Below are 71,745 nucleotides of genomic sequence, written 5' to 3'. Positions count from 1 at the left end.
GGAGGGGGGGCACTGCCTGTCACTGGAGGAGGGGAGGGGGGGCACTGCCTGTCACTGGAGGAGGGAGGGGGGGGAGCACTGCCTGTCACTGGAGGAGGGGGGGGGCACTGCCTGTCACTGGAGGAGAGGAGGGGGGGGCACTGCCTGTCACTGGAGGAGAGGAGGGGGGGGCACTGCCTGTCACTGGAGGAGAGGAGGGGGGGGCACTGCCTGTCACTGGAGGAGGGAGGGGGGGGCACTGCCTGTCACTGGAGGAGAGGAGGGGGGGGCACTGCCTGTCACTGGAGGAGAGGAGGGGGGGGCACTGCCTGTCACTGGAGGAGAGGAGGGGGGCACTGCCTGTCACTGGAGGAGAGGAGGGGGGGCACTGCCTGTCACTGGAGGAGAGGAGGGGGGGCACTGCCTGTCACTGGAGGGAGAGGAGGGGGGGCACTGCCTGTCACTGGAGGAGAGGAGGGGGGGGCACTGCCTGTCACTGGAGGAGAGGGAGGGGGGGGGCACTGCCTGTCACTGGAGGAGAGGAGGGGGGGGGCACTGCCTGTCACTGGAGGAGAGGAGGGGGGGGGGGCACTGCCTGTCACTGGAGGAGAGGAGGGGGGGGGCACTGCCTGTCACTGGAGGAGAGGAGGGGGGGGCACTGCCTGTCACTGGAGGAGAGGAGGGGGGGGCACTGCCTGTCACTGGAGGAGAGAGGGGGGGGGCTCTGCCTGTCACTGGAGGAGAGGAGGGGGGGCACTGCCTGTCATTGGAGGAGAGGAGGGGGGGCACTGCCTGTCACTGGAGGAGAGGAGGGGGGGGCACTGCCTGTCACTGGAGGAGAGGAGGGGGGGCACTGCCTGTCACTGGAGGAGAGGAGGGGGGGGGGGGACTGCCTGTCACTGGAGGAGAGGAGGGGGGGGGGCACTGCCTGTCACTGGAGGAGGGGGGGGGGCACTGCCTGTCACTGGAGGAGAGGAGGGGGGGGCACTGCCTGTCACTGGAGGAGAGGAGGGGGGGACTGCCTGTCACTGCCGGGGCCCCGGGTTGCGGTACTTACCTGACACCCCTCAGGTCAGTGACATCTCTTGACCCCGCACTCACCTTTCCGCTGGCGGTGCCGCCGCTCACCCCGATGAGGAATGGCCGCTGGAGTCCGCGCTCCGGGGTTTCCATGCTCCCTGCTGAGGCCATGGCGGGAGAACCTGCGGGCAACGGGGACAGTGCGGAAACTACAACTCCCAGGAGACACCGCGGCAAGGACGGCCATCAGCGGACATTCCGCACAGCATGCTGGGAGCCAGGGCGCATGCGCTCCAGTACAGGTCATGTGACAGTACAATATCATGTGACGGGAGGGGCGGGGCTACAGGTGTCTTGTTTGCTTTAGTTTGTGACGTAGCTTGTGTGTGGTTCTCTCCCCCGCAAGACTCTTTCTATAATTACCGCAGTGTGTGAACTGAGGGAAAGATGGCGCTCACAGACTGCGGCTCCGGCGCGGAAAGGGGGTGGGGGGATACATAGTACAGGCACCTGGTTTGGTGTTTTTAGCCAAATTTGTTACTTTTGTAGAAGTCACCTTCACATCTGGAGCCCGGAGATAATTCCAGAAACACTGAAGGAAAACCTGGGGGGGTCTGAGGGGTAAGAGAAGGGTCCACGTGCCCCATGGGGGGTAGAAACTCTGCACCTGCCCTTTAAGAAGCCACCACAGTCTCATCACATCCTGAGACGATCAGCACCAGAACTGGGGGCAAAGCTGGGTGACAACATGGCCGCCTGCAGGTGCTGAGCGGGACCCTGACCCATAAGACACCAGTATAACACCTGGTAGGAGGGCGCCGGGGTGACAGGGGCTAACACTCCGCTTTCCCAGCGTCCTGCAAGATCAGACGTCACCCAGCTTTCCTCGATGCCTCAAGGACTGGCCCTTTAAACCTGCCGGTCAGGTCTGGCGCCGCTTATCTGCCGTGTGACCTCGAGAAGGCAATTAGTGGCTGTGGGAACCTCCATTATCAATGCTGGGAGGATTGTCAGGAGACTGGCGGCTACTCTGCCAGGAAAAGCTGAGTGACTGCAGCACATTCCGAGCTGCTACAATGTATCAGCGCAGGAGAAACATAAGGGCGAGGGCCAATGCTGCGCCAGTGTGTGAATAGAGATCAATCATCGCATATTGAGAAGTTCTGGGAGGTTCTGTTCTGTTTCTCACCATTTCTAGGATTTCTTCTTTCTGTTATTGAATGGGATCATAAATAGACAGGCTGAAAACCTAAGCCGAGTGCTTCTCACAACCACAGCTGAGGGTTTGTTACAATTGCAAACGGTTGTGAAACTCTTCTGTGATACTAGATGGCTACAATTCATCTGAACTGATACACAGTAACGCATCCGCAGCACAGATGTTACACTGCGGCAAACAATCAGGAGAGATAAGCGCTGCTCACAGAGCACAGTCTATTGCTGGTTACATTGTAACAAAGCTGCAGCTGTTACAGGAAGGATCGTTTAGTGACTAGAAATCTTAAGTTTATAGAACTTTCCATCTGTGAGGATTGTGGTTTATGGACCCGGGATGTGCGGGAGCTGATGGCACACAACGTCACATGGTGATGCACCTCTCAGGGGTGCAAGGGTGACCCCATCATTAGGGTGCACCCCCACCTGTCCAAGCCTGGATGATCTAATAAACTCAACCTTTCATACACGGGGTTAACATTGACCTGACCAGTACCAACCCCTTACGCGACCTACCTCCACCCTTTGTACCATGGTGGCATTGAGTGACATGGTACTGCCAGCCTTCCCTGTGAGCTCCGCGCCAGGAGCAGGGCTGCTATTTGCACAGCCTTCCGCAAACACGTCTGTCAATTATTAATGAGGAAGGAGAGAGCCAGGAACCCGAGCCCCGAGGCAGAGAGAAGGAGCAGGCACCGGAGCAGGGCGGCACAGCAGGGTGAGGATGAGCCAGCCCGAGCCCCTGGGCCAACAAGAGCGGCATTCATGAGAAGAAGAGGATAGCGCCCGTCATCAGAGAGTGCCAACACCATGGCGACTACAGGTACCACCCGGGCAGGGGGACACAACACGGGTATACATATGGGCAAGTGGCAAAGAGAAACAATACAAGAACATGTCTAGGAGATTGTGAACAATGTATCTACAAGGCAGCAGTAACCTGAGCAATAGAAGGCGGGTGTAGAACTACAACTCCCAGCAGGCACAAACTGAGAGCTTATAATAACACTCACTGTAAGAACCACGGAGAACCACAGGCATCTACAGCACCTGTCACTCATGGTAATAAGGTAAACTACAGTCACCTCACCCTAAGCTGATAACAGAGAGTAATAGATTGTATCCCCCCTGTACAGTCTCCTCTCCCCGGGGTGTAATGGCTGATAACAGAGAGTAATAGATTGTATCCCCCTGTACAGTCTCCTCTCCCCGGGGTGTAATGGCTGATAACAGAGAGTAATAGATTGTATCCTCCTGTACAGTCTCCTCTCCCCGGGGTGTAATGGCTGATAACAGAGAGTAATAGATTGTACCCCCCCCCCCCCTGTACAGTCTCCTCTCCCCGGGATGTAATGGCTGATAACAGAGAGTAATAGATTGTATCCCCCTGTACAGTCTCCTCTCCCCGGGGTGTAATGGCTGATAACAGAGAGTAATAGATTGTATCCCCCCTGTACAGTCTCCTCTCCCCGGGGTGTAATGGCTGATAACAGAGAGTAATAGATTGTATCCCCCCCTGTACAGTCTCCTCTCCCCGGGATGTAATGGCTGATAACAGAGAGTAATAGATTGTATCCCCCCTGTACAGTCTCCTATCCCCGGGATGTAATGGCTGATAACAGAGAGTAATAGATTGTATCCCCCCTGTACAGTCTCCTCTCCCCGGGATGTAATGGCTGATAACAGAGAGTAATAGATTGTATCCCCCCCTGTACAGTCTCCTCTCCCCGGGGTGTAATGGCTGATAACAGAGAGTAATAGATTGTATCCCCCTGTACAGTCTCCTCTCCCCGGGATGTAATGGCTGATAACAGAGAGTAATAGATTGTATCCCCCCCCCCTGTACAGGCTCCTCTCCCCGGGATGTAATGGCTGATAACAGAGAGTAATAGATTGTATCCCCCCCCCCCCCCGTACAGTCTCCTCTCCCCGGGATGTAATGGCTGATAACAGAGAGTAATAGATTGTATCCCCCCTGTACAGTCTCCTCTCCCCGGGATGTAATGGCTGATAACAGAGAGTAATAGATTGTATCCCCCTCTACAGTCTCCTCTCCCCGGGGTGTAATGGCTGATAACAGAGAGTAATAGATTGTATCCCCCCCCCTGTACAGTCTCCTCTCCCCGGGATGTAATGGCTGATAACAGAGAGTAATAGATTGTATCCCCCCCCCCCCCTGTACAGTCTCCTCTCCCCGGGATGTAATGGCTGATAACAGAGAGTAATAGATTGTATCCCCCCTGTACAGTCTCCTCTCCCCGGGATGTAATGGCTGATAACAGAGAGTAATAGATTGTATCCCCCCTGTACAGTCTCCTATCCCCGGGATGTAATGGCTGATAACAGAGAGTAATAGATTGTATCCCCCCCTGTACAGTCTCCTCTCCCCGGGATGTAATGGCTGATAACAGAGAGTAATAGATTGTATCCCCCCCTGTACAGTCTCCTCTCCCCGGGGTGTAATGGCTGATAACAGAGAGTAATAGATTGTATCCCCCTGTACAGTCTCCTCTCCCCGGGGTGTAATGGCTGATAACAGAGAGTAATAGATTGTATCCCCCTGTACAGTCTCCTCTCCCCGGGATGTAATGGCTGATAACAGAGAGTAATAGATTGTATTCCCCCCCCCTGTACAGTCTCCTCTCCCCGGGATGTAATGGCTGATAACAGAGAGTAATAGATTGTATCCCCCCCCCCCCTGTACAGTCTCCTCTCCCCGGGATGTAATGGCTGATAACAGAGAGTAATAGATTGTATCCCTCTGTACAGTCTCCTCTCCCCAGGATGTAATGGCTGATAACAGAGAGTAATAGATTGTATCCCTCTGTACAGTCTCCTGTCCCCGGGATGTAATGGCTGATAACAGAGAGTAATAGATTGTATCCCCCCCTGTACAGTCTCCTCTCCCCGGGATGTAATGGCTGATAACAGAGAGTAATAGATTGTATCCCCCCCCCCCCCCCCCCTGTACAGTCTCCTCTCCCCGGGGTGTAATGGCTGATAACAGAGAGTAATAGATTGTATCCCCCTCTACAGTCTCCTCTCCCCGGGATGTAATGGCTGATAACAGAGAGTAATAGATTGTATCCCCCCCCCTGTACAGTCTCCTCTCCCCGGGATGTAATGGCTGATAACAGAGAGTAATAGATTGTATCCCCCCCTGTACAGTCTCCTCTCCCCGGGATGTAATGGCTGATAACAGAGAGTAATAGATTGTATCCCTCTGTACAGTCTCCTGTCCCCGGGGTGTAATGGCTGATAACAGAGAGTAATAGATTGTATCCCCCCTGTACAGTCTCCTCTCCCCGGGATGTAATGGCTGATAACAGAGAGTAATAGATTGTATCCCCCCCTGTACAGTCTCCTCTCCCCGGGATGTAATGGCTGATAACAGAGAGTAATAGATTGTATCCCCCCCCCTGTACAGTCTCCTCTCCCCGGGATGTAATGGCTGATAACAGAGAGTAATAGATTGTATCCCCCCCCCTGTACAGTCTCCTCTCCCCGGGATGTAATGGCTGATAGCAGAGAGTAATAGATTGTATCCCCCCTGTACAGTCTCCTCTCCCCGGGATGTAATGGCTGATAACAGAGAGTAATAGATTGTATCCCCCCCTGTACAGTCTCCTCTCCCCGGGATGTAATGGCTGATAACAGAGAGTAATAGATTGTATCCCCCCTGTACAGTCTCCTCTCCCCGGGATGTAATGGCTGATAACAGAGAGTAATAGATTGTATCCCCCCCTGTACAGTCTCCTCCCCCCGGGATGTAATGGCTGATAACAGAGAGTAATAGATTGTATTCCCCAATACTACAGTTGGATCTAACGTGCCCACAGGTAGTCCTATTCCTGTACATAGGGGGCAGTATTATAGTAGTTATATTCCTGTACATAGGGGGCAGTATTATAGTAGTTATATTCCTGTACATAGGGGCAGTATTATAGTAGTTATATTCTTGTACATAGGGGGCAGTATTATAGTAGTTATATTCCTGTACATAGGGGGCAGTATTATAGTAGTTATATTCTTGTACATAGGGGGCAGTATTATAGTAGTTATATTCTTGTACATAGGGGCAGTATTATAGTAGTTATATTCTTGTACATAGGGGGCAGTATTATAGTAGTTATATTCTTGTACATAGCGGGCAGTATTATAGTAGTTATATTCCTGTACATAGGGGGCAGTATTATAGTAGTTATATTCCTATACATAGGGGGCAGTATTATAGTAGTTATATTCCTGTACATAGGGGGCAGTATTATAGTAGTTATATTCCTGTACATAGGGGGCAGTATTATAGTAGTTATATTCTTGTACATAGGGGGCAGTATTATAGTAGTTATATTCTTGTACATAGGGGGCAGTATTATAGTAGTTATATTCTTGTACATAGAGGGCAGTATTATAGTAGTTATATTCTTGTACATAGGGGGCAGTATTATAGTAGTTATATCCCTGTACATAGGGGGCAGTATTATAGTAGTTATATTCCTGTACATAGGGGGCAGTATTATAGTAGTTCTATTCCTGTACATAGGGGGCAGTATTATAGTAGTTCTATTCCTGTACATAGGGGGCAGTATTATAGTAGTTCTATTCCTGTACATAGGGGGCAGTATTATAGTAGTTCTATTCCTGTACATAGGGGGCAGTATTATAGTAGTTCTATTCCTGTACATAGGGGGCAGTATTATAGTAGTTGTATTCTTGTACATAGGGGGCAGTATTATAGTAATTATATTCTTGTACATAGGGGGCAGTATTATAGTAGTTATATTCCTGTACATAGGGGGCAGTATTATAGTAGTTATATTCCTGTACATAGGGGGCAGTATTATAGTAGTTATATTCCTGTACATAGGGGGCAGTATTGTAGTAGTTATATTCTTTTACATAGGGGGCAGTATTATAGTAGTTATATTCCTGTACATAGGGGGCAGTATTATAGTAGTTCTATTCCTGTACATAGGGGGCAGTATTATAGTAGTTATATTCCTGTACATAGGGGGCAGTATTATAGTAGTTATATTCTTGTACATAGGGGGCAGTATTATAGTAGTTCTATTCCTGTACATAGGGGGCAGTATTATAGTAGTTCTATTCCTGTACATAGGGGGCAGTATTATAGTAGTTCTATTCCTGTACATAGGGGGCAGTATTATAGTAGTTATATTCCTGTACATAGGGGGCAGTATTATAGTAGTTATATTCTTGTACATAGGGGGCAGTATTATAGTAGTTATATTCCTGTACATAGGGGCAGTATTATAGTAGTTATATTCTTGTACATAGGGGGCAGTATTATAGTAATTATATTCTTGTACATAGGGGGCAGTATTATAGTAGTTATATTCCTGTACATAGGGGGCAGTATTATAGTAGTTATATTCTTGTACATAGGGGGCAGTATTATAGTAGTTATATTCCTGTACATAGGGGGCAGTATTATAGTAGTTATATTCTTGTACATAGGGGCAGTATTATAGTAGTTATATTCCTGTACATAGGGGGCAGTATTATAGTAGTTATATTCCTGTACATAGGTGGCAGTATTATAGTAGTTATATTCCTGTACATAGGGGGCAGTATTATAGTAGTTATATTCCTGTACATAGGGAGCAGTATTATAGTAGATATATTCTTGTACATAGGGGGCAGTATTATAGTAGTTATATTCCTGTACATAGGGGGCAGTATTATAGTAGTTATATTCCTGTACATAGGGGGCAGTATTATAGTAGTTATATTCCTGTACATAGGAGGCAGTATTATAGTAGTTATATTCTTGTACATAGGGGGCAGTATTATAGTAGTTATATTCCTGTACATAGGGGGCAGTATTATAGTAGTTATATTCCTGTACATAGGGGGCAGTATTATAGTAGTTATATTCCTGTACATAGGGAGCAGTATTAGAGTAGTTATATTCCTGTACATAGGGAGCAGTATTAGAGTAGTTATATTCCTGTACATAGGGAGCAGTATTATAGTAGTTATATTCCTGTACATAGGGGGCAGTATTATAGTAGTTATATTCCTGTACATAGGGGGCAGTATTATAGTAGTTATATTCCTGTACATAGGGGGCAGTATTATAGTAGTTATATTCTTGTACATAGGGGGCAGTATTATAGCAGTTATATTCCTGTACATAGGGGGCAGTATTATAGTAGTTATATTCCTGCACATAGGGGGCAGTATTATAGTAGTTATATTCTTGTACATAGGGGGCAGTATTATAGTAGTTATATTCCTGTACATAGGGGCAGTATTATAGTAGTTATATTCCTGTACATAGGGGGCAGTATTATAGTAGTTATATTCCTGTACATAGGGGGCAGTATTATAGTAGTTATATTCCTGTACATAGGGGGCAGTATTATAGTAGTTATATTCCTGTACATAGGGGGCAGTATTATAGTAGATATATTCTTGTACATAGGGGGCAGTATTATAGTAGTTATATTCCTGTACATAGGGGGCAGTATTATAGTAGTTATATTCCTGTACATAGGGGGCAGTATTGTAGTAGTTATATTCTTTTACATAGGGGGCAGTATTATAGTAGTTATATTCCTGTACATAGGTATCGTCTATTGCGGAGCAGGGGTGTAGTAGTGACGTCAGTAGTAAGATGATGGGTTGGGTGCTCGGTGTAGTAAGGTCATGTTCCTGGAGTATGTACACGGCTCCCGCTCCCATATTCCAGCCCTTTGCCCTGTGGCGCTCGTCCTTGCTGCACTTGAGGTTGTGAGCAGTAGATTACAGCGGGTAAAGTTCTGGTGACACTTGTAGATAGCAGCCTGTATTACAGTAAGTGGGGTGCAGCGGGGGGACAGAGGGGGGTGGAGCGGGGGACAGTGGGGTCTGTGATTGCGGAGATGGGACCAGGTAATCTCAAAGATTTCCTCATAACGACATCGAATACTTCAGGGAAACTAAACCGCAGCAGAGATGCAGGAGGATTACACCGGATTATAGGCAGGACCTGCTCCTAATCCCAGGGCGCTACCTGCAGGAAGAATCCTATATCAGGTCAGGAGATGTGTCAGGTGACGGGAAAGCTGTGTGACAACATATACGGCCTCATCACATCCCTCAGGGGTCGTCACCAGGAATCCTAAATGCTCCAGTTCTACTGTAACCCTAATACCGAACGGTTCAGAAACAAATGATGTATCACAACCATAGTGGTCACCCAGCTTTCCCAGACCCTGATACACACTATATATTAGTAATGGTGCTCTATCCTCGTTTTGCTGATCTGTGAATCCTTCAGACAATAGTGACAAACCCTCAGTTGTGATGAGTAGAGACAATGCTCTGATACACTGTAACGATCAGCAGTCTCCAGACTTGATACAAATGTAACAAACTGTTGCAGTTCAGACTGACTTGCATTGTATTCATCGTCAGTAATTACACACTGATGACATCTCCCTGACTTTTCCAGGTTCTGCAGAAATAGAGGTCCAGGTCCAGGAGGAAGAGCAGGGGAGCAGAGCACAGTCAGAAATGAGCCCAAGAGCTGACACTCCAGGAGACATAATGCCTGTGCAGCCCAAGGCGACATCAGAGGAGCCTAAAGGAATAGAGAACACCGGATTTGTGGGGGACCCCCCTCCGTATTCTCCCCCGGATCCCAAGATCGCTCATCTCCTGTATCCGAATTACCCAGCAAACTTCTCTGGGAACATGCCTGTCTACTACCAGTCCGGAGCCGCCATGCCCAGCGCGTACCCGCCGGGGACCTACCCCTATATAATAGTAAGATGGGGGGGGCTTCTGTGTAATTACATAATCACCAAACTTTACTCCCATAATGCATAGGCAAGACCTGAAGGATACATTTGCTTTCCGGCCTCAGGAAAAGCTGGATTATTGGTTAATCACTGCACCTGGGCAATGGTTCGGGAGGGAGGGGGTGGTGCCCCCTATACAGTAACTTCCCTCACCTGGTCCTGGGGAGGTAATAAGATCAGGGCTCCTTGTTCTGGGAGCTCCATGAATTATTGATGTCCCAGTGATCCGGAGCCGCCCCTCCCCCAGGAAACTGCACAGAACTCATCCACTAAACCTTAAAGAGAACCCGTCATGCAAAATAACCCCCTAAACTAAATATATTTTCATAAACTGCCATTAGAGAGCATTGCCTCTATCCCTTCATTGTCCCTCTCCATGTCCAATGAAGAATTAGCATATTCAAGCTGTCCACCTTATTCATGAGTGGGAGGCACAGCCACATCCCCAGTGCATGACTGACTGCTGCTCCATGTGCTTGCTGGTGGCCACGCCCCCTGCAGCCTGTGTGTGTATGAGATACTCCTATACACATGACGGACAGCGTGTGTGTTTAGGAGAGATACTACAGCTCCAGGCTGCAGCCATGTTACAGCAGAACATGTCAGGTACATGTCAGGTGTAGCTGATGTCTGTGTCTCACACATGTTATAGCAGAATATGTCAAGTACTTGTGTAGCTGATGTCTGTGTCTCACGCATGTTATAGCAGAACATGTCAGGTACTTGTGTAGCTGATGTCTGTGTCTCACACATGTTATAGCAGAACATGTCAGGTACCTGTGTAGCTGATGTCTGTGTCTCTCACCTGTATATTAGGAGGATGCAGCATGTCAGCAGATGCAGCACAGACACTAGCCATCCTTTACTATACATTACACACAGACATGAGCAGGGGGAGGGGTAACAGGGGTGACATCACTGCCTCTGACCATGTGACCAGCCTCATTTACATGATAAAGAATAGATGATTTTATAATGATTAATGTATGAAATGACTAGATAAAGGCTGGGATGGGATCCTTGTGAGCTGCTCCAACACATAGTGGTGACAGGACAAGTGACACAGACCTGATGACAGGTGTCCATTAAAAATCGTTCCTGTTAACCCTCAATAGCCTGGATGATTGTATAAGTGACCTGAGCTGTGGCCATTGCTTTGCCCACAGAATGACAGCTCCGGGGCGCGGCGCCACCACCGCCCGAGGCCAGGACCAAGGACTACATGGTGGAGTCGGTGCTGGTCACCTTCTTCTGCTGCTTCCTGACTGGGATCATCGCTGTGGTGTACTCACACGAGGTAAGAGATCCGGGATCAGGCTCAATAGAGGAGCTGCCCTTTAAATCCCGATTCCGGGAGATTTCAAGGCGGCCGCGGATCCTCTGCCAAGCAAATCACGGATCGGAGGTAAATTATTCAGAGTGGAAAAAGCAAAAGCGTCCGGAGTCCAGAGGAATAATGTAATCCATAGATTATTAATGGGGAGAATAGGATATGGGCCGAACCAATGCAGATTAACCCTATAATGACCCCTGGGCCTTAAAGGGACCTCAGGTGACCCTGGTGATCAGCTGGTATCCATGATCTGCTCCTAGTAACTCTATGGGAACCTTCCAGGACTACACACAGTTTAACTATATATTTTATCCCCTTGAGTCGAGGATGAAATGTCATTTCTAGAATTTCCTCTTTTAGGTGAAATCTCACCAGTTTTCAAACAAAAAGGTTCCCCTAAAATCTTGTGACAATAAGCAGAGAAGAGTCAGATTTAACCGAGATAAGTTTACAGGGTGCAGATTAGATCAGACGCCCATAACTTCTGTTCTATAGCACCTACAAACATGCTGCTGGTGTCATTGTGGAGATACAATTTACATCTAACATATCGCATCAGGCTTGTGGTTCTGTGAGATGGATACTATCAGTCTTTATCTTTGGTTCTGTAGACCATAGGACCACAAGCTAGATATGATCTGAAAGATGACATTCTTATCTTTAATATGGCACCAGCAGCCTGTATATAGGAGCTATGTCACATTAGATCGGAACTTGAATTGACCCTCCCCCTGAAGCCTCAAACCTTGACTCCTCTCAGGTAATTCTGACTCTTCTCTGCTCATTGCCACTCGGCTTTGGAAGAGGTAAAAGGATGATATAAAAGAGGGCATTCTAGAAAGGACCTTTCATCCACTTGCTGAGGGGGCAAGTCCTGCTGACAGGTTCTCATGATGATTGCTTTAGCTTACACAACATCACATTTAAAGGAAACGTACCATGTGATTTGATGCATTATGAAGCAAACATTCCCTGAGACTGCTGCAGCTACACTGATGCAGGATCATATCTTGGTTAATCCCTAAGCTGGTTTTGCTGAAAAAAAACCTATTATAACATTCAGGACCTTGGGAAAGCTGGGTCAGGCTGGCTGCCAACATAAACACAGGAGCTTTTCATTAGACATGGAGGTTAGTCAAGACATGACTAATCAACCTGAGCTGCATCACTCATACACAGCAGCTGGGGGAATGGTGCAGCAATTGATTATTCTGCCTTCAGACACAACCCAGGGATTACTTCATCCTCTCCTACAGTGAATAACTCACCTGCTAAGAGAAGCGCTAAAGCAGTCATGGAAGTGACAGAGCTTCATTATCATAATGTTATAATTGTTTTATCAGCAAAACCCCTCAGCACCGGGATTAACCAAGATCTGATCCTGCATCAGTGTAGCTGCAGCATTCTCAGGGTATGTTTGCTTTATAATGTATCATATCACATGGTAGGTTTCCTTTAAAGAGACTGGATCCTCTGCCCGTCCAGGGAGGTCACGTCTCTAGGACGACTTACAGCTCTGTGTCACCCACCTGTCTGTCTCCTCCACAGACTCGCACGGCTCTGAGCAGAGGCGACGTCCTGCAGGCTCAGGAGTCCTCCCGCAAGGCTCGCTCACTGGTCCTCTTCAGCCTGCTCTTCGGGGTCTTCATCTCGGTCAGCTGGATCATCTACGTGGTGGTCACCATATTCTTATGATGGAGGAGGAATCACTGGGGACTGGAAAGAGAACCTCCTGCAGAGACTAATCATCACAACTCGTCCTAATTGCCCCATCAGGGGGCGGAGCCAGGACCTGGAGGCGGAGCTCTGTGTATATGTACAGGAAATATTTCAATACAATGTAACTTTTTTTTAAGTAATCTCTGTATAACATTCTCCAGTCTCCAAATAACTAGAACCCCAAATCATTAAACACGAGGGCGGCGGAGGGGCCAGTGCACCATCATCAGGAGCAGTAAAGGGGGAAATACATGTGATTGTGTCATGAAAAGTTATACAGTTTTCCTATATACTTTCTGTATTAATTCCTCTGCTTGCTGTCAATCTATAGAAAGCTTCCAGTGGAGCATGGTCACACAGACGTGCAGCTAACGAGCCGTGCGCCTGTGTGACCAGGGTCAGATATCTGTCCACTGGAAACAATGAAGCTTTCTATAGATTGACAGCAAGCAGAGATGTAGAAAACCCTGATCAACTAATACAGAAAGTATATTGAAGAAATTTCTAATTTTTCATCTTGCAAACAATAACATTAATTTGCCGAAATGAGAATGAAGGTTTCCATTCACTAACAGCAAACACAGGACATTATCAGTACAGAATAAGCTTTGGTGAATGGTAGGAAAGGGAGGTTTGTTATCTCCTAAACCAGCGTCGCCCTTGTCCAGTGCTTAGGATTCACTTTTCAGCCATATTCCTTTTTATCCACATAAACCCCTTTACAGCGAGGTTTACAGAATAATAACATACTCATAGCGCCCCCTATTGTAACTGACAGGAACTGCAAGACAATGCTACATCAAACAGACAGACAGTGGCCATTAACCCGAAAGAAAGTCATAAAATCAACAGGGAAGAGGTCAGGGTGCGACTCAAAGAAGTGGGGGGACAATGGGGGGCGGGGTCAGGATGGAAGTGGGAGGGGGAACAATGGGGGGGCGGAAGTGGGAGGGGGAACAGCTGCTGCCAAACACTTGTCCCCCATGTCATCCCCCATATTCTCATATTCTTATCATCATATCCAGATGGTGCCAGCACAAAATCCATTTACTGCCCCCCCCCCCCCCCCCCCCCCCGAGACCAGAGTAACCTCCATAAGAAAGAAATGTATTTCTGTTTATTTAAATTAATGAATTGCAGGAAATTTGATCAGAATCTGGAGGCCCCGGGAGATTCCGCTGTCGAGAAGCAGTGAAGAATAAAGACATTTAAAACATTTATTTGCCCCCATGTGGGGCGGCTCCGGGGCCCCTGGGTAGTTCCCGGTCTCCTCTATGTACATTGCACGCTCAGTCTCTGTATACATGTCATGCAACAGCATAAAAAAAATATAATAATAATAATATTAATACATATCACATTGCAACAACCCCCCCCTGAAAACAGAACACTGATATTTACAGGAGCGGCTCACCGCTGCCCTCTGCTGGGGTGAAGGGGAAATCACCCCCAAAATAAACCGGCAATAGCGAAAAATAAGAACCAGAACTTTGGACCCCACGTGGGGGAGATTCGTCATCCAGGCGGCCGTGTCCTCCAGGTCACAGGTCACACTCCAGTGTCCCCTTGGTGGATGTGTAGGGATGAGGCGGGGTGGGGGGTCACATAGCAGGTTGGGAGGTGATAATCTGTATCCATAACATGACCCCCCTCCCCCTGGTCTCCAGTTGGAGATCCCCTATAGTCCGTGTCCTCGGGCCGCGTGGCCCGCGCTCCTTACTTTAGGTTTTCTCATCTCTTTCTGTCTTCCGCCTGGTGATGTTGCGAGGTTTGATCTTTAGGGAGAGCTCCCACAGCGCCTCCTCCGCCAGGTGATCGCTGAAGTCATTGAAGAAGGAGATGATGTCATCGTTCCGGCGGATCTCGTAATGACTGCGGGGGTGAAAGGTCACACAACACAAGGTCACAACCACAGCTCAGAGGACACGCGTCATCTGTAGTATCCAAGCTTCATGAACATGGAGATACATGGATGTGAGTTACTCCACACTTACACCTGCTGGAAGCGCCGCATGCTGTCCAGGATGTTGAACTGCTGCCATCGCTTGGAGAAGTTGACTTTCCCATCAATGTGATCTGGATTTCCCAAGTGCACGAATGTCAGGTCCTGCAAGATCAGACCCCTGCAAGCAAAAGATACAACATGTCTATAGATCCAGAGCTGGGCCGCTGTGTGTGCACGCTGCCCTAGGACACTTACAGGTAAGGTATACAGGGGGGCTCCACCTCAGACAGAGCAGCTCGGTACGCTCGGAAGGACGAGGAGCTGTCAATCAAAGTGCAGTATTCAGCAAGGCCCTGCAGGACAGGATACAGGATTAGTACAGGCTAAACCATAAGACACTGCAGGGAGCAGAGGAGTAGGGGCCGGGCCTCACCTCTGACGTCTGCTTCTGCCACTCCAGTCGCCGGATGGGTGCTGAGTCCAGCGCCGACAGGATGGCCAGGTATGAGTTGAAGTTATTGAGTTTTCTTAGATGCTATGCAGTAAGAGAGACAAAATATAGATCTACTGCAAAGAGGAAGAAAACCCCAACGACACCCCTCACAGCAGAGAATGGACACAGGAAGGGAGCACTGAGACTGGCCGAGGGTCACGCACCGCTGACCTATCTCCATTTTCCCGTTACTCACTTTCATAATTTTGATGAATTTTAGCAGCAGCCTCTCTCGGTCCTGCGCCTTCTCCTGCAGCATGATGATGGAGCGCACCCTGGGGCACAAGAGACAGTCACCGCTCCGTCCATGCGCCTGCGCTGCGCTCCCCCCTCCACGTTACCGCCCACATCGCTTACCAATAGGACATGTTGTTGAAATGCTCGGTGAACTGGGTCAGGTTTGGACTCTTCTCCTCATTTTGTTCTTTTGCCCACAAAAGGACCTCGGGGATCTGTGATAAGAGGGGAGGTGGGTTACAAGCTGGCAGAGAGCCGAGGGGGGGGGGGGGGGGGGGTGACCAGGCTGCCGGCGCGACCTCTAACCTTACCTCGATTTTGTAGAAGAGTTCAGCGTCCAGAAGAGTCAGCTGCTCGGCAATCTCATGACTGTGGAAGTCGTGCAGCGTCCCCGGCCTGGAGTGAGAAGAGCAGCAGATTATGTTACCTTTATCAGGACCCCAATCATCTCTACCAGATTCTGGTAAGGAGACCCCCCTGTACCTGGCAGCCACCCCCCGGGCAGCGAGCGGCCTCAGGGCAGAGTTACTATGTCTCTGCATCCTCTTATTGTCCACTTTCTCCAGGATGTTCTTGCGCAGCACCCGCGCCAGGCTCAGCTCCCCCTTACACACCAGCCGGAACACCAGCTCCATCAGCAGCTTCAGGATCTCGTCTGTGAGCTCCACCAGGCTGGAGGGAGAAATCCGGGTGACAGGGGGTCAAGTCATCGATCACGAAAAACCATTTCACTTTCTGAAACAAATTGTGAGAGGAGGAGCGGGGGGAGAGCACAGCCACAGAGAAGCCACGTACATCCGGGAACGGGGGCGCATAACGTCCCCATGGCGCGTCTCACTGTGTGCATTATACTCATAGGCAGATACCAGCACAGCACTTACCACAGCTCGTCCACCACTCTCACCAGCACAAAGAAGGTGTTTTTACTGACTCGCTGCTTGAACGTGTCCTGGAAGTGACAGAACCGCTCATATGTAAGACAAGGGTTAAAGAAATAACATGGATGTGACCAAGAGAACTCTGGGATGTTAGGAGTAGTAGTCTCCACGAGCTGCAGTGCTACTGTGCATTATGTCATTGTGACCACCACGACTGATGACTTATAATAATTTATAGTATCCATGAACACAGGTAAAAGGATATCTGTACTGAAGCTTCTGAATCAGCTCCTCAGGTGAGATGAATGTCCGGTACGTGGTCAGAAAGGCCTCGCAGTACAGAACCAAATCTGAGGGGAGAGCGGGAAAATCCACAATCAAATAAGGTGCAATCACTTATCCTGTATTGTACTCCAGAGCTGTACTCACTATTCTGCTGCTGGTGCAGTCACTGTGTACATACATGACATTACTTATCCTGTACTGATCCTGAGTTACATCCTGTATTATACACCAGAGCTGCACTCACTATTCTGCTGCTGGTGCAGTCACTGTGTACATACATGACATTACTTATCCTGTACTGATCCTGAGTTACATCCTGTATTATACTGCAGACCTGCACTCACTATTCTGCTGCTGGTGCAGTCACTGTGTACATACATGACATTACTTATCCTGTACTGATCCTGAGTTACATCCTGTATTATACCCCAGAGCTGCACTCACTATTCTGCTGCTGGTGCAGTCACTGTGTACATACATGACATTACTTATCCTGTACTGATCCTGAGTTACATCCTGTATTATACCCCAGAGCTGCACTCACTATTCTGCTGCTGGTGCAGTCACTGTGTACATACATGACATTACTCATCCTGTACTGATCCTGAGTTACATCCTGTATTATACCCCAGAGCTGCACTCACTATTCTGCTGCTGGTGCAGTCACTGTGTACATACATGACATTACTCATCCTGTACTGATCCTGAGTTACATCCTGTATTATACTCCGGAGCTGCACTCACTATTCTGCTGCTGGTGCAGTCACTGTGTACATACATGACATTACTTATCCTGTACTGATCCTGAGTTACATCCTGTATTATACCCCAGAGCTGCACTCACTATTCTGCTGCTGGTGCAGTCACTGTGTACATACATGACATTACTTATCCTGTACTGATCCTGAGTTACATCCTGTATTATACCCCAGAGCTGCACTCACTATTCTGCTGCTGGTGCAGTCACTGTGTACATACATGACATTACTTATCCTGTACTGATCCTGAGTTACATCCTGTATTATACTCCAGAGCTGCACTCACTATTCTGCTGCTGGTGCAGTCACTGTGTACATACATGACATTACTTATCCTGTACTGATCCTGAGTTACATCCTGTATTATACCCCAGAGCTGCACTCACTATTCTGCTGCTGGTGCAGTCACTGTGTACATACATGACATTACTTATCCTGTACTGATCCTGAGTTACATCCTGTATTATACTCCAGAGCTGCACTCACTATTCTGCTGCTGGTGCAGTCACTATGTACATACATGACATTACTTATCCTGTACTGATCCTGAGTTACATCCTGTATTATACCCCAGAACTGCACTCACTATTCTGCTGCTGGTGCAGTCACTATGTACATACATGACATTACTTATCCTGTACTGATCCTGAGTTACATCCTGTATTATACTCCAGAGCTGCACTCACTATTCTGCTGCTGGTGCAGTCACTGTGTACATACATGACATTACTTATCCTGTACTGATCCTGAGTTACATCCTGTATTATACCCCAGAGCTGCACTCACTATTCTGCTGCTGGTGCAGTCACTGTGTACATACATGACATTACTTATCCTGTACTGATCCTGGGCTACATCCTGTATTATACTCCAGAGCTGCACTCACTATTCTGCTGCTGGTGCAGTCACTGTGTACATACATGACATTACTTATCCTGTACTGATCCTAAGTTACATCCTGTATTATACCCCAGAGCTGCACTCACTATTCTGCTGCTGGTGCAGTCACTGTGTACATACATGACATTACTTATCCTGTACTGATCCTGAGTTACATCCTGTATTATACTCCAGTGCTGCACTCACTATACTGCTGCTGGTGCAGTCACTGTGTACATACATGACATTACTTATCCTGTACTGATCCTGAGTTACATCCTGTATTATACCCCAGAACTGCACTCACTATTCTGCTGCTGGTGCAGTCACTATGTACATACATGACATTACTTATCCTGTACTGATCCTGAGTTACATCCTGTATTATACTGCAGACCTGCACTCACTATTCTGCTGCTGGTGCAGTCACTGTGTACATACATGACATTACTTATCCTGTACTGATCCTGAGTTACATCCTGTATTATACTCCAGTGCTGCACTCACTATACTGCTGCTGGTGCAGTCACTGTGTACATACATGACATTACTTATCCTGTACTGATCCTGAGTTACATCCTGTATAATACCACAGAGCTGCACTCACTATTCTGATGCTGGTGCAGTCACTGTGTACATACATGACATTACTTATCCTGTACTGATCCTGAGTTACATCCTGTATTATACCCCAGAGCTGCACTCACTATTCGGCTGCTGGTGCAGTCACTGTGTACATACATGACATTACTTATCCTGTACTGATCCTGAGTTACATCCTGTATTATACCCCAGAGCTGCACTCACTATTCTGCTGCTGGTGCAGTCACTGTGTACATACATGACATTACTTATCCTGTACTGATCCTGAGTTACATCCTGTATTATACTCCAGAGCTGCACTCACTATTCTGCTGCTGGTGCAGTCACTGTGTACATACATGACATTACTTATCCTGTACTGACCCTGAGTTACATCCTGTATTATACTCCAGAGCTGCACTCAATCTTCTGCTGTATACATAGATTACTATCTGTGAATTTTTTAGGGTTACACATTGTATATTGCAGTCTCGAGTCTCTTTGATAATCTCTATACTGTCTGATCACCTTTGCGGTCTGTCTCGGTGGCGTGGACAAGCAGGATGTCTCCAGAGCCGCCCCTCACATCAGGACCATCGTCCCCCTACAGAAACAAAGGACAATATGCAGCTAAATCAATGTATATAACACTAGCGCCCCCTATGCGGTCATGGCATCATATCTACCTCTTGCTTTAGTGTGAGTCGGGACATAATCTCGTTGTGATCCACCAGAGAAAGCTCATCCGTCTCCTCACTTTCTTCCTCCTCCGGCTCCTCCGCATCGGCTCCTTCTGTGGAATTTAGGCTCCTGTCATAGAATAAAAGGCAGAAAAACCAAAGATATCAACGATTCAACTTTAAGATCTCAGCTTGCGATGGGTAAATGAGGATGAAAAATTAATCCAGACCTAAAACGTATCACTGCTGGGGGATTGTTACAATTCTATCCACTCTCCACAACCCTCTGTGGTCTGCTGGGTGGTTGTTACAATGTATCAGTGCAGGAGATGGGGGGGGCCTTCCTTTATCCGATATTTCGGGAGGTTCTCGCTGTCTCGCGCCCCCTCCACATATCAGCACAGACAATGGTACAATGTGGAGGTGACAGGGGGTTCAGATTGTGGATAATAACTTGTCTGCCCTCACAATGGTTTACATGGCCGCCCCCCTTCATGTAGGGGGCTAATTAAAGGGGCAGTAATAAGGACGTGTCACTGTCAGGGAGTAATAACAGTAATTACATGTGACGCTGCTCAGTGATGAGACACTGGGACTGTCATGGAGGCTCAGGGATGGCTAGAGTATACATTCAATATATTCTGGTACAATGTAACAGACTCCCAGCTATGAGAAGTAGTAGCTCTGCGCTGTCTACAGCAAATGAAAATAAGATTTCCCTTCACTGACAGCAAGCAGAGTCAGAGTGAACCACAATCCAGTTGAATATGCAATGATATAGTGTTGCTGGCATTGGTCCGGGTGCTGCTGGTACCTTTCGGAGGTCTCGTGGCTCTCGCTGCCGGGCACGCTGGGCTGGGATGAGGCTCTTTGGTGTCCGTCTCCAGGTAAAGGCGAATCCTGCAGATGTACAAGTCATTGTGAGCGGAGTCCCATCCTCTATTGTACTACTCCCTGCCCTCTACTACCAGGAGGGGGACATGTCATCAGCCTATGATACCACCGACATCTCCGCCATCCTATGATAACGTAGATCCTAACTTACCTAATGTTACATACATCCGAGACCAATGGACGGCAGGCCCAGAGCTAAGGTCATAGATCAATGGACAACCTGCCCCTCTCCATCTGTGGCTACACTGCAGATCCCAGAACCTTCTAGGGCATGCTGGGTGTTGTAGTTCTGCGACAGCTGGAGATTACTGTACTATGGATGAGCAGTAGTAGTAGGAGCCACTTATCACATCCCCTCCGTCCCCCAATAAACAGATACATGTACATATGAAGAGCACGCACGTCTGCAGGGGAGGGCACAAGCTAATAGGAAACAGCATGTTAATAGCAGCGATGAGGGACACATCTACACACAAACACAGGAGATGAGGGGAGCGAAGCCGCAGGTGACGGTGAATACAGACCAAACCCTCAAATCTGTAATGGACCCTCTCACAGACTGACCCCCTGCAGGAAGGTGTCAGACCACCAAAGCAGAAGGTGAGGTACCCTTCCCCTAGTATGGACTTCCGAGCTGATGTTTTATAACCGTCTCATCCTATCCGGCCGCTCACCGCGAGGACGACAGACGAGGCAATGGCCGCCATCTCCCTGCAGAAGTGTCCATAGCGGAGGGTGGCTGGCACTGGATGGCCTTATGAGGGTCTATGTATGACCCCCGGGATGGCTTTATGAGGGTCTATGTATGACCCCCGGGGTGGCCTTATGAGGGTCTATGTATGACCCCCGGGGTGGCCTTATGAGGGTCTATGTATAACCCCCTGGGGGGTCTAATGAGGGTCTATGTATGACCCCCTGGGGGGCCTTATGAGGGTCTATGTATGACCCCCGGGATGGCCTTATGAGGGTCTATGTATGACCCCCGGGATGGCCTTATGAGGGTCTATGTATGACCCCCTGGGGGGCCTTATAAGGGTCTATGTATGACCCCCGGGATGGCCTTATGAGGGTGTACGCACCCTGCAGAGTTTTATTCTACATCCATCTTTTATTATGGATTTTACCAAAACCACAAAAAGAAAGGCAGCCACAGCACCCCGAAAACAGTAAAATAAAATAAAACATGAAAAGATTAAAAAACAGTCCAAAGCCTCTGCCTTGAGGAAAGCGCATGGATGGAGCCGGCTCTGCAGATTGTTGTGTCCCCATGGATACTTTTGTATCCTCCGGTATCTGTGCTGCGGATACAATCACCTGGTGATCAGGAGACACTTGGACTTCAAGGGACCTGGAGGTCGGGTCCTGCTACTAACACGGGGCATAGAACGTTACAATGAGATCATTTGGTTTGTTTTAGGGAGAGTTTTTGCAGAAAAAAAACATAATGAGCCAATGGTTTTAAGCTGTAAATATGGGAAATACATTACATGTAAATTCATGCACAAAATTGTTAATTTGAGTAAGTGCATGGGCGTCTCATGACCCTGGGGTCACATGTTAGTGTCAGGGTAAGGGGCATGCGATCACTGGCCTGGGGCAGCGTCATGCGGTGTACAGATAAGGAGCACGGTGTAACACCCCCCTCGTACTTACACCATCACAGGGCAGGGGGGCTCCGTTGCTTTGCGCGGAGGAGTACAGGTTGACGTATTCCCCATCTCCCGCCTCCTCACTTGTATTTTCATTCTATGGTGGGAAGAGGGAACGTTTGCCACTTGTGTCTGGGTTAAACGGGGGCCCCCCATAATATCATCATAGACCAGAGGAGGACAAGAGGAGATAAAGGACGGATCCTTGGGGTCCCACTACAGATAATACACACACATGGATCATCTCCTCTGCACTTGGAGAGGGAACGTTCCTTATATAAAAGGTCTATAACACGGATCCTTCTAAGATATGATATTGCTAGAAGTATGTGACCCAACAAGGTAGAAGGTTTACATCACACGGACATAATATAATGGGAAAAAAAGTAAAATAAATAAATGATAACATGACCGGATGACCCCCCCCCCCCCCCCCTACTCTTTATTTCACAGGACGGGCACATGCAGTTTGGCTGAAACGTATAAAGATGTCCTTCCATGGAGCGGGTATATACTGGTATACGGCCACCTCACAGCGCCTCCAGAGGACCACTATCCGCCATAGGATATGAAGGAGATCATCCGATGTGTTCAGGTCTCTTGCAGAGTTGGGGTCTAAGCCCTGTCACTGACATGACCTTGTGTGGTGACCCTTTCATGGCTTTTCTATGAGAGCAATGATCAGGCCGGGCACAGACAGACAGCACAGGAAAGCAATGATGGCAGCCGCGGCACAGCACAGGGGGGATGAGAGGGGAACACTGACAGAAGCAGATTCACAAATGCCCCCCACAAATGGTCTGTCCGAGCCCCCTCCCGTTCTCACCGCTGGCGTCTGCAGAGGAAGGCAGGCAGGAGGGGTCCCGCAGGAGCTGCCACCCTGAGAGGAGGGTAATGAAGGGCACAGAGGAGCTGGGGGAGGGGGCGCCGGATCTGGAAGGACCGGGGAGTAGCGGGAAGAATAAAAGATGGCAGGATTCAGCAGGGGTAGGGCAGGAGCCTGACTGTGAGGGGCAAAATCCTGGGAGTACGAGCGGAAAACTGATTTGTACTGGGAGGAGGGAACAAGGGAGAAAGAAACAGAGAAGGTAAAAAGAAAAGCAGATTAGTGTAAAGCAGGTTTAGTACCGAACCACACAAACCGCCATACAGAAGAGCCCCCCGTGCCTGTGCGCAGCCCCCTGTACATGCACCATCTCCTTCCAACACTCCCCAGAGACCTAGAGAGAGGAGCTGCATCCCCTGAGTACACAGATCTCCGGGCCCCGATCATGTTCTGTATCATTGAGGGATCACTGCACAGGGTTCAGGGCCCTCAGACACCGCGCCGCCGGGGCCCGCCCCGCTCAGACACCGCGCCTTTGGTTGAGGGGGGGTTCATCACCCTCAGACATGGACGTGGCATAGGATGACTGTGGCCAGTGCCACTCCCGAGAGATCATTGTGTGGCTGCTATCCATGTTATGTGGAGCACGTACCCTGGAGGGAGCACATTGGTGACATTGCTGTACACTTGTGCTGTATCCCAGGGCAATGAGCACGCTTCGCTCCATACATCACAACTAGACAGCGCTGCTGCATTAGTTATTAGTCAGGAGGTGCTGCATGATACGATCACATTGTGCTGCCTAGTTATTCCAATCCTCATGCAGGTTTCCTCTTATACCCTGACATGGACGTTTCCTGTGTCCCTCCCCATTCCTTCCCTTCCCAGGTCTCCTCCTTTCCTTCCTCGGATTCTTGCATGCCACAGTCTGCCTCTGGAATCCCAGCTATTTGCTCTCACAGTAGGGATCTGGTATGCAGCCGCACCCCCGGGCCTTTCCTTCTATTAATCTCATTTCCATATGGTCCACATGACGACTCCCCTATCCCCCCACTGGGGGCGCCGTACACCCAGAACAAGGTCCGGTGACTGCGGTGTGAAAGCTGAGCCTTCCGCCCCTCTCATCCCACCCCAGATATTTATTTCCTGACTTCTCCAGGGGGAGGGGGGAGTCTGGTGATAACAGGTGAGTCTGGGTTCAGGCGACTCATCTCCCTCCAGCTACTGAGGGGGCGGCCTGAGAACTTCTCAAAAAGTTTACTATCTCATGTTTTCATGTCCAAGCCGGCATCTCCCTTGTCAAGGTTAGGGGGTCAATGTAATCACACGATCTGCTTGCCATCAGTTAACAGAAACATGAAAGTAAAAAGGTGCAGCACATAGAAAGCGCTGGTACATTGTTACAGCCCTGCATCTCTGAGCAGGAGGTTTCCAGTCACTGACAGCAATCAGGCACTTTGCTGAATGTGCCCACCAGGTCTATAAGGAAGTTGCAGAATTTTCTATAATTCAGTAATTGGGTTTATTTGCATAAAACAAGATAAGAGGAAGTCTCAGAGCAAGAGCAGCTCCCTGGGAGACTGAGGGGGAAACCCCTATGATGCCGGTTATCACTGTATGTATAGTAGAGAAGGATGTGACAGTCACATACACCGGATCTAATGTCACTACAAAGTGAATACTAATCACACTCACACTACAGTCTAGTATCAGGACTCTACACCAGGGATGGGGCAAAGAAGCCGAGACTCACCGAAGGCACAGGGAAAGAGCCATGGCGGCTCAGAAAGCAGTTAGAGACTGACAGACTGATGCCCTGAGGGTGGCCGCTGTCCTCAGGTGTGAAGACCCCTTTGGTTGGCTGTGCACAATACGAGACAGAGGAGAAGGAAGAAGCAGCAAAGGAGGCCTGCTGGAAGAATTACATATACAGAGAGGCAGGTGGAAGGAAATATAAAGAGATCCAAGGAGCACAGACATAGCCAAACGCACCTAGGACTGACTGCTACCCTGCGCTGCGCACCTATGCCGGGGCTGGGGCACATGGGAGGAGAGGGTCTGCATTCCCACCTAAGCCGGAGGCTCTGCACCATCACAGCGGGAGGGGGGACATGGGAGGAGAGGGTCTGCACTATCACAGCGGGAGGGGGGACATGGGAGGAGAGGGTCTGCACTATCACAGCGGGAGGGGGGACATGGGAGGAGAGGGTCTGCACTATCACAGCGGGAGGGGGGACATGGGAGGAGAGGGTCTGCACTATCACAGCGGGAGGGGGGACATGGGAGGAGAGGGTCTGCACTATCACAGCATTCCCACCTAAGCAGGAGGGTCTGCACTCCCACATGGGGGGACATGGGACTAGAGGGTCTGCATTCCCACCTAAGCAGGAGGGTCTGCACTATCACAGCGGGAGGGGGGACATGGGAGGAGAGGGTCTGCACTATCACAGCGGGACAGGGGGACATGGGACTAGAGGGTCTGCATTCCCACCTAAGCAGGAGGGTCTGCACTATCACAGCGGGAGGGGGGGACATGGGAGGAGAGGGTCTGCACTATCACAGCGGGAGGGGGGGACATGGGACTAGAGGGTCTGCATTCCCACCTAAGCAGGAGGGTCTGCACTATCACAGCGGGACGGGGGGACATGGGAGTAGAGGGTCTGCATTCCCACCTAAGCCGGAGGCTCTGCACCATCACAGCGGGAGGGGGGACATGGGAGGAGAGGGTCTGCACTATCACAGCGGGAGGGGGGGACATGGGACTAGAGGTTCTGCACTATCACAGCGGGAGGGGGGACATGGGAGGAGAGGGTCTGCACTATCACAGCGGGAGGGGGGGACATGGGAGGAGAGGGTCTGCACTATCACAGCGGGAGGGGGGGACATGGGAGGAGAGGGTCTGCACTATCACAGCGGGAGGGGGGGACATGGGACTAGAGGGTCTGCATTCCCACCTAAGCAGGAGGGTCTGCACTATCACAGCGGGACGGGGGGACATGGGACTAGAGGGTCTGCATTCCCACCTAAGCTGGAGGGGGGACATGGGACTAGAGGGTCTGCATTCCCACCTAAGCTGGAGGGGGGACATGGGAGTAGAGGGTCTGCATTCCCACCTAAGCCGGAGGCTCTGCACCATCACAGCGGGAGGGGGGACATGGGAGGAGAGGGTCTGCACTATTACAGCGGGACGGGGGGACATGGGACTAGAGGGTCTGCATTCCCACCTAAGCAGGAGGGTCTGCACTATCACAGCGGGAGGGGGGGACATGGGACTAGAGGGTCTGCATTCCCACCTCAGCTGGAGGGGGGACATGGGAGTAGAGGGTCTGCATTCCCACCTAAGCAGGAGGGTCTGCACTATCACAGCGGGACGGGGGGACATGGGACTAGAGGGTCTGCATTCCCACCTAAGCAGGAGGGTCTGCACTATCACAGCGGGAGGGGGGGACATGGGACTAGAGGGTCTGCATTCCCACCTCAGCTGGAGGGGGGACATGGGAGTAGAGGGTCTGCATTCCCACCTAAGCAGGAGGGTCTGCACTATCACAGCGGGAGGGGGGACATGGGAGTAGAGGGTCTGCACTATCACAGCGGGACGGGGGGACATGGGACTAGAGGGTCTGCATTCCCACCTAAGCTGGAGGGGGGACATGGGAGTAGAGGGTCTGCATTCCCACCTAAGCCGGAGGCTCTGCACCATCACAGCGGGAGGGGGGACATGGGAGGAGAGGGTCTGCACTATCACAGCGGGACGGGGGGACATGGGACTAGAGGGTCTGCATTCCCACCTAAGCAGGAGGGTCTGCACTATCACAGCGGGAGGGGGGGACATGGGAGTAGAGGGTCTGCACTATCACAGCGGGAGGGGGGGACATGGGACTAGAGGGTCTGCATTCCCACCTAAGCTGGAGGGGGGACATGGGAGTAGAGGGTCTGCATTCCCACCTAAGCAGGAGGGTCTGCACTATCACAGCGGGAGGGGGGACATGGGAGTAGAGGGTCTGCACTATCACAGCGGGAGGGGGGGACATGGGACTAGAGGGTCTGCATTCCCACCTAAGCTGGAGGGGGGACATAGGAGTAGAGGGTCTGCATTGCCACCTAAGCAGGAGGGTCTGCACTGTCACAGCGGGAGGGGGGACATGGGAGGAGAGGGTCTGCATTCCCACCTAAGGTGCACTTCAGCTGCAGCTTACCCGCTGTGCTAGATACTGGGGGTAACATGATGTGGGAGCAGGTGACACCATTTAATAACCCCTATACTGGTGTGGGTTACGTGGGACCCTTTCCCTGCCTCCAGCACCTCTCCCTTTGGAAGCCCTGACACATCACTGCACAGTGTTGCTTGCGCACATCTCATCTTCATTTTCTAAGCCACTGCCTCCCACCAGCCCTAAAATATCCAAAATGCAGAAGACACACAGAACCCTCCACGTCACAGACAAGGACACAATATATCCCCGGGTGCAGGACGCTGCACGTGCACCAGGTTTGTTCTTACCAGCTGCCTCTGCTTGGGGGGCAGAGCGGGTGGCGGGGCGCGCTCTACACCCGTCTCAGAGCCGCTGAATGAATCGTTAAAGCCATAGACCTCGCGCAGGTGTTTGTTCTTCTGCTGATAGATATGCTCATTCTGCGGCGTCTGGTAGAAAACCGAAGGTTGCGGCTCGGAGTAATCCTCCACGAAGCGCATGTATGTCATCACTGGAAGAGGGGAAACGAAGAACTGAGGACCACAGAGAGTTATAGCAACAAGACCCAAAGATCCATAAAAATGTATAAACTTGTGCATGACATTAGCTTCCTAAGGCTAAATGCATCATACTATGAGCCTTAATTGTGTGACTATACGCAGGGACCACATACAGAAGCCTTCATTCATGTATCTGGCTGTACATTGCATCAGATTGTATGACACCAGTGTAATTGTATGCAGTCCACAATGACTAGAAGGACGAGCCGCTCTTATTGTGACATCTACAATGCTCGGCTCTAAGTGACGGAGAGGAGGAAGTGAAAGGGCGGAGGAGGAGAACAGCTGCAGGTTTATATGCGTCTTCCTCAGGAGGCAGAGGAGACAGCTGGGTGGGGGGTGTAGAAGAGATCCAGACATAATGGATTGAGTTCTCCTACACTGCAGCCATGTAGCAGAGCCGACTCCACTTACTGTGCTTGTTCTTCTTCTCTGGTAGAGGAGGCGGCTTCTCTGGGATGTCATCACACTCCACCGCGCCAAAGTCTGTCAGGAACTCCGTCTGCGAGATGTTCCCCACCTGAAAAGGCGAAACAGCGGCAAAAGGAGTACAAGAAGGAGGCAGCAGCAGGTCGTCCTCGGAGATGTTGTCGTACTGGGAGGGGTGGCGCTCGTAGCAGACGCGGGAGCCATCAGAGTTGTACGAGACGGCGCTCCTACGCTTCTTCTCCGGAAGGGCAGGGGGGGTTTCTAAGGCCGAGGGGTGAGAGGTTTCAGAGCTTTGGGGGGTGTTGGGAGGTAACTGAAAATTTTGTCCATGAAATGGGGAACCAGACTCTCCGAGGGATTCGGGGAGAGGACTGAGGACTCCGGTGACTTGGCCCAGCACCTGGTCTGCGCTGGACAGGTCCTGCTGCAGGAACTCGTAGTCTGGGTCATAGTTATCTGCAGAATAACAAGAATACATGTCAGCACAAAATAATCCAAGATATCACCAGCGAATGCAATCTCTTCAGCCAAGATCTACAGTTATCATTACACTTCATGGAGAGGGTCGTAACCCAACTTTCCAAAGATACGGATGGTTTAAACCCAAATAAAAGTGTCAATATAATCTTTAGCTCCATCTATTACAGTAAAGGCAGGGTGACACATACAGGATGGGTCTTACTCAGATTAGTCTCTGCCTTCAGGAAATATCGGCAACAAGCAATATGATTGCATTCAAACTACCAGAAGTGTCACAACTCTTTCTCAGGCTCCTGAATAGTAAATGTGCCTGATCCTCCTCACCTTTACTATGGAGTAGCAGTAGGAATATACAGCCCCTGCGGGAGGGTCAATGTCAGTTATATTGCCGTTCACACAACTTTTCCAAAACCTTTTAAGTCATAGGGTCAGTCCTTCCTTAAGCCTGTCTAGTTCTGGGAAAGCTGGGTGACAGTCTGTATAGACGGAAATGAAGAGCTTATCCTCTAAAGCGCATTAGGGATTCGGAGGTGAAGGGATGATCAATGCATAATTGGAAAGATGTGCCATTCAGGGCTGTAGGAAAGCTGACTGAGCACCACTGCAGCACACTCCTCGGGTTTCAGTCAGTTCTCATTATATTCTTGCCCTTGGTTTTCTTAAGAAATGAGAACGTGTTACAAGATGTCACGTCGTGCAGCCGGCGATGGACTCTCAGCTGAGAAAACCACAGACAGGAAACTCCCGCTAAGAACAAAGCCAATACTGCCGGCTCCTACAGAGGGGCGAGGTGTGAAAACTTCCCGACATCACAACTTTTCTTTTAGGGAGGAATGACATCTCCCCCCTCCATTTAGTACATGGCAGATGACAGTGGCATCTGAAGGGTTTATCTGGACACAGATTATATAACCACCATGCAGTGCACAAACGCCATCCATGCAGCTTTCCCAACCCTCCAGGGTCTTCTCCATCTCACCTAGAGTCTCACAGCTGGTATTTCGGGAGCACTGCCCACTATCCCTATCAAGGGAGGAGAGCTGCTCATCAGATTTACTAAGTTTTCCTATACTACTACATGGCGACAAGCGAGGAGACTCTCCGCCGTATGACTGGCTTCCTCCGGATAGGCGGCGATGAGCGTAACAATTCACTTCAAAATCCTGCATGGAATAAGAGAGAAACAAAGGGTTAACCAAGACATAACAGAGGGGTCTGAAAAATCAAATATCCATGTAACCCTAGGAAAAGATTGCCCATATCGGAAGGGACCCCTCCAGTGTCACACATGAGGTCTGTACTACAGCCGCATAGAACTATATGGAGTGTAACATATCTTATCCAGTGGATCCCAGCAGTAAGTTACTTTAGTGTGGCAATCCCTTTAAGAGTGCAATCTTAGGACACGTGATAAGCATTCGCCGCCTAGACTAAGATATGACCACAAGCTCGCTGACTGTTCCCACATCCAGCAGGAATTGTGAGATCAGGAAACAGATTGTAAGGTCTTATGCCGGATTCTAGGACATCCACTTACCTGGGCACTGGTGCCAAGGGGTATACTAGACCCACTGGTAGCTCGACTCATAGGTGCCACAACAGCAACTCGGGTGGGTGAAGGTGCAGATTGTCTTTTCTTTGGGGGTAAGGCAGGAGGTGGACTGTAGGTAGAGACAAAGAGCATAGGAAACACTTTACTGCACTGCTGCAAAACAGGATGTATTTAGAGACTGAAGCATGTAAAACCTACCCATTTTCCACCACTCGGATACCAGGTAATGGGGGTTTGGGTGGAGCGAGCTCATCTGCTTCCACACTGTCTGCAGGGGCTTCCTTACAAGGCTCGGGGGTCTTGTTAAGAATCTCCAGTTCTCTCTCTGACAGAGGCAAGTCTTGTGTGCTGGAAGAGAAAGAACTAGGAGAACCGTGCCGGACACCGGAGGAGAGAACGCCGGGAGGGAGGAGATGGAGGACCCCAGGACTCACCTGTCTGATTTGCACGCTGGTAAGGCCGGCTTCACAGGACTGGTGGGAGATGGACGCTCCTGCTTCTCAATCATCAATCGTACCAACTCCTAGAAGATGGAATGGAGGGGGGAAGGGAGTCAGCAAAGCTGAAGAAGGGAACTTACAAGCAGGAATTAGAAGCGTTACTTGGTGTAGTTGTGACTAGTGAGTATAATACAGGATGTAACTCAGGATCAGTACAGGATAAGTAATGTCATGTATGTACAGTGACTGCACCAGCAGCAGAATAGTGAGTGCAGCTCTGGGGTATAATACAGGATGTAACTCAGGATCAGTACAGGATAAGTAATGTCATGTATGTACACAGTGACTGCACCAGCAGCAGAATAGTGAGTGCAGCTCTGGAGTATAATACAGGATGTAACTCAGGATCAGTACAGGATAAGTAATGTCATGTATGTACACAGTGACTGCACCAGCAGCAGAATAGTGAGTGCAGCTCTGGAGTATAATACAGGATGTAACTCAGGATCAGTACAGGATAAGTAATGTCATGTATGTACACAGTGACTGCACCAGCAGCAGAATAGTGAGTGCAGCTCTGGAGTATAATACAGGATGTAACTCAGGATCAGTACAGGATAAGTAATGTCATGTATGTACACAGTGACTGCACCAGCAGCAGAATAGTGAGTGCAGCTCTGGGGTATAATACAGGATGTAACTCAGGATCAGTACAGGATAAGTAATGTCATGTATGTACACAGTGACTGCACCAGCAGCAGAATAGTGAGTGCAGCTCTGGGGTATAATACAGGATGTAACTCAGGATCAGTACAGGATAAGTAATGTCATGTATGTACACAGTGACTGCACCAGCAGCAGAATAGTGAGTGCAGCTCTGGGGTATAATACAGGATGTAACTCAGGATCAGTACAGGATAAGTAATGTCATGTATGTACACAGTGACTGCACCAGCAGCAGAATAGTGAGTGCAGCTCTGGGGTATAATACAGGATGTAACTCAGGATCAGTACAGGATAAGTAATGTCATGTATGTACACAGTGACTGCACCAGCAGCAGAATAGTGAGTGCAGCTCTGGTGTATAATACAGGATGTAACTCAGGATCAGTACAGGATAAGTAATGTCATGTATGTACACAGTGACTGCACCAGCAGCAGAATAGTGAGTGCAGCTCTGGGGTATAATACAGGATGTAACTCAGGATCAGTACAGGATAAGTAATGTCATGTATGTACACAGTGACTGCACCAGCAGCAGAATAGTGAGTGCAGCTCTGGGGTATAATACAGGATGTAACTCAGGATCAGTACAGGATAAGTAATGTCATGTATGTACACAGTGACTGCACCAGCAGCAGAATAGTGAGTGCAGCTCTGGAGTATAATACAGGATATAACTCAGGATCAGTACAGGATAAGTAATGTCATGTATGTACACAGTGACTGCACCAGCAGCAGAATAGTCAGTGCAGCTCTGGGGTATAATACAGGATGTAACTCAGGATCAGTACAGGATAAGTAATGTCATGTATGTACACACTGACTGCACCAGCAGCAGAATAGTGAGCGCAGCTCTGGGGTATAATACAGGATGTAACTCAGGATCAGTACAGGATAAGTAATGTCATGTATGTACACACTGACTGCACCAGCAGCAGAATAGTGAGTGCAGCTCTGGGGTATAATACAGGATGTAACTCAGGATCAGTACAGGATAAATAATGTCATGTATGTACACAGTGACTGCACCAGCAGAATAGTGAGTGCAGCTCTGGAGTATAATACAGGATGTAACTCAGGATCAGTACAGGATAAGTAATGTCATGTATGTACACAGTGACTGCACCAGCAGCAGAATAGTGAGTGCAGCTCTTGGGTATAATACAGGATGTAACTCAGGATCAGTACAGGATAAGTAATGTCATGTATGTACAGTGACTGCACCAGCAGCAGAATAGTGAGTGCAGCTCTGGAGTATAATACAGGATGTAACTCAGGATCAGTACAGGATAAGTAATGTCATGTATGTACACAGTGACTGCACCAGCAGCAGAATAGTGAGTGCAGCTCTGGAGTATAATACAGGATGTAACTCAGGATCAGTACAGGATAAGTAATGTCATGTATGTACACAGTGACTGCACCAGCAGCAGAATAGTGAGTGCAGCTCTGGAGTATAATACAGGATGTAACTCAGGATCAGTACAGGATAAGTAATGTCATGTATGTACACAGTGACTGCACCAGCAGCAGAATAGTGAGTGCAGCTCTGGAGTATAATACAGGATGTAACTCAGGATCAGTACAGGATAAGTAATGTCATGTATGTACACAGTGACTGCACCAGCAGCAGAATAGTGAGTGCAGCTCTGGGGTATAATACAGGATGTAACTCAGGATCAGTACAGGATAAGTAATGTCATGTATGTACACAGTGACTGCACCAGCAGCAGAATAGTGAGTGCAGCTCTGGGGTATAATACAGGATGTAACTCAGGATCAGTACAGGATAAGTAATGTCATGTATGTACACAGTGACTGCACCAGCAGCAGAATAGTGAGTGCAGCTCTGGGGTATAATACAGGATGTAACTCAGGATCAGTACAGGATAAGTAATGTCATGTATGTACACAGTGACTGCACCAGCAGCAGAATAGTGAGTGCAGCTCTGGTGTATAATACAGGATGTAACTCAGGATCAGTACAGGATAAGTAATGTCATGTATGTACACAGTGACTGCACCAGCAGCAGAATAGTGAGTGCAGCTCTGGGGTATAATACAGGATGTAACTCAGGATCAGTACAGGATAAGTAATGTCATGTATGTACACAGTGACTGCACCAGCAGCAGAATAGTGAGTGCAGCTCTGGGGTATAATACAGGATGTAACTCAGGATCAGTACAGGATAAGTAATGTCATGTATGTACACAGTGACTGCACCAGCAGCAGAATAGTGAGTGCAGCTCTGGAGTATAATACAGGATGTAACTCAGGATGAGTACAGGATAAGTAATGTCATGTATGTACACAGTGACTGCACCAGTAGCAGAATAGTGAGTGCAGCTCTGGGGTATAATACAGGATGTAACTCAGGATCAGTACAGGATAAGTAATGTCATGTATGTACACAGTGACTGCACCAGCAGCAGAATAGTGAGTGCAGCTCTGGGGTATAATACAGGATGTAACTCAGGATCAGTACAGGATAAGTAATGTCATGTATGTACACAGTGACTGCACCAGCAGCAGAATAGTGAGTGCAGCTCTGGAGTATAATACAGGATGTAACTCAGGATGAGTACAGGATAAGTAATGTCATGTATGTACACAGTGACTGCACCAGTAGCAGAATAGTGAGTGCAGCTCTGGGGTATAATACAGGATGTAACTCAGGATCAGTACAGGATAAGTAATGTCATGTATGTACACAGTGACTGCACCAGCAGCAGAATAGTGAGTGCAGCTCTGGAGTATAATACAGGATATAACTCAGGATCAGTACAGGATAAGTAATGTCATGTATGTACACAGTGACTGCACCAGCAGCAGAATAGTGAGTGCAGCTCTGGAGTATAATACAGGATGTAACTCAGGATCAGTACAGGATAAGTAATGTCATGTATGTACACAGTGACTGCACCAGCAGCAGAATAGTGAGTGCAGCTCTGGGGTACAATACAGGATGTAACTCAGGATCAGTACAGGATAAGTAATGTCATGTATGTACACAGTGACTGCACCAGCAGCAGAATAATGAGTGCAGCTCTGGGGTATAATACAGGATGTAACTCAGGATCAGTACAGGATAAGTGGTGTCATGTATGTACACAGTGACTGCACCAGCAGCAGAATAGTGAGTGCAGCTCTGGGGTATAATACAGGATGTAACTCAGGATCAGTACAGGATAAGTAATGTCATGTATGTACACAGTGACTGCACCAGCAGCAGAATAGTGAGTGCAGCTCTGGAGTATAATACAGGATGTAACTCAGGATCAGTACAGGATAAGTAATGTCATGTATGTACACAGTGACTCCACCAGCAGCAGAATAGTGAGTGCAGCTCTGGGGTATAATGCAGGATGCTTGGTGATGCATGTAGCCTCCATGTATATGTATATGTTGTGCGGTTGTGATAACGTTGTGAGATGAGGACAGTGGAGAACCTTATAGATGATATTGGAGAGTTAGAAGGTGAAATCTCAGCTATGATATGTGGATCGGGAGCGAGGGAGGGCTGGATGTCTCCCAAATATCTGACTTCATTCGCTGGATGACCTCACAGATGCAGACTCCAGCTGTGTCCCTGGAGGGGATGGACGGGCTGCCAGGCGTATGACTGAGGTTAACCCCTGAGCTCCTGTGATGTGTGGTGAGATGAGTAGACGTGATTGGCTGTAGCCGGGGGCTCTCTATACAGGACAGTGCAGGGGGCACAGGGACAAGGCTGACCTTCACTCCGTCCAGCACGGCCTTTATGACATCCTTCACGGTCGCCACCATCTCCTTGTCCTCGCAGTTTACGCCTTCCAGCATCACTTGATCGGACCAGCGGATGAGGTTTGCAAGAGACTGGTAGACCCGGCTGTAGCAAGAAGAGATGGCGGTGCTGGGAAGGAGAGGGAGAAGACTCATTACTAGAGGGAAAGCACTGGGTGCGCTGACAGCAAGCAGAGATCGTGAGGAACTGATGCACAAACCTTTGCTGAGAGTGCGTGTCCGCCTGGACCAAGGGCAGAATAGCTTCCAGGACTTTGCTAGCCGAGCCAGGGAGCATAACCAACACCATCTTGTCTACGGCCATCTTGTCCACTATAGTCTTAAAGTAACGCAGAGCATTGACCACCTCCTTCTCCTGCTCCTCCAGGCGGCTCAGGGTCTGCAGAGCACAAAGTAAGGGATTAGCAAGAACCAAACAGAAAACAAAATAATACTTTTCAGTCGCTGGAAAAGCTGGGTGATGAATGATATAGTGAATATAAGGACCCAGCTGGGTATATGGAAAGTGAGGAGGCATGGAGGTACATTCAGGAGTCTAGGAAAGCTGGGAGCCATGGCAGTGCATACAGGAGTCTAGGAAAGCTGGGAGCCACGGCAGTGCATACAGGAGTCTAGGAAAGCTGGGAGCCACGGCAGTGCATACAAGAGTCTAGGAAAGCTGGGAGCCACGGCAGTGCATACAGGAGTCTAGGAAAGCTGGGAGCCATGGCAGTGCATACAGGAGTCTAGGAAAGCTGGGAGCCATGGCAGTGCATACAGGAGTCTAGGAGAGCTGGGAGCCATGGCAGTGCATACAAGAGTCTAGGAAAGCTGGGAGCCACGGCAGTGCATACAAGAGTCTAGGAAAGCTGGGAGCCACGGCAGTGCATACAGGAGTCTAGGAAAGCTGGGAGCCATGGCAGTGCATACAGGAGTCTAGGAAAGCTGGGAGCCATGGCAGTGCATACAGGAGTCTAGGAAAGCTGGGAGCCATGGCAGTGCATACAAGAGTCTAGGAAAGCTGGGAGCCACGGCAGTGCATACAAGAGTCTAGGAAAGCTGGGAGCCACGGCAGTGCATACAGGAGTCTAGGAAAGCTGGGAGCCATGGCAGTGCATACAGGAGTCTAGGAAAGCTGGGAGCCATGGCAGTGCATACAGGAGTCTAGGAAAGCTGGGAGCCATGGCAGTGCATACAGGAGTCTAGGAAAGCTGGGAGCCATGGCAGTGCATACAGGAGTCTAGGAAAGCTGGGAGCCATGGCAGTGCATACAGGAGTCTAGGAAAGCTGGGAGCCACGGCAGTGCATACAGGAGTCTAGGAAAGCTGGGAGCCATGGCAGTGCATACAGGAGTCTAGGAAAGCTGGGAGCCATGGCAGTGCATACAGGAGTCTAGGAAAGCTGGGTTTTAACAGTAGGGAGCCTTTCTATATCTGTGCTAGGAACAGCAGAGGATGATTTCTTTGATTCGTGGAAGTTCTTGTACACGGGACAATTTGGTTTCATTATAAAGTGACAGGACAGGAGGAGCTGCTGTACTTTCCCTGACTCATAGTGAGAGAGAGAGATTTCCTGGGTGATATCTGAGGAGCCCCAACACATCAAACCTGTGACCTAAACTCATCTCATCTGCAATAAAACCACGGCTAATTCTGTGTCTGAATCAGCACCCACATCACTTACCCCCCTGACTAAGCTGCTGGCCCTTCAGCGCAGGCAGGGGATAGCGGGCAGTGTGCACTACAGATGTGGGGTGCAGCAGGGGCAGGGGATAGCGGGCAGTGTGCACTACAGATGTGGGGTGCAGCAGGGGCAGGGGATAGTGGGCAGTGTGCACTACAGATGTGGGGTGCAGCAGGGGCAGGGGATAGTGGGCAGTGTGCACTACAGATGTGGGGTGCGGTACAGGCAGGGGATAGTGGGCAGTGTGCACTACAGATGTGGGGTGCGGTACAGGCAGGGGATAGTGGGCAGTGTGCACTACAGATGTGGGGTGCGACACAGGCAGGAGATAGCGGGCAGTGTGCACTACAGATGTGGGGTGCAGCAGGGGCAGGGGATAGCGGGCGGTCAGCACTACAGATGTGGGGTGCAGCAGGGGATAGCGGGCAGTGTGCACTACAGATGTGGGGTGCGGTACAGGCAGGGGATAGCGGGCAGTGTGCACTACAGATGTGGGGTGCAGCAGGGGCAGGGGATAGCGGGCAGTGTGCACTACAGATGTGGGGTGCGACACAGGCAGGAGATAGCGGGCAGTGTGCACTACAGATGTGGGGTGCAGCAGGGGCAGGGGATAGCGGGCGGTCAGCACTACAGATGTGGGGTGCAGCAGGGGATAGCGGGCAGTGTGCACTACAGATGTGGGGTGCGGTACAGGCAGGGGATAGTGGGCAGTGTGCACTACAGATGTGGGGTGCGGTACAGGCAGGGGATAGCGGGCAGTGTGCACTACAGATGTGGGGTGCGGTACAGGCAGGGGATAGCGGGCAGTGTGCACTACAGATGTGGGGTGCGGTACAGGCAGGGGATAGCGGGCAGTGTGAACTACAGATGTGGGGTACAGCACGGGCAGGAGATAGTGGGCAGTGTGCACTACAGATGTGGGGTACGGTACAGGCAGGAGATAGCGGGCAGTGTGCACTACAGATGTGGGGTGCGGTATAGGCAGGGGATAGCGGGCAGTGTGCACTACAGATGTGGGGTGCGGTACAGGCAGGGGATAGCGGGCAGTGTGCACTACAGATGTGGGGTGCAGCACGGGCAGGAGATAGCAGGCGGTCAGCACTACAGATGTGGGGTGCAGCACGGGCAGGAGATAGCAGGCGGTCAGCACTACAGATGTGGGGAGCAGGACGGGCAGGAGATAGCGGGCAGTGTGCACTACAGATGTGGGGTGCGGTACAGGCAGGGGATAGTGGGCAGTGTGCACTACAGATGTGGGGTGCGGTACAGGCAGGGGATAGCGGGCAGTGTGAACTACAGATGTGGGGTGCGGCACGGGCAGGAGATAGTGGGCAGTGTGCACTACAGATGTGGGGTGCAGCACGGGCAGGAGATAGTGGGCAGTGTGCACTACAGATGTGGGGTGCGGTACAGGCAGGGGATAGCGGGCAGTGTGAACTACAGATGTGGGGTGCAGCACGGGCAGGAGATAGCGGGCAGTGTGCACTACAGATGTGGGGTGCAGCACGGGCAGGAGATAGCAGGCGGTCAGCACTACAGATGTGGGGAGCAGGACGGGCAGGGGATAGCGGGCAGTGTGCACTACAGATGTGGGGTGCGGTACAGGCAGGGGATAGCGGGCAGTGTGCACTACAGGCAGGGGATAGTGGGCAGTGTGCACTACAGATGTGGGGTGCGGTACAGGCAGGGGATAGCGGGCAGTGTGAACTACAGATGTGGGGTACAGCACGGGCAGGAGATAGTTGGCAGTGTGCACTACAGATGTGGGGTGCGGTAAAGGCAGGGGATAGCGGGCAGTGTGCACTACAGATGTGGGGTGCAGCACGGGCAGGAGATAGCAGGCGGTCAGCACTACAGATGTGGGGTCCAGCACGGGCAGGGGATAGCAGGCGGTCAGCACTACAGATGTGGGGTGCAGCACGGGCAGGAGATAGCGGGCAGTGTGCACTACAGATGTGGGGAGCAGGACGGGCAGGGGATAGCGGGCGGTCAGCACTACAGATGTGGGAGCAGTAGGGGATAGCAGGCGGTCAGCACTACAGATGTGGGGTGCAGCACGGGCAGGAGATAGCAGGCGGTCAGCACTACAGATGTGGGGTGCAGCACGGGCAGGAGATAGCGGGCAGTGTGCACTACAGATGTGGGGAGCAGGACGGGCAGGGGATAGCGGGCGGTCAACACTACAGATGTGGGAGCAGTAGGGGATAGCAGGCGGTCAGCACTACAGATGTGGGGTGCAGCACGGGCAGGAGATAGCAGGCGGTCAGCACTACAGATGTGGGGTCCAGCACGGGCAGGGGATAGCAGGCGGTCAGCACTACAGATGTGGGGTGCAGCACGGGCAGGAGATAGCGGGCAGTGTGCACTACAGATGTGGGGAGCAGGACGGGCAGGGGATAGCGGGCGGTCAGCACTACAGATGTGGGAGCAGTAGGGGATAGCAGGCGGTCAGCACTACAGATGTGGGGTGCAGCACGGGCAGGAGATAGCAGGCGGTCAGCACTACAGATGTGGGGTGCAGCACGGGCAGGAGATAGCGGGCAGTGTGCACTACAGATGTGGGGAGCAGGACGGGCAGGGGATAGCGGGCGGTCAACACTACAGATGTGGGAGCAGTAGGGGATAGCAGGCGGTCAGCACTACAGATGTGGGGTGCAGCACGGGCAGGAGATAGCAGGCGGTCAGCACTACAGATGTGGGGTCCAGCACGGGCAGGGGATAGCAGGCGGTCAGCACTACAGATGTGGGGTGCAGCACGGGCAGGAGATAGCGGGCAGTGTGCACTACAGATGTGGGGAGCAGGACGGGCAGGGGATAGCGGGCGGTCAGCACTACAGATGTGGGAGCAGTAGGGGATAGCAGGCGGTCAGCACTACAGATGTGGGGTGCAGCACGTGCAGGAGATAGCGGGCGGTCAGCACTACAGATGTGGGGTGCAGCACGTGCAGGAGATAGCGGGCGGTCAGCACTACAGATGTGGGGTCCAGCACGGGCAGGGGATAGCGGGCGGTCAGCACTACAGCTGTGGGGTGCAGCATGGGCAGGGGATAGCGGCAGTGTGCACTACAGCTGTGGGAGCAGTAGGGGATAGCAGGCGGTCAGCACTACAGATGTGGGGTGCAGCACGGGCAGGAGATAGCGGGCGGTCAGCACTACAGATGTGGGGTCCAGCACGGGCAGGGGATAGCAGGCGGTCAGCACTACAGATGTGGGGTGCAGCACGGGCAGGAGATAGCGGGCAGTGTGCACTACAGATGTGGGGAGCAGGACGGGCAGGAGATAGCGGGCAGTGTGCACTACAGATGTGGGGAGCAGGACGGGCAGGAGATAGCAGGCGGTCAGCACTACAGATGTGGGAGCAGTAGGGGATAGCAGGCGGTCAGCACTACAGATGTGGGGTGCAGCACGGGCAGGAGATAGCAGTCGGTCAGCATTACAGATGTGGGGTGCAGCACGGGCAGGGGATAGCGGGCGGTCAGCACTACAGATGTGGGGTGCAGCACGGGCAGGGGATAGCGGGCGGTCAGCATTACAGATGTGGGGTGCAGCACGGGCAGGGGATAGCGGGCGGTCAGCACTACAGCTGTGGGGTGCAGCATGGGCAGGGGATAGCGGGCAGTGTGCACTACAGATGTGGGGAGCAGGACGGGCAGGAGATAGCGGGCAGTGTGCACTACAGATGTGGGGAGCAGGACGGGCAGGAGATAGCAGGCGGTCAGCACTACAGATGTGGGAGCAGTAGGGGATAGCAGGCGGTCAGCACTACAGATGTGGGGTGCAGCACGGGCAGGAGATAGCGGGCGGTCAGCATTACAGATGTGGGGTGCAGCACGGGCAGGGGATAGCGGGCGGTCAGCACTACAGATGTGGGGTGCAGCACGGGCAGGGGATAGCGGGCGGTCAGCATTAGAGATGTGGGGTGCAGCACGGGCAGGGGATAGCGGGCGGTCAGCACTACAGCTGTGGGGTGCAGCATGGGCAGGGGATAGCGGGCAGTGTGCACTACAGCTGTGGGAGCAGTAGGGGATAGCAGGCGGTCAGCACTACAGATGTGGGGTGCAGCACGGGCAGGGGATAGCGGGCGGTCAGCATTACAGATGTGGGGTGCAGCACGGGCAGGGGATAGCGGGCGGTCAGCACTACAGCTGTGGGGTGCAGCATGGGCAGGGGATAGCGGGCAGTGTGCACTACAGCTGTGGGAGCAGTAGGGGATAGCAGGCGGTCAGCACTACAGATGTGGGGTGCAGCACGGGCAGGAGATAGCGGGCGGTCAGCACTACAGATGTGGGGTGCAGCACGGGCAGGGGATAGCGGGCGGTCAGCACTACAGCTGTGGGGTGCAGCACGGGCAGGAGATAGCGGGCGGTCAGCACTACAGATGTGGGGTGCAGCACGGGCAGGAGATAGCGGGCGGTCAGCACTACAGATGTGGGGAGCAGCACGGGCAGGAGATAGTGGGCGGTCAGCACTACAGATGTGGGGTGCAGCATGGGCAGGGGATAGCGGGCAGTGTGCACTACAGCTGTGGGGTGGGATATTATAGCAGATGAGATCAGCTCATGTCACCCTCCTACACCATGAGGCGGCGCTCCCATAGCAGCTCCAGCAGCTGTCGGGGATGTGAAAGTAAAAACAGAAAGAAAGGGACTGCAGACCCCGGGAGGAAGAGACCTCCTGCCATCCCTGCAGGGCCACCACTCACACTACATGAGTAAGGAGCTGCAATAGTCTGGGGGAGGGGTAGCGGGGCTACAGGAGGGCCCTATAAGTGTTTACCTTGTTTACGGGTTTCTCCTCGGTTTTTACAGTCAGGTCGGCCGGCTTCCCTTTCTTTGAGGGGGTCCTCTTGATAATTTTAGGTGAATGGAACTTGTCCTTCAGTTTCATGGTGAAGGAGGAGAGGTGGGAGCGCTGGCTGTCTGTGGAGACATAAGGGGGAGCGGGTGAGGACGAGTAACATAATTGTGACCCCCTTCCTGAGCACCACCTTACACAGGTAGCGGAGCCCGCAGCGCGCCCCGTCATACCCCGTGCACAATCTACGGTCCTGCCTCGCAGCCGCCTGTGTACACTTAGAGCTGCTCCGTGTTCCTGCAGTATGTATTGGGGAGGGGGGCCGCCATGGCGGACTTACAATCCTTCTTTCTGGACTGGAAATTGAAACCTCTAGTTCTTGCAGATAACCCGTGCAAATCACCAAAGGAAACTTAATGAAGACACTGAAACATGGAATGCTGGGAGATTTCAGCAGGACAGATACGTGTGGTCTGTGACCATCACCGAGGCTGCGCGCAGACACTGAACAAGCAGCGATTACAGCCTGAGCAGGACCTCCAACCCTCCAGAACAGACGTGCACTAGGGTCTTCAGATGAAACGCAGGGGATGGGGTGGGCGGGGGGGGGGCCTTTGTAGCTTCATGTCATAAGAAGATATTTCAAGACCTCAAACCAGTCTCCTATATGCAGCCGTCCCGAGCAGTAACGCAACGCGGCGGAGCAGCAGCTGCTGCAGGAGAGGCCGCACCGAGCCCGAGTAATGCCAAGCAGCTTCTTGCAGAAACCACAGCTAGAAATAGTCTGCAGAGAGAGAGCGAGCGCAACGGCTGCGGCCACAATCCTCCGCTACATATCACTTCTCAGCAACCACAGGAGCAGCTGCCATATCACAGCCGGATCACAGGGGGCGCCAGGGCAGGGGCACAGCACCCATCAACATGTACAGGGGCCGCCACCAGCTCATTGTGTAAAGGGCACAAACTTTCTATTAAAAAGACCTCTGCTTGCTGTCAGTGGATGAAACTACAGTTGTCTCTATTCTAGACAGATAAAGTAGTGGGATTAGAAAATCAGCGCCCCATCCACCCATAGGTTGTGTGCGGTACTGCAGCTAGGCCCATTCACTTCAATGTAGCTGTATTTCTGCACCAGATATTTTCAGCCTGATGACGTCTCATTGTAGACCCTAGCGCGCACATTGTGCTAACACAACATGGACCTTTCCAGGACCAGAACTTTCTGCTGTGCACATTGAGGTCTTGCAGGTTTTTCTTGATTGATTGCTTAGGTCTGCATTCATTTCATGTTGAGCAGGCACGACCAATCAATCCAAATCCACATTGCTGCAGCGCCGTGCTCCCAGCTCTGGTTGTAGATTCTGTGTTTTTAATGAATTTTTACCAAGAACACGTCTAATCAGAGACACGGCCCCTCCATACTTTACACTGCAGCTCTGCTTGTTCACATTACTTCCATGTCTATAAAGATAAGGCCTGGAGCTATATATGAAGGTTCTACTACACGGGGGAGGGCTCTGGCATAATAAGGGTTAACAACAGAAAATAAAAACAAGATGTAACCGGGATCATGACAGTGCGCAGGGGAGATCTTACTAATATGTCGCCCACATGGGAGGAGGAGGAACAATGAAAGTGAAAGAGACGACCTGAACTTCACCTGCCGGAAATCCACAGCCAGGAGGGACGGATGATGGGGAGGATCTCACCCACAACAACCCCCATCATCCCCATGCAGCCAGACAGAGCTACCCCCATCATCCCCATGCAGCCAGACAGAGCTACCCCCATCATCCCCATGCAGCCAGACAGAGCGAGGGAAGTTCTTGAGACTGTAATAATGAACCCCTCCTCCCTGCTCTAGGTAAAAGCTGTAGCAGACTTTTGATTAAAAAATAGCTATAAAAGGAAAGCAAAGCAGTGTGAGGACACGCCTCCAGTGCACTTAAAGAAACTACAACCCTGGAATATATAAATCCATATATCACAGTCCTGCGGCTACTAACAACATCTACAAAGGTCTGATTACACATCTCTCCAGGGAGAATACATAACACTGGCTGCAGAGAGCACAGAGCACAGCAGTGTGAGGTCTGATTACACATCTCTCCAGGGACAATACATAACACTGGCTGCAGAGAGCACAGAGCACAGCAGTGTGAGGTCTGATTACACATCTCTCCAGGGACAATACATAACACTGGCTGCAGAGAGCACAGAGCACAGCAGTGTGAGGTATGATTACACATCTCTCCAGGGACAGTACATAACACTGGCTGCAGAGAGCACAGAGCACAGCAGTGTGAGGTCTGATTACACATCTCTCCAGGGACAGTACATAACACTGGCTGCAGAGAGCACAGAGCACAGCAGTGTGAGGTCTGATTACACATCTCTCCAGGGACAATACATAACACTGGCTGCAGAGAGCACAGAGCACAGCAGTGTGAGGTCTGATTACACATCTCTCCAGGGACAATACATAACACTGGCTGCAGAGAGCACAGAGCACAGCAGTGTGAGGTCTGATTACACATCTCTCCAGGGACAGTACATAACACTGGCTGCAGAGAGCACAGAGCACAGCAGTGTGAGGTCTGATTACACATCTCTCCAGGGACAGTACATAACACTGGCTGCAGAGAGCACAGAGCACAGCAGTGTGAGGTCTGATTACACATCTCTCCAGGTACAATACATAACACTGGCTGCAGAGAGCACAGAGCACAGCAGTACGAGATCTGATTACACATCTCTCCAGGGACAGTACATAACACTGGCTGCAGAGAGCACAGAGCACAGCAGTGTGAGGTCTGATTACACATCTCTCCAGGGACAATACAGAACACTGGCTGCAGAGAGCACAGAGCACAGCAGTGTGAGGTCTGATTACACATCTCTCCAGGGACAGTACATAACACTGGCTGCAGAGAGCACAGAGCACAGCAGTGTGAGGTCTGATTACACATCTCTCCAGGGACAATACATAATACTGGCTGCAGAGAGCACAGAGCACAGCAGTGTGAGGTATGATTACACATCTCTCCAGGGACAATACATAACACTGGCTGCAGAGAGCACAGAGCACAGCAGTGTGAGGTCTGATTACACATCTCTCCAGGGACAATACAGAACACTGGCTGCAGAGAGCACAGAGCACAGCAGTGTGAGGTCTGATTACACATCTCTCCAGGGACAATACATAACACTGGCTGCAGAGAGCACAGAGCACAGCAGTGTGAGGTCTGATTACACATCTCTCCAGGGACAATACAGAACACTGGCTGCAGTCTGTATGGTTACTCCTGCTGACAGCCACATCCCAAAACAGTAGCATTATATAAACAGGTCCTGTGTGACCCCACACTCCTAGGATTCATCTAGGGGGAGGTCTGGGGGGCAGGTGTTTAGTTGCTTTTTCTTCCCTTTTTGGGTAGGACCCCTCTTTATTACAGGGTTGATCCCAGTAAAAGATTAGATTAGTCCTGGGGGGGCCTGAGCTGCTGCTGAACTTCGTGCTTGGCTCATCCTCCTGATTATCAGCCAGGGGTGTAATGGAACAAGAGTCTTGTTAGGAGTCAGCGGAGCAGAAGCAGGGCCCCCCCCCCCCCCCTTCCCCTATGGCTCTGCTGATGTCTGGTCATTAAGCTGCACTAATTAAGCTGATGAAGTGATGCCATTAACTCCACCACCGCTGGATGTGGCCTTGGATGGAGATGGGGGAGGGCGGCAGACACGGAGGAGGGGGCTGGGGGCCGTGAATGGACGCCTCCTATGTAAACACCAATGTTTCCTGCCTCCGGCACAAAGAGCAAACATGGTGGAGGTCACAGTCCGGGCACCCACCACCCCAAAACTGCAGAGCCTCCATCACTTCCATGATCCTACTGCTCCGCCAGTACACGATGGTGGTAGTAGTAGCATCAGAACTGAAGTAATCATCTGCCGTCATGAGACTCATTAACGGAAGATCCTGGTGGTCCCCGAGGTCCCTCTCTAAGCTATTCCCGGGGGTCTCTGAACAGGTGATATCCCATGGGAAGCAGCCGCAGGTGTTATGTGAGGTAGGTAGCAGGACCGGCGGGGGAGTCCCTCCACAAATCTGTCGTCATGTCCCGATCATTCCCAGGATAAAAGCCGAAAAAACTAAAAGTGTTGTGCAGATTGCGGTGTGACTAGTGACAGGAGTGATGGACCAGATATTTAGGAACCCTCCATGCTGGACCTCAATATAGGAAAAGCGAGGTGCACATCCCCAAACGTCCTCAACTTCAATAGGGATAATCACAGGAGATGAGGAGTCACGTCCAGTGCACACTGTAGCAAACACCCCTCTGTGCGTGGCAATATCTACAATTCATGCGCAGTAGAAATCATTTTGGGGCAGATTTCCCCCTTGTTACGGGGATCGGGATGTGATGGACATTATCCAGATGCTGTCAGGACGCATGGCGGACGTGCACATTATAACCTCAGAGCGGAAACCGCGCAGCCCCCCCCCCCCCCATCACAGGGAGACTGATAACACTGCCGCCATTAACCTATTAACATGGATCCCTTCCAATATACATGACATTACAGTGACCACTCCACCCAACATCCTGAACATAGAAATAGTAATAATGGAGCCTTCACTGATACAATGTATCAAACCATCAGGACCGGACATTGTACAATGATGCAGCTTTATGTGTCTGCGCCTCGGTGGCCTCAATCCCCAGCAGCCGCGGGGGTCAGGACAGCAATGATAGCTATTGTTCTCTGTGATCAGCCGAGTCCAGGCACTGCAATGGTGACCTCAAATCTTCAGGTTTCCTTCTGTAAGTGAGAACAGGAGAGATTCCTTGCCCAAAAACATGATGTCTTCTATTGCTCTCTGTTATCAGTCAATCCAGGACAGGGAAAAACTGAATGATATGTAGTACGGAAACCTACATGCCCCCATGACAACTCCTCCATGTCAGCCATATGTCCAAACTTCTCACAAACATCAAAGGAACAAGAGGCGGCCACAGATAAGGGTGAAGGACCTACTTCCTCTCCTGACCTCAGATTACTGCTAACATCCTGCCGGGGAAGGGGGGAGACCCCAGAGCAAGCGAGACCCCCGCTCTACCAACAGCTCCTACTCCTGAGAACACAATATATACCAGAGTCCCCCATCACCCACACTGCCCCCCAATATCACATCCCATACATCATCATACACACTCTGCATGGCAGTGTCAGTCCTCACTGCATGTGGGCATGCTATTCATAAAGTAGTAAGCCCCCAGGCCTTGTTTTGCAGTGTTGTACCAGGACTGGGTCCTCGCTGGTACCGCTGCAGTGCATGTTCAGGACCGGCCCATAAGCAGCAGGGGGCACATAACCCATGGTCCAGTTTAGATTCCCTTTAAGCCTCTCACCTGCAACAATGTATCAGTGCAGGGAAAACGCGTCAGTTTAGAAGTCTAAGAAGATTTTCTGGACTGGGTACAACTGTGACAAACCCTCAGCTGTGTTAGTATCAACGTCTAAGGGTGAACTCGGGGGTTACTCAATGGGACTGAGCTGCAACCTGGCCACGGGGCTGACACGTGTGACGTCACAGGCCACTCGACTGCAGCCATGACAAATTTATTTCCCAGGACACCCCTTTAAGGGATATTCTAATTCCCTGCCAGCAGGGGGAGACCTGGATGCTTGTGATTATATGACATAAAACTGGAAAATCCCTTAAAATGGATACAAATCAGTGCAGCAGAATGTAAGTGCAGACATGAGGCAGATAGAACAACCACTCCCAACAGACTTGTCTATGAATTTCTAGGACCCCAATCTGCACCTCATCAAAATGTGGTCACCAAACAATCCATGAAATATGCCGCTAATTTATGGCATTCCTGAGCCGGTAGCAGAACAGGAAGCCGTAATCCATCGGAATTATCCCCCCCCCCCCTCTTCCCGGAGTCCGCGGATTCGTCCAATGACCACACAAGGAACGCCGGGACCAGCGCATCCACCAGGCAGAACAACCCAACCATGTGCCATTCACAAGAAGGCAGGGCAGGAGGGGGCGCCGCAGACACCGCAGGAAGAGGAGGAAGTGCGGCCGCTGCCAAATGCATTATCCTCCGTCTCCTCCTAATCTCAGCCCCAGCATTTCCTCTTCCCTGGACGGAAATCCACAAGAGCAGCACAGACTCGTCCTCCCGTCTCCTACCAATAATTCATCCAGGGAAAGCCGAGTGCCAAACAACATGGCCGCCACCCTTGGCCGCAACACATGAAAGACACAAAGTTGTCCAACAATGCAAGAGTGGCTGACAACAGAGGACAAGAGAGCTAAAAGTTAGTAGAAACAACTATTACACAGATAGAGGGGGACAGTAAGTTACCCCACAACCTCCGCTAGCCGGGTGTGCATCAGATGTGATGACGTTCATCATGGAGACGCTCTGTCAGGTGCCAACATCTGGCGGCCATATGTCAGGCCACAGCGATACAAGCAGACATTGTAAAACACAGGACTACAACCTGCAGAGACTACAACTCCCAGCAGAGGATGGACACACCAGCACCACCACGTGTGTCTATCATTCAATACTCTGAAATACTCTGTGCTGCTTCCACTCTAACTGGCATCGAGATCAGCAAACGCCTCTCCTGAAATACTCTGCGCTGCTGGGAGCCTTGTACTCCATTCACCCCTCAGTGACGCAGTCTGTGCTTGTTTTACTGTATAATCCAAAAACTAAGTGATGTCACCTGTGAAGACGCGCTGCACCCCCTCCCTCAGGCCCCGAGGTGATCCCCAACATTCTTCTCTGGAGGCGTCATAACCAGCAGGGAGCCTATAGAGCAGCCATCACACAACTACAACTCCCAACATGCCCTGAGGATGGGAAGACAACCCCCTATCCTCAGACTACAGACCCCAGAGCCATACACGGTGCTGATCACTGGGCCCGGGGGGGACCGCATCTCTACACACATAGAGGTCCAGCACACATAGAGATGAGCACCAGTGCAACCATCACATACACTGGGAAAGACGCCCAAACCTACTGGACAGACGCAGTCACTTACTTACAGAATTAAAAAAAAAAAAAAAAAACTCAAAAACCACCAAATTTCAAAACATGGGCCAAAACAACCAGCAAACAGATAGGTGAAGCTGCTGCCACGGTACAAAGAGAAGAAGACAGGACACGGCACCCCCCCCCTCCCTCCGGGCAGCAGGACACGGCGCCCCCCCCTCCCTCCGGGCAGCAGGACACGGCGCCCCCCCCCTCCCTCCGGGCAGCAGGACACGGCGCCCCCCCCCTCCCTCCGGGCAGCAGGACACGGCGCCCCCCCCCTCCCTCCGGGCAGCAGGACACGGCGCCCCCCCCCCTCCCTCCGGGCAGCAGGACACGGCGCCCCCCCCCCTCCCTCCGGGCAGCAGGACACGGCGCCCCCCCCCCTCCCTCCGGGCAGCAGGACACGGCGCCCCCCCCCCTCCCTCCGGGCAGCAGGACACGGCGCCCCCCCCCCTCCCTCCGGGCAGCAGGACACGGCGCCCCCCCCCTCCCTCCGGGCAGCAGGACACGGCGCCCCCCCCCCTCCCTCCGGGCAGCAGGACACGGCGCCCCCCCCCTCCCTCCGGGCAGCAGGACACGGCGCCCCCCCCTCCCTCCGGGCAGCAGGACACGGCGCCCCCCCCTCCCTCCGGGCAGCAGGACACGGCGCCCCCCCCTCCCTCCGGGCAGCAGGACACGGCGCCCCCCCCTCCCTCCGGGCAGCAGGACACGGCGCCCCCCCTCACCATTTTCAGTTCTTTACAACCTATAAAATGTCTGGAAACTCCTGTGCAGAATAATTTGGTGCATTTTGAAGAATATTCTGTTATAATTAGGAGATAACAATAAAATGCGATGAATACCCAGAGGGGAGAAGACTTGTACTGCTATCTGCATCGCCCAGATAGGAAGATCTGAGATAAATAACATTTGTATAATAATCATCAATAATGTGCAGGAAGCAGGGACTCCCCCTCCTCTGCCCGGGCTGTCGTGCTATTGGGCTGCCGGTCCCCCCCTCCACTCCCCGGTCCCCCCAGTCTCCCCCTCCTCTCCCGGCCTGGGCTCCCGGTCTCCACTCCCAGGTCCCCCCTCCTCTCCCCGAGCTGTCCTGCTCCTGGGCTCCCAGTCCCCCCTCCTCCAGGCCCCCCGGCCTGGTCTCCCCGGTCCCCCCTGCTCCCGGCCTGGTCTCCCCGGTCCCCCCTGCTCCCGGCCTGGTCTCCCCGGTCCCCCCTGCTCCCGGCCTGGTCTCCCCGGTCCCCCCTGCTCCCGGTCTCCTCTCCCCGGTCCCCCCTGCTCCCGGTCTCCTCTCCCCGGTCCCCCCTGCTCCCGGTCTCCTCTCCCCGGTCCCCCCTGCTCCCGGGGCCGGGCTGTGTAGAATGTGTGCCCCGGTCTCCTCTCCCGGCCTGGGCTCCCCGGTCCCCCCTCCTCTCCCGGGGCCGGGCCGTGTAGAATGTGTGCCCCGGTCTCCTCTCCCGGCCTGGGCTCCCCGGTCCCCCCTACTCTCCCGGGGCCGGGCCGTGTAGAATGTGTGCCCCGGTCTCCTCTCCCGGCCTGGGCTCCCCGGTCCCCCCTCCTCTCCCGGGGCCGGGCTGTGTAGAATGTGTGCCCCGGTCTCCTCTCCCGGCCTGGGCTCCCCGGTCCCCCCTCCTCTCCCGGGGCCGGGCTGTGTAGAATGTGTGCCCCGGTCTCCTCTCCCGGCCTGGGCTCCCCGGTCCCCCCTCCTCTCCCGGGGCCGGGCTGTGTAGAATGTGTGCCCCGGTCTCCTCTCCCCGGTCCCCCGGTGTCCCCCCCTGCTCCCGGGGCCGGGCTGTGTAGAATGTGTGCCCCGGGGCTGCGGGGAGCGGCCGCTGTGTCCTCCCCGGGCTGTGCCGCCTCCTCCCCGTTACCTGCTTTCTCTATTCTCCCGGACATGTCCGCAGTGACAGCCGCTCCCCGGGCCGCGCTCTCCGGTACCGTCAGTCCGGGCTCCGGGGAGGGAAGGCCCCGGTTATTGTCCCTTCAGATTCCAGGCCTAAAGCAAGCGCCGCGCCGGCATCTCCCGACACAAGTGACCGCGGCCGCTCCGAGTCCTGCAGTGAGAGAGACCGGCGCCGCCTCCCGCCCAGCCCGAGCAGCGCGCCCCCAGCGGCCGACACCGGGACTGCACACCGGGGGACAGCGGCCCCATGTAAGGGGGGAGAGCGGGCCCATGTAAGGAGGGAGAGCGGCCCAGCCCGGGACTGCACACCGGGGGACAGCGGCCCCATGTAAGGGGAGAGAGCGGGCCCATGTAAGGGGGGAGAGGGAGCGGCCCAGCCCGGGACTGCTCACCGGGGGACAGCGGCCCCATGTAAGGAGGGAGAGCGGCCCATGTAAGGAGGGAGAGCGGCCCAGCCCGGGACTGCACACCGGGGGACAGCGGCCCCATGTAAGCAGAGACAGCGGCCCCATGTAAGGAGAGACAGCGGCCCCATGTAAGGAGAGACAGCGGCCCCATGTAAGAGGAGAGAGAGGGCCCATGTAAGGAGAGAGAGCGGCCGAGACCGGGACTGCACACTGGGGGACAGCGGCCCCATGTAAGGGGGAGAGAGGGGCTTAGCCCAGGACTGCACAACGGGGGACAGCGGCCCCATGTAAGGGGGGAGAGAGGGGCCCAGCCGGGACTGCACACCGGGGGACAGCGGCCCCATGTAAGGAGAGAGCGGGCCCATGTAAGGAGGGAGAGCGGCCCAGCCTGGGACTGCACACCGGGGGACAGCGGCCCCATGTAAGGGGAGAGAGCGGGCCCATGTAAGGAGGGAGAGCGGCCCCATGTAAGGGGAGAGAGCGGGCCCATGTAAGGGGGGAGAGGGAGCGGCCCAGCCCGGGACTGCTCACCGGGGGACAGCGGCCCCATGTAAGGGGAGAGAGCAGCCCAGCCCGGGACTGCACACCGGGGGACAGCAGCCCCATGTAAGGAGGGAGAGCAGCCCATGTAAGGAGGGAGAGCGGCCCAGCCCGGGACTGCACACTGGGGGACAGCGGCCCCATGTAGGCAGAGACAGCGGCCCCATGTAAGGAGAGACAGCGGCCCCATGTAAGAGGAGAGAGAGGGCCCATGTAAGGAGAGAGAGCGGCCGAGACCGGGACTGCACACTGGGGGACAGCGGCCCCATGTAAGGGGGGAGAGAGGGGCTTAGCCCAGGACTGCACAACGGGGGACAGCGGCCCCATGTAAGGGGGGAGAGAGGGGCCCAGCCGGGACTGCACACCGGGGGACAGCGGCCCCATGTAAGGGGAGAGAGCGGGCCCATGTAAGGGGGGAGAGGGAGCGGCCCAGCCCGGGACTGCTCACCGGGGGACAGCGGCCCCATGTAAGGGGGGAGAGAGGGGCCCAGCCCGGGACTGCACACTGGGGGACAGCGGCCCCATGTAAGAGGGGAGAGAGGGGCCCAGCCCGGGACTGCACACCGGGGGACAGCGGCCCCATGTAAGGAGAGACAGCGGGCCCATGTAAGGAGAGAGAGCGGCCCAGCCCTGGACTGCACAGCGGGGAGACAGCGGCCCCATGTAAGGAGAAAGAGGGACCCAGCCCGAGACTGCACACCGGGGGGCAGCGGCCCCATGTAAGGAGAGAGCGGCCCAGCCCGGGACTGCACACCGAGGGAGAGCGGCCCCATGTAAGGAGAGAGAACGCCCCAGCCCGGGACTGCACACCGGGGGAGAGCGGCCCCATGTAAGGAGAGAGAGCGGCCCAGCCCGGGACTGCACACCGAGGGAGAGCGGCCCCATGTAAGGAGAGAGAGCGGCCCAGCCGGGACTGCACACCGGGGGAGAGCGGCCCCATGTAAGGAGAGAGAGCGGCCCAGCCCGGGACTGCACACCGGGGGAGAGCGGCCCAATGTAAGGAGAGAGAGCGGCCCAGCCGGGACTGCACACCGAGGGAGAGCGGCCCCATGTAAGGAGAGAGAGCGGCCCAGCCCGGGACTGCACACCAGGGGAGAGCGGCCCCATGTAAGGGGAGAGAGCGGCCCAGCCCGGGACTGCACACCACGGGAGAGCGGCCCCATGTAAGGGGAGAGAGGGGGGCCCAGGACTGCACACCGGGGGAGAGCAGCCCCATGTAAGGAGAGAGAGCGGCCCAGCCCGGGACTGCACACCAGGGGAGAGCGGCCCCATGTAAGGGGAGGGAGCGGCCCCATGTAAGGAGAGAGAGCGGCCCAGCCCGGGACTGCACACCAGGGGAGAGCGGCCCCATGTAAGGGGAGAGAGGGGGCCCAGGACTGCACACCGGGGGAGAGCAGCCCCATGTAAGGAGAGAGAGGTGCCCAGCCCGGGACTGCACACCGGGGGAGAGCGGCCCCATGTAAGGAGAGAGAGCGGCCCAGCCCGGGACTGCACACCGAGGGAGAGCGGCCCCATGTAAGGAGAGAGAGCGGCCCAGCCCGGGACTGCACACCGAGGGAGAGCGGCCCCACGTAAGAAGAGAGAGCGGCCCAGCCCGGGACTGCACACCGAGGGAGAGCGGCCCCATGTAAGGAGAGAGAGCGGCCCAGCCCGGGACTGCACACCGAGGGAGAGCGGCCCCATGTAAGGAGAGAGAGCGGCCCAGCCCGGGACTGCACACCAGGGGAGAGCGGCCCCATGTAAGGGGAGAGAGCGGCCCAGCCCGGGACTGCACACCACGGGAGAGCGGCCCCATGTAAGGGGAGAGAGGGGGCCCAGGACTGCACACCGGGGGAGAGCAGCCCCATGTAAGGAGAGAGAGCGGCCCAGCCCGGGACTGCACACCAGGGGAGAGCGGCCCCATGTAAGGGGAGGGAGCGGCCCCATGTAAGGAGAGAGAGCGGCCCAGCCCGGGACTGCACACCAGGGGAGAGCGGCCCCATGTAAGGGGAGAGAGGGGGCCCAGGACTGCACACCGGGGGAGAGCAGCCCCATGTAAGGAGAGAGAGGTGCCCAGCCCGGGACTGCACACCGAGGGAGAGCGGCCCCATGTAAGGAGAGAGAACGCCCCAGCCCGGGACTGCACACCGAGGGAGAGCGGCCCCATGTAAGGAGAGAGAGGGGCCCAGCCCGGGACTGCACACCGAGGGAGAGCGGCCCCATGTAAGGAGAGAGAGCGGCCCAGCCCGGGACTGCACACCAGGGGAGAGCGGCCCCATGTAAGGGGAGAGAGCGGCCCTGCCGGGACTGCACACCACGGGAGAGCGGCCCCATGTAAGGGGAGAGAGGGGGCCCGGGACTGCACACCGGGGGAGAGCAGCCCCATGTAAGGAGAGAGAGCGGCCCAGCCCGGGACTGCACACCAGGGGAGAGCGGCCCCATGTAAGGGGAGGGAGCGGCCCAGCCCGGGACTGCACACCAGGGGAGAGCGGCCCCATGTAAGGAGAGAGAGCGGCCCAGCCCGGGACTGCACACCAGGGGAGAGCGGCCCCATGTAAGGGGAGGGAGCGGCCCAGCCCGGGACTGCACACCAGGGGAGAGCGGCCCCATGTAAGGGGAGAGAGGGGGCCCAGGACTGCACACCGGGGGAGAGCGGCCCCATGTAAGGAGAGAGAGAGCGGCCCAGCCCGGGACTGCACACCAGGGGAGAGCGGCCCCATGTAAGGGGAGAGAGGGGGCCCAGGACTGCACACCGGGGGAGAGCAGCCCCATGTAGGGAGAGAGAGGTGCCCAGCCCGGGACTGCACACCAGGGGAGAGCGGCCCCATGTAAGGGGAGAGAGGGGGCCCAGGACTGCACACCGAGGGAGAGCGGCCCAGCCCGGAACTGCCCACCAGGGGGACAGCGGGCCCATGTAAGGGGAGAGAGAGCGGCCCCATGTAAGGGGAGAGAGTGCCCCAGCCCGGGACTGCACACCGGGGGACAGCGGGCCCATGTAAGAGGAGAGAGCAGCCCCATGTAAGGAGAGAGAGCGGCCCAGCCCGGGACTGCACACCGGAGGAACAGCAGCCCCATGTAAGGAGAGAGAGTGGCCCCATGTAAGGGGAGAGAGCGGCCCAGCCTGGGACTGCACAACGGGGGACGGCGGGCCCATGTAAGAGGAGAGAGCAGCCCCATGTAAGGAGGGAGAGCAGCCCAGCCCGGGACTGCACACCGGGGGACAGCGGGCCAATGTAAGGGGAGAGAGCGGCCCCATGTAAGGAGGGAGAGCGGCCCAGCCCAGGACTGCACAGCGGGCCCATGTAAGGGGAGAGACAGCGGCCCCATGTAAGGAGAGAGAGAGAGCAGCCCCATGTAAGGAGAGACAGCGGCCCCATGTAAGGAGAGAAAGAGATAAGCCTTGTATACAGGCAGCAGCCCCATGTAAGGAGAGAGAGAAAACGGCCCAGCCCGGGACTGCACACCGACGGCCCCATGTAAGGGGAGAGAGCCCCGTGTACAGGCAGCAGCCCCATGTAAGGAGGGAGAGAGCAGCCCTGTGTACAAGCAGCAGCCCCATGTAAGGAGAGAGCAGCCCCGTGTACAGGCAGAAGCCAAAAGTAAGGGGGGGAGATAGCAGCCCCATGTAAGGGGAGAGAGAGCAGCCCAGCCTGGGACTGCAAACTGGCGGCCAGGGGGGGACAACCGGCCCATGTAAGGAGAGAGAGCAGCCCTGTGTACAGACAGCAGTCCCATGTAAGGAGAGAGAGCAGCCCTGTGTACAGACAGCAGTCCCATGTAAGGAGAGAGAGCAGCCCTGTGTACAGACAGCAGCCCCATGTAAGGAGAGAGAGCAGCCCTGTGTACAGGCAGCGGCCCCCATGTAAGGAGAGAGAGCAGCCCAGCCCAGGACTGCACAGCGGGCCCATGTAAGGGGAGAGACAGCGGCCCCATGTAAGGAGAGAGAGAGAGCAGCCCCATGTAAGGAGAGACAGCGGCCCCATGTAAGGATAGAAAGAGATAAGCCTTGTATACAGGCAGCAGCCCCATGTAAGGAGAGAGAAAACGGCCCAGCCCGGGACTGCACACCGGCGGCCCCATGTAAGGGGAGAGAGCCCCGTGTACAGGCAGCAGCCCCATGTAAGGAGGGAGAGAGCAGCCCTGTGTACAAGCAGCAGCCCCATGTAAGGAGAGAGAGCAGCCCCGTGTACAGGCAGAAGCCAAAAGTAAGGGGGGGAGATAGCAGCCCCATGTAAGGGGAGAGAGAGCAGCCCAGCCTGGGACTGCAAACTGGCGGCCAGGGGGGACAACCGGCCCATGTAAGGAGAGAGAGCAGCCCTGTGTACAAACAGCAGCCCCATGTAAGGAGAGAGAGCAGCCCTGTGTACAGACAGCAGCCCCATGTAAGGAGAGAGAGCAGCCCTGTGTACAGGCAGCAGCCCCATGTAAGGAGAGAGAGCAGCCCTGTGTACAGGCAGCGGCCCCCATGTAAGGAGAGAGAGCAGCCCAGCCCAGGACTGCACAGCGGGCCCATGTAAGGGGAGAGACAGCGGCCCCATGTAAGGAGAGAGAGAGAGCAGCCCCATGTAAGGAGAGACAGCGGCCCCATGTAAGGAGAGAAAGAGATAAGCCTTGTATACAGGCAGCAGCCCCATGTAAGGAGAGAGAGAAAACGGCCCAGCCCGGGACTGCACACCGGCGGCCCCATGTAAGGGGAGAGAGCCCCGTGTACAGGCAGCAGCCCCATGTAAGGAGGGAGAGAGCAGCCCTGTGTACAAGCAGCAGCCCCATGTAAGGAGAGAGAGCAGCCCCGTGTACAGGCAGAAGCCAAAAGTAAGGGGGGGGGGGGGAGATAGCAGCCCCATGTAAGGGGAGAGAGAGCAGCCCAGCCTGGGACTGCAAACTGGCGGCCAGGGGGGGACAACCGGCCCATGTAAGGAGAGAGAGCAGCCCTGTGTACAGACAGCAGCCCCATGTAAGGAGAGAGAGCAGCCCTGTGTACAGGCAGCGGCCCCCATGTAAGGAGAGAGAGCAGCCCCGTGTACAGACAGCAGCCCCATGTAAGGAAAGAGAGAGCAGCCCTAAGTACAGGCAGCAGCCCCATGTCAGAGGGAGAGAGAGAAGCCCTGTGTACAGGCAGCGGCCCCATGTAAGGAGAGACAGCAGCCCCATGTATGGAGAGAGAGAGAGAGAAGCTCTCTATACAGGCAGCAGCCCCATGTAAGGAGAGAGAGCAGCCCCATGTAAGGAGAGAGAGCAGCACTGTGTATAGGCATCAGCCCCATGTAAGAAGAGAGAGAGCGGCCCCATCTAAGGAGGGAGAGCAGCCCCATGTTCCGGCAGCAGCCCCATGTAAGGAGGGAGAGCAGCCCTGTATACAGACAGTAGCCCCATGTAAGGAGAGCGAGCAGCCCTGTATACAGACAGCAGCCCCATGTAAGGAGAAAGAGCAGCCCTGTATACAGACAGCAGCCCCATGTAAGGAGAGAGAGCAGCCCTGTATACAGACAGCAGCCCCATGTAAGGAGAGAGAGCAGCCGTGTATATAGACAGCAGCCCCATGTAAGGAGAAAGAGCAGCCCTGTATACGGACAGCAGCCCCATGTAAAGAGAGAGAGCAGCCCCGTGTACAGGCAGCGGCCCCATGTAAGGAGAGAGAGAGAGAAGCTCTGTATACAGACAGCAGCCCCATGTAAGGAGTGAGAGCTGCCCAGTGTACAAGCAGCAGCCCCATGTAAGGAGAGAAGGCAACCCTGTATACAGACAGCAGCCCCATGTAAGGAGAGCGAGCAGCCCTGTATACAGACAGCAGCCCCATGTAAGGAGAGAGAGCAGCCCTGTATACAGACAGCAGCCCCATGTAAGGAGAGAGAGCAGCCCTGTATACAGACAGCAGCCCCATGTAAGGAGAGAGAGCAGCCCTGTATATAGACAGCAGCCCCATGTAAGGAGAGCGAGCAGCCCTGTATACAGACAGCAGCCCCATGTAAGGAGAGAGAGCAGCCCTGTATACGGACAGCAGCCCCATGTAAAGAGAGAGAGCAGCCCCGTGTACAGGCAGCGGCCCCATGTAAGGAGAGAGAGAAGCTCTGTATACAGACAGCAGCCCCATGTAAGGAGTGAGAGCTGCCCAGTGTACAAGCAGCAGCCCCATGTAAGGAGAGAAGGCAACCCTGTATACAGACAGCAGCCCCATGTAAGGAGAGCAAGCAGCCCTGTATACAGGTAGCAGCCCCATGTAAGGAGAGAGAGCAGCCCTGTATACAGACAGCAGCCCCATGTAAGGAGAGAGAGCAGCCCTGTATACAGACAGCAGCCCCATGTAAGGAGAGCGAGCAGCCCTGTATACAGACAGCAGCCCCATTTAAGGAGAAAGAGCAGCCCTGTATACGGACAGCAGCCCCATGTAAAGAGAAAAGAGCAGCCCCGTGTACAGGCAGCGGCCCCATGTAAGGAGAGAGAGAAAGAGAAGCTCTGTATACAGACAGCAGCCCCATGTAAGGAGTGAGAGATGCCCAGTGTACAAGCAGCAGCCCCATGTAAGGAGAGAAGGCAACCCTGTATACAGACAACAGCCCCATGTAAGGGGAGAGAGCAACCCTGTGTACAGGAGACAGCCACATGTAAGGAGAGAAAGAGAAGCTCTGTATACAGACAGCAGCCCCATGTAAGGAGAGAGAGAACAGTCCTGTGTACAAGCAGCAGCCCCATGTAAGGAGAGAGAGCAGCCCTGTATACAGACAGCTTCCCCATGTAAAGTAGAGAGAGAGCAGCCCCATGTAAGGAGAGAGAGCAGCCCCATGTAAGGAGAGAGAGCAGCCCTGTGTACAGGAGACAGCCACATGTAAGGAGAGAAAGAGAAGCTCTGTATACAGACAGCAGCCCCATGTAAGGAGAGAGAGAACAGTCCTGTGTACAAGCAGCAGCCCCATGTAAGGGGAGAGAGCAACCCTGTGTACAGGAGACAGCCACATGTAAGGAGAGAAAGAGAAGCTCTGTATACAGACAGCAGCCCCATGTAAGGAGAGAGAGAACAGTCCTGTGTACAAGCAGCAGCCCCATGTAAGGAGAGAGAGCAGCCCTGTATACAGACAGCTTCCCCATGTAAAGTAGAGAGAGAGCAGCCCCATGTAAGGAGAGAGAGCAGCCCTGTGTATAGGCAGCATCCCCATGTAAGGGGAGAGAGCAGCCCTGTGTACAGGGAGCAGCCCCATTTAAGGAGAGCAGCCCTGTTTACAGACAGCAGCCCCATGTAAGGAGAGCGAGCAGCCCTGTATACAGACAGCAGCCCCATGTAAGGAGAGAGAGCAGCCCCATGTACAGGCAGCGGCCCCATGTAAGGAGAGAGAGAGAAGCTCTGTATACAGACAGCAGCCCCATGTAAGGAGAGAGAGAGCAGTCCTGTGTACAAGCAGCAGCCCCATATAAGGAGAAAGAGAGAAGCCCTGTATACATGTAGCAGCCCCATGTAAGGAGAGAGAGCAGCCCTGTATACAGGTAGCAGCCCCATGTAAGGAAAGAGAGCAGCCCTGTATACAGGTAGCAGCCCCATGTAAGGAGAGAGAGAAGCCCCGTGTACAGGCAGCAGCCCCATGTAAGGAGAGAGAGCAGCCCCGTGTACAGGCAGCAGCCCTATGTAAGGAGAGAGAGCAACCCTGTATACAGACAGCAGCCCCATGTAAGGAGAGCGAGCAGCCCTGTATACGGACAGCAGCCCCATGTAAAGAGAGAAAGCAGCCCCGTGTACAGGCAGCGGCCCCATGTAAGGAGAGAGAGAGAGAAGCTCTGTATACAGACAGCAGCCTCATGTAAGGAGTGAGAGCTGCCCAGTGTACAAGCAGCAGCCCCATGTAAGGAGAGAAGGCAACCCTGTATACAGACAACAGCCCCATGTAAGGAGATAGAGCAGCCCTGTGTACAGGTAGCAGTCCCATTTAAGGAGAGAGAGCAGCCCTGTGTACAAGCAGCAGCCCCATGTAAGGGGAGAGAGCAACCCTGTGTACAGGAGACAGCCGCATGTAAGGAGAGAAAGAGAAGCTCTGTATACAGACAGCAGCCCCATGTAAGGAGAGAGAGAACAGTCCTGTGTACAAGCAGCAGCCCCATGTAAGGAGAGAGAGCAGCCCTGTGTATAGGCAGCATCCCCATGTAAGGGGAGAGAGCAGCCCTGTGTACAGGGAGCAGCCCCATTTAAGGAGAGCAGCCCTGTTTACAGACAGCAGCCCCATGTAAGGAGAGCGAGCAGCCCTGTATACAGACAGCAGCCCCATGTAAGGAGAGAGAGCAGCCCCATGTACAGGCAGCGGCCCCATGTAAGGAGAGAGAGAGAAGCTCTGTATACAGACAGCAGCCCCATGTAAGGAGAGAGAGAGCAGTCCTGTGTACAAGCAGCAGCCCCATGTAAGGAGAAAGAGAGAAGCCCTGTATACATGTAGCAGCCCTGTGTAAGGAGAGAGAGCAGCCCTGTATACAGGTAGCAGCCCCATGTAAGGAGAGAGAGCAGTCCTGTATACAGGTAGCAGCACCATGTAAGGAGAGAGAGCAGCCCCGTGTACAGGGAGCAGCCCCATGTACAGGAGACAGCCCCATGTAATGAGAGAGAGAAAAGCTCTGTATACAGAAAGCAGCCCCATGTAAGGGGAGAGAGAGCAGTCCTGTGTACAAGCAGCAGTCCCATGTAAGGAGAGAGAGCAGCCCTGTGTACAGATAGCATCCACATGTAAGGAGAGAGAGAGCAGCCCTGTGTACAGGAAGCAGCCCCATGTAAGGAGAGAGAACAGCCCTGTATACAGACAGCAGCCCCATGTAAGGAGAGTGGCCCCACGATATAGGGAAAGAGGAGCCCTGTATATAGCGTGTCAGCGTGTCCCTGTCCTGTCCCCCAAGTGTCAGCGTGTCCCTGTCCTGTCCCCCCAAGTGTCAGCGTGTCCCTGTCCTGTCCCCCCAAGTGTCAGCGTGTCCCTGTCCTGTCCCCCCAAGTGTCAGCGTGTCCCTGTCCTGTCCCCCCCAAGTGTCAGCGTGTCCCTGTCCTGTCCCCCAAGTGTCAGCGTGTCCCTGTCCTGTCCCCCCCAAGTGTCAGCGTGTCCCTGTCCTGTCCCCCAAGTGTCAGCGTGTCCCTGTCCTGTCCCCCAAGTGTCAGCGTGTCCCTGTCCTGTCCCCCAAGTGTCAGCGTGTCCCTGTCCTGTCCCCCAAGTGTCAGCGTGTCCCTGTCCAGTCCCCCCCAAGTGTCAGCGTGTCCCTGTCCTGTCCCCCCAAGTGTCAGCGTGTCCCTGTCCTGTCCCCCCAAGTGTCAGCGTGTCCCTGTCCTGTCCCCCCAAGTGTCAGCGTGTCCCTGTCCTGCCCTCCCCAAGTGTCAGCGTGTCCCTGTCCTGTCCCCCCAAGTGTCAGCGTGTCCCTGTCCTGTCCCCCCAAGTGTCAGCGTGTCCCTGTCCTGTCCCCCAAGTGTCAGCGTGTCCCCCCAAGTGTCAGCGTGTCCCTGTCCTGTGCCCCAAGTGTCAGCGTGTCCCTGTCCTGTCCCCCCAAGTGTCAGCGTGTCCCTGTCCTGTCCCCCCAAGTGTCAGCGTGTCCCTGTCCTGTCCCCCCAAGTGTCAGCGTGTCCCTGTCCTGCCCTCCCCAAGTGTCAGCGTGTCCCTGTCCTGTCCCCCAAGTGTCAGCGTGTCCCTGTCCTGTCCCCCCAAGTGTCAGCGTGTCCCTGTCCTGTCCCCCAAGTGTCAGCGTGTCCCTGTCCTGTCCCCCCAAGTGTCAGCGTGTCCCTGTCCTGTCCCCCCAAGTGGCAGCGTGTCCCTGTCCTGTCCCCCCCAAGTGGCAGCGTGTCTCTGTCCTGTCCCCCAAGTGTCAGCATGTCCCTGTCCTGTCCCCCCAAGTGTCAGCGTGTCCCTGTCCTGTCCCCCAAGTGTCAGCGTGTCCCTGTCCTGTCCCCCCAAGTGTCAGCGTGTCCCTGTCCCCCAAGTGTCAGTGTGTCCCTGTCCCCCAAGTGTCAGCGTGTCCCTGTCCTGTCCCCCCCAAGTGTCAGTGTGTCCCTGTCCTGTCCCCCTTATTATTATTGGGGTTGCTGCTCCTAATTTACAATGTCGATTAGTGGAGTAACATCGCCACCTTCTGTCTGACTTTGGCACTACAGGGAGGTGTTATGTAATTGTCTGGATCTATTCTGGTTTCTGTCTGACTTTGCACTGGACAGAACGTCTTTGGATCTTCCTCATGTATTTATACAGACAGAATTGTTGCGCTCGCTGTGGTCCAGATCTATCGATTTTGCAGTACAATGTGCCCGGTGCGGAAGATTACTTAATGCTGGCGCCCCCTGCAGGCACCAATCGCACATATACTGAGTGGCGCATTGTTTTCTGTTGCTGCTTAGTCGCAGTTTGTGCCACGTTAATTACTGAGCTGCGCCACAAATCTGCATCAGGACGCAAAGTGCAGAGAAAAAGGTTGCAACGGTGCCCCAAAAAACACTAAAAACACCGAATTTACCAAGAGCCCGAGACTGGTCCGGATTATCTGGCGCCGCTGCACATGGAAGGGGACTGCCCCTGCTGTCATGTATTTGGGTCTTGGGGTCTTGTTTAGGGTCCGGGATTAGAATTTAAAACTATGCATGGTGAAAACTACCGGAAATTGTGGCGGTGCAAATATTATGAATAAAACATACGAAAAATGATTATTATTGTGTGGATTATTATAGATTATAAAGTTAGAGATTATGTACAGCTGATAATGAGGGAAGGTATAGTGGTCATCACCAACATACATAACAATATATGATCCATTACTACAATGCCCCCTGCTGGTCACCAGTATACATAGCTATGTATGTTCTATTACTATACTGCCCTCTGCTGGTCACCAGTATACATAGCTATGTATGTCTATTAATATACTGCCCCCTGCTGGTCACCAGTATACATAGCTATGTATGGTCTATTACTATACTGCCGCCTGCTGGTCACCAGTATACATAGCTATGTATGGTCTATTACTATACTGCCCTCTGCTGGTCACCAGTATACATAGCTATGTATGTTCTATTACTATACTGCCCCCTGCTGGTCACCAGTATACATAGCTATGTATGATCTATTACTATACTGCCCCCTGCTGGTCACCAGTATACATAGCTATGTATGATCTATTACTATACTGCCCCCTGCTGGTCACCAGTATACATAGCTATGTATATTCTATTACTATACTGCCCCTTGCTGGTCACCAGTATACATAGCTATGTATGATCTATTACTATACTGCCCTCTGCTGGTCACCAGTATACAAAGCTATTTATCTCTGTTACTATACTGCCCTCTGCTGGTCACCAGTATACATAGCTATGTATGTTCTATTACTATATATCCCCCCACTGGGCACCAGTATACATAGCTATGAATGATCTATTACTATACTGCCCCCTGCTGGTCACCAGTATACATAGCTATGTATGATCTATTACTATACTGCCCCCTGCTGGTCACCAGTATACATAGCTATGTATGTTCTATTACTATACTGCCCCCTGCTGGTCACCAGTATACATAGCTATGTATGATCTATTACTATACTGCCCCCTGCTGGTCACCAGTATACATATCTATGTATGTTCTATTACTATACTGCCACCTGCTGGTCACCAGTATACATAGCTGTGTATGGTCTATTACTATACTGCCCCCTGCTGGTCACCAGTATACATATCTATGTATGTTCTATTACTATACTGCCCTCTGCTGGTCACCAGTATACATAGCTATGTATGGTCTATTACTATACTGCCCCCTGCTGGTCACCTGTATACATAGCTATGTATGATCTATTACTATACTGCCCCCTGCTGGTCACCAGTATACATAGCTATGTATGTCTATTACTATACTGCCCCCTGCTGGTCACCAGTATACATAGCTATGTATGATCTATTACTATACTGCCCCCTGCTGGTCACCAGTATACATAGCTATGTATATTCTATTACTATACTGCCCCTTGCTGGTCACCAGTATACATAGCTATGTATGTTCTATTACTATATATCCCCCCACTGGGCACCAGTATACATAGCTATGTATGATCTATTACTATACTGCCCCCTGCTGGTCACCAGTATACATAGCTATGTATGATCTATTACTATACTGCCCCCTGCTGGTCACCAGTATGCATAGCTATGTATGTTCTATTACTATACTGCCCCCTGCTGGTCACCAGTATACATATCTATGTATATTCTATTACTATACTGCCCCTTGCTGGTCACCAGTATACATATCTATGTATGTTCTATTACTATCCTGCCCCCTGCTGGTCACCAGTATACATAGCTATGTATGTCTTTTACTATACTTCCCCCTGCTAGTCACCAGTATACATAGCTATGTATGTTCTATTACTATACTGCCCCCTGCTGGTCACCAGTATACATAGCTATGTATGTTCTATTACTATACTGCCCTCTGCTGGTCACCAGTATACATAGCTATGTATGATCTATTACTATACTGCCCCCTGCTGGTCACCAGTATACATAGCTATGTATGATCTATTACTATACTGACCTCTGCTGGTCACCAGTATACATATCTATGTATGTTCTATTACTATACTGCCCTCTGCTGGTCACCAGTATACATAGCTATGTATGGTCTATTACTATACTGCCCCCTGCTGGTCACCAGTATACATAGCTATGTATGATCTATTACTATACTGCCCCCTGCTGGTCACCAGTATACATAGCTATGTATGATCTATTACTATACTGCCCTCTGCTGGTCACCTGTATACATAGCTATGTATGATCTATTACTATACTGCCCTCTGCTGGTCACCTGTATACATAGCTATGTATGTTCTATAACTATACTGCCCCCTGCTGGTCACCAGTATACATAGCTATGTATGATCTATTACTATACTACCCCCTGCTGGTCACCAGTATACATAGCTATGTATGATCTATTACTATACTGCCCCCTGCTGGTCACCAGTATACATATCTATGTATGATCTATTACTATACTGCCCCCTGCTGGTCACCAGTATACACAGCTATGTATGTTCTATTACTATACTGCCCCCTGCTGGTCACTAGTATACATAGCTATGCATGATCTATTACTATACTGCCCTCTGCTGGTCACTAGTATACATAGCTATGTATGGTCTATTACTATACTGCCCCCTGCTTTTCACCTGTATACATAGCCATGTATGATCTATTACTATACTGCCCTCTGCTGGTCACCAGTATACATAGCTATGTATGATCTATTACTATACTGCCCCCTGCTGGTCACCTGTATACATAGCTATGTATGTTCTATTACTACACTGCCCCCTGCTGGTCACCAGTATACATAGCTATGTATGTTCTATAACTATACTGCCCCCTGCTGGTCTCCAGTATACATAGCTATGTATGTTCTATTACCATACTGCCCCCTGCTGGTCACCAGTATACATAGCTATGTATGATCTATTACTATACTGCCCCCTGCTGGTCACCAGTATACATATCTATGTATGTTCTATTACTATACTGCCACCTGCTGGTCACCAGTATACATAGCTGTGTATGGTCTATTACTATACCGCCCTCTGCTGGTCACCAGTATACATAGCTATGTATGTTCTATTACTATACTGCCCCCTGCTGGTCACCTGTATACATAGCTATGTATGATCTATTACTATACTGCCCTCTGCTGGTCACCTGTATACATAGCTATGTATGATCTATTACTATACTGCCCTCTGCTGGTCACCTGTATACATAGCTATGTATGATCTATTACTATACTGCCCTCTGCTGGTCACCAGTATACATAGCTATGCATGGTCTATTACTATACTGCCCCCTGCTGGTCACCTGTATACATAGCTATGTATGATCTATTACTATACTGCCCTCTGCTGGTCACCAGTATACATAGCTATGTATGGACTATTACTATACTGCCGCCTGCTGGTCACCAGTATACATAGCTATGTATGATCTATTACTATACTGCCCCCTGCTGGTCACCAGTATACATAGCTATGTATGATCTATTACTATACTGCATCCTGCTGGTCACCAGTATACATAGCGATGTATGTTCTATTACTATACTGCCCCATGCTGGTCACCAGTATACATAGCGATGTATGTTCTATTACTACACTGCCCCCTGCTGGTCACCAGTATACATAGCTATGTATGTTCTATAACTATACTGCCCCCTGCTGGTCACCAGTATACATAGCTATGTATGTTCTATTACTATACTGCCCTCTGCTGGTCACCAGTATACATAGCTATGTATGATCTATTACTATACTGACCTCTGCTGGTCACCAGTATACATAGCTATGTATGGTCTATTACTATACTGCCCCCTGCTGGTCACCAGTATACATAGCTATGTATGTTCTATTACTATACTGCCCCCTGCTGGTCACCAGTATACATAGCTATGTATGATCTATTACTATACTGCCCTCTGCTGGTCACCAGTATACATAGCTATGTATGATCTATTACTATACTGCCCCCTGCTGGTCACCATTATATATAGCTATGTATGGTTTATTACTATACTGCCCTCTGCTGGTCACCAGTATACATAGCTATATATGTCTATTACTATACTGCCCTCTGCTGGTCACCAGTATACATAGCTATATATGTTTTATTACTATACTGCCCCCTGCTGGTCACCAGTATACATAGCTATGTATGTTCTATTACTATACTACCCCCTGCTGGTCACCAGTATACACAGCTATATATCTCTATTACTATACTGCCCTCTGCTGGTCACCAGTATACATAGCTATGTATGATCTATTACTATACTGCCCTCTGCTGGTCACCAGTATACATAGCTATGTATGTTCTATTACTAAACTGCCCCCTGCTGGTCACCAGTATACATAGCTATGTATGTTATATTACTATACTACCCCCTGCTGGTCACCAGTATACATAGCTATGTATGGTCTATTACTATACTGCCCTCTGCTGGTCACCGGTATACATAGCTATGAATGTTCTATTACTATACTGCCCCCTGCTGGTCACCAGTATACATAGCTATGTATGTTCTATTACTATACTACCCCCTGCTGGTCACCAGTATACATAGCTATGTATGTTTATTACTATACTGCCCCCTGCTGGTCACCAGTATACATATCTATGTATGTTCTATTACTATACTGCCCTCTGCTGGTCACCAGTATACATAGCTATGTATGATCTATTACTATACTGCCCCATGCTGGTCACCAGTATACATAGCGATGTATGTTCTATTACGATACTGCCCTCTGCTGGTCACCAGTATACATAGCTATGTATGATCTATTACTATACTGCCTCATGCTGGTCACCAGTATACATAGCGATGTATGTTCTATTACTATACTGCCCCCTGCTGGTCACCAGTACACATAGCTATGTATCTCTATTACTATACTGCCCCCTGCTGGTAACCAGTATACATAGCTATGTATATTCTATTACTATACTGCCCCCTGCTGGTCAACAGTATACATAGCTATGTATGTCTATTACTATACTGCCCTCTGCTGGTCACCAGTATACATAGCTATATATGTTTTATTACTATACTGCCCCCTGCTAGTTACCAGTATACATAGCTATGTATGATCTATTACTATACTGCCCCATGCTGGTCACCAGTATATATAGCTATGTATATTCTATTACTATACTGCCACCTGCTGGCCACCAGTATACATAGCTATGTATGGTCTATTACTATAATACCCCCTGCTGGTCACCAGTATACATAGCTATGTATGTTCTAATACTATACTGCCCCCTGCTGGTCACCAGTATACATAGCTATGTATGTCTATTACTATACTTCCCCCTGCTAGTCACCAGTATACATATCTATGTATGTTCTATTACTATACTGCCCCCTGCTGGTCACCAGTATACATATCTATGTATTTTCTATTACTATACTACCCCCTGCTGGTCACCAGTATACATAGCGATGTATGTTCTATTACTATACTGCCCCCTGCTGGTCACCAGTATACATAGCTATGTATGATCTATTACTATACTGCCCCCTGCTGGTCACCAGTATACATAGCTATGTATGGTCTATTACTATACTGCCCTCTGCTGGTCACCAGTATACATAGCTATGAATGTTCTATTACTATACTGCCCCCTGCTGGTCACCAGTATACATAGCTATGTATGTTCTATTACTATACTACCCCCTGCTGGTCACCAGTATACATAGCTATGTATGATCTATTACTATACTGCCCCATGCTGGTCACCAGTATACATAGCTATGTATGATCTCTTACTATACTGCCCTCTGCTGGTCACCAGTATACATAGCTATGTATGATCTATTACTATACTGCCCTCTGCTGGACACCAGTATACATAGCTATGTATGTTCTATTACTATACTGCCCTCTGCTGGTCACCAGTATAAATAGCTATGTATGTTATATTACTATACTGCCCGCTGCTGGTCACCAGTATACATAGCTATGTGTATTCTATTACTATACTGCCCCTTGCTGGTCACCAGTATACATAGCTATGTATGTTCTATTACTATACTACCCCCTGCTGGTCACCAGTATACATAGCTATGAATGTTCTATTACTATACTACCCCCTGCTGGTCACCAGTATACATAGCTATGTATGTCTATTACTATACTGCCCCCTGCTGGTCACCAGTATACTTATCTATGTATGTTCTATTACTATACTGCCCTCTGCTGGTCACCAGTATACATAGCTATGTATGATCTATTACTATACTGCCCCATGCTGGTCACCAGTATACATAGCTATGCATGTTCTATTACTATACTGCCCTCTGCTGGTCACCAGTATACATATCTATGTATGTTCTATTACTATACTGCCCCCTGCTGGTCACCAGTATACATATCTATGTATATTCTATTACTATACTGCCCCTTGCTGGTCACCAGTATACATAGCTATGTATGTTCTATTACTATCCTGCCCCCTGCTGGTCACCAGTATACATAGCTATGTATGATCTATTACTATACTGCCCTCTGCTGGTCACCTGTATACATAGCTATGTATGATCTATTACTATACAGCCCCCTGCTGGACACCAGTATACATAGCTATGTATGATCTATTACTATACTGCCCCCTGCTGGTCACCAATATACATAGCTATGTATGTTCTATTACTATACTGCCTCCTGCTGGTCACCAGTATAGATAGCTATGTATGTTCTATTACTATACTGCCACCTGCTGGTCACCAGTATACATAGCTGTGTATGATCTATTACTATACAGCCCTCTGCTGGTCACCGGTATACATAGCTATGTATGATCTATTACTATACTGCCCTCTGCTGGTCACCAGTATACATAGCTATGTATATTCTATTACTATACTGCCCCCTGCTGGCCACCAGTATACATAGCTATGTGTGTTCTATTACTATCCTGCCCTCTGCTGGTCACCAGTATACATAGCTATACATGTCTATTACTATACTGCCCTCTGCTGGTCACCAGTATACATAGCTATATATGTTTTATTACTATACTGCCCCCTGCTGGTCACCAGTATACATAGCTATGTATGTTCTATTACTATACTACCCACTGCTGGTCACCAGTATACACAGCTATGTATGTTCTATTACTATACTGCCCCCTGCTGGTCACCAGTATACATAGCTATGTATGTTCTATTACTATACTGCCCCCTGCTGGTCACCAGTATACATAGCTATGTATGATCTATTACTATACTGCCCTCTGCTGGTCACCGGTATACATAGCTATGTATGATCTATTACTATACTGCCCCCTGCTGGTCACCAGTATACATAGCTATATATGTCTATTACTATACTGCCCTCTGCTGATCACCAGTATACATAGCTATATATCTCTATTACTATACTGCCCTCTGCTGGTCACCAGTATACATATCTATGTATGATCTATTACTATACTGCCCTCTGCTGGGCACCAGTATACATAGCTATGTATGTTCTATTACTATACTGCCCCTTGCTGGTCACCAGTATACATAGCTATGTATGTTCTATTACTATACTGCCCCCTGCTGGTCACCAGTATACATATCTATGTATATTCTATTACTATACTGCCCCTTGCTGGTCACCAGTATACATAGCTATGTATGTTCTATTACTATCCTGCCCCCTGCTGGTCACCAGTATACATAGCTATGTATGGTCTATTACTATACTTCCCCCTGCTAGTCACCAGTATACATATCTATGTATGTTCTATTACTATACTGCCCCCTGCTGGTCACCAGTATACATAGCGATGTATGTTCTATAACTATACTGCCCCCTGCTGGTCACCAGTATACATAGCTATGTATGTTCTATTACTACACTGACCTCTGCTGGTCACCAGTATACATAGCTATGTATGGTCTATTACTATACTGCCCCCTGCTGGTCACCAGTATACATATCTATGTATGGTCTATTACTATACTGCCCCCTGCTGGTCACCAGTATAAATAGCTATGTATGTCTATTACTATACTGCCCTCTGCTGGTCACCAGTATACATAGCTATGTATGATCTATTACTACACTGACCCCTGCTGGTCACCAGTATACATAGCTATGTATGATCTATTACTATACTGCCCCTGCTGGTCACCAGTATACATAGCTATGTATGGACTATTACTATACTGCCGCCTGCTGGTCACCAGTATACATAGCTATGTATGATCTATTACTATACTGCCCCCTGCTGGTCACCAGTATACATAGCTATGTATGCTCTATTACTATACTGCCCCCTGCTGGTCACCAGTGGTCTTGCACTGTTCCGGACTTTGCTCCCGGTCATGTGACTTAGCGGGAGTAGGTCATGTGATCGGGGAGGCGCGGCCCGGTTCAGATGAATGTTTGGTCAGGAGGGGTATACCCTCCATTACATTACCTGTGTGTCGTGGTTCCGGACTTCGCTCACGGTCAGGTGACATAATCACAGGAGGTCATGTGATCGTGGAGGCGCGGCCCGGTCCAGGTGATCGCATAGGAAGGAGGGTGTTCCCTTCAGTTTACCACCCAGCTGATTTAGTATAAAGGTGAGCGTGGCATGTTAGCAGACAGGTTAGGATTAAGACGGTTCCCCGTCGAAACGCGTCAACCTATCTGTATCCTCATGTATATGGCGTTTTAATCAATAAAGGAGGAAAGATTTGGCATCGTACCCATGTGAAGCTCATCTTGTTGTGCCGGTTTACCGTTGTTTTTCCTGTTTACGCTATATGGCTATGGATTGTCTTTTCCGAGCACCAAGATTTTCCCACAGAGAGTGTGCAGCCGAGATGGTCTGAAGGTTGGGTGAGCCGGCTTTACTTTTTTACCTTTTTCTACATAGTAGTGGAGGTTGTACTATTTTTTGCTAGTATACATAGCTATGTATGATCTATTACTATACTGCCCCCTGCTGGTCACCAGTATACATAGCTATGTATGTTCTATTACTATACAACCCCCTGCTGGTCACCAGTATACATAGCTATGTATGTTCTATTACTATACTACCCCCTGCTGGTCACCAGTATACATAGCTATGTACCTCTATTACTATACTGCCCCCTGCTGGTCACCAGTATACATAGCTATGTATGTTCTATTACTATACTACCCCCTGCTGGTCACCAGTATACATAGCTATGTATGTCTATTACTATACTGCCCCCTGCTGGTAACCAGTATACTTATCTATGTATGTTCTATTACTATACTGCCCCCTGCTGGTCACCAGTATACATAGCTATGTATGATCTATTACTATACTGACCTCTGCTGGTCACCAGTATACATAGCTATGTATGATCTATTACTACACTGCCCCATGCTGGTCACCAGTATACATAACTATGTATGGTCTATTACTATACTGCCCTCTGCTGGTCACCAGTATACATAGCTATGTATGGTCTATTACTATACTGCCCCCTGCTGGTCACAAATATACATAGCTATGTATGTTTTATTACTATACTGCCACCTGCTGGTCACCAGTATACATAGCTA

General features: G+C 51.8%; 3 protein-coding genes across 9 annotated transcripts in view; 1 reads left to right on the top strand and 2 right to left on the bottom strand.

Annotated features, from left to right (window-relative positions):
- UCK1 (uridine-cytidine kinase 1) overlaps window positions 1-1,302 on the bottom strand; it is a 15,266-nt gene extending 13,964 nt beyond the window's left edge. Inside the window, exon 1 of the mRNA XM_072125592.1 lies at window positions 1,081-1,302. Within this exon, the coding sequence (XP_071981693.1) occupies window positions 1,081-1,170 (90 nt within the window). The 5' untranslated portion in view covers window positions 1,171-1,302. The remainder of the gene's footprint in view (window positions 1-1,080) is intronic.
- Window positions 1,303-1,400: 98 nt separating this feature from the next.
- Window positions 1,401-13,210, top strand: PRRT1B (proline rich transmembrane protein 1B). The gene is made up of 4 exons (XM_072123018.1): window positions 1,401-3,037; window positions 9,674-10,044; window positions 11,197-11,319; window positions 12,904-13,210. The coding sequence occupies exons 1-4, from the start codon at window positions 3,025-3,027 to the stop codon at window positions 13,048-13,050; spliced, it is 654 nt and encodes a 217-aa protein (XP_071979119.1). The 5' UTR covers window positions 1,401-3,024; the 3' UTR covers window positions 13,051-13,210.
- A 966-nt stretch (window positions 13,211-14,176) lies between these two features.
- RAPGEF1 (Rap guanine nucleotide exchange factor 1) lies at window positions 14,177-50,980 on the bottom strand. Of its 7 annotated transcripts, none has more exons than XM_072125581.1 (26): window positions 50,730-50,980; window positions 41,780-41,922; window positions 35,542-35,720; window positions 35,294-35,450; window positions 30,829-30,917; window positions 30,593-30,742; window positions 30,380-30,503; window positions 29,822-30,005; window positions 28,348-28,818; window positions 27,682-27,884; window positions 24,934-25,092; window positions 23,181-23,405; window positions 22,359-22,451; window positions 20,626-20,711; window positions 19,818-19,941; window positions 19,660-19,735; window positions 16,893-16,977; window positions 16,631-16,723; window positions 16,233-16,421; window positions 16,061-16,145; window positions 15,870-15,964; window positions 15,709-15,787; window positions 15,453-15,554; window positions 15,275-15,372; window positions 15,069-15,197; window positions 14,177-14,946 (listed from the first exon to the last, which is right to left on the bottom strand). In XM_072125581.1, exons 1-26 carry the CDS (start codon window positions 50,752-50,754, stop codon window positions 14,796-14,798), a joined length of 3,594 nt encoding a protein of 1,197 aa, XP_071981682.1. In that variant the 5' UTR covers window positions 50,755-50,980; the 3' UTR covers window positions 14,177-14,795. The 7 variants fall into 7 exon arrangements, with proteins under 7 accessions (XP_071981682.1, XP_071981683.1, XP_071981684.1 ...); XM_072125582.1 differs by having other exon boundaries at window positions 24,934-25,089; XM_072125583.1 differs by lacking the exon at window positions 22,359-22,451 and having other exon boundaries at window positions 50,730-50,979.
- Between the last annotated feature and the right edge of the window lie 20,765 nt (window positions 50,981-71,745).

Source organism: Engystomops pustulosus, chromosome 9 (genome assembly GCF_040894005.1).
Source record: "Engystomops pustulosus chromosome 9, aEngPut4.maternal, whole genome shotgun sequence".
NCBI lineage: Eukaryota > Metazoa > Chordata > Amphibia > Anura > Leptodactylidae > Engystomops > Engystomops pustulosus.
The sequence above is the reverse complement of the archived record's forward strand: the minus strand, read 5'-3'. Positions and strand labels throughout refer to the sequence as shown.

Bases quoted from the DNA above. Each gene is read 5' to 3' on its own strand.
- RAPGEF1 (XM_072125581.1), bottom strand. From the start codon at position 50,754: ATGTCCGGGAGAATAGAGAAAGCAG. The intron at 19,736-19,817 runs GTAGATATGATG...TTGTTTCTGTAG, and splicing joins GACTCACACTAAAGCAAGAG to GGGGACGATGGTCCTGATGT. The intron at 15,555-15,708 runs GTGAGTAACGGG...CTTACTGCATAG, and splicing joins AATTCATCAAAATTATGAAA to CATCTAAGAAAACTCAATAA.
- PRRT1B (XM_072123018.1), top strand. The intron at 10,045-11,196 runs GCATAGGCAAGA...ACAGAATGACAG, and splicing joins CCAAACTTTACTCCCATAAT to CTCCGGGGCGCGGCGCCACC. The intron at 11,320-12,903 runs GTAAGAGATCCG...TCTCCTCCACAG, and splicing joins CTGTGGTGTACTCACACGAG to ACTCGCACGGCTCTGAGCAG.